This window comes from Leptodactylus fuscus, chromosome 2, assembly GCF_031893055.1.
Source record: "Leptodactylus fuscus isolate aLepFus1 chromosome 2, aLepFus1.hap2, whole genome shotgun sequence".
Lineage (NCBI taxonomy): Eukaryota > Metazoa > Chordata > Amphibia > Anura > Leptodactylidae > Leptodactylus > Leptodactylus fuscus.
The window spans coordinates 231,094,510-231,149,586 of NC_134266.1; the positions used below are offsets into that span (position 1 = coordinate 231,094,510).

The window sequence follows — 55,077 nt, forward strand, 5'->3', positions numbered from 1 at the left end:
GGTATGAATACATTTGCAGGCCACTATATATAATAAACCAATACATATACACAAGTCAATATGAGTGAATGGACCTTTAGGGCTGTCACAGACAAACATTGTCTCTGTATTAGAACATCCACATCTACTAAATCCACTCCAGGCTTTGGATTCAAAAGCTGCAGCAAAATCTGCTGCAAAAACACACACACAAAAATTAAATGAACTAGGTGTGTAGAGTTGGTAGGCCTCACCCCTAGTAACACTCAACCCCATCCCCAAACTCCAATTCCACCCAAATTGGCCCAGACTGCAACCCCAAAGCCCTGTTATGTTTGTCTGCCTGTATTACTGCTACAATAATAGTCGGTCTACTGACTAACGCTTAGAGAATCATTCTGATATAGGATTCTCAATACACCTGCTGCAATGTTGGGAGTCAGAGTCGTAATATGGACGTTCATATAGGATATATGGACAAATATATGGACTCAGTTAAAAATTAGTTTTTCTAGATTTTTTAAACCTTGACAGGTTTCTACAGATCTAGCCGCATCATATAGAAATACAGACCTAGAAATCATCAACTCCCAACACCCCCACTGATCAGCTATTTGTAGCTGCTCATAAGAATTATAACAGCTCTGTATAGTCAGGGAAGTTACTACGGACAGTCCTATAGCAGTTTTCTTGGCTGACTTCTGTGCCTTCGGTCCTCAACACTGCCTGGATCTTGACATTTCTTCAAACTTAGCTTTAATAGATGAAATTTTTTACCCCCGAAGAGGCGTCTGAATGGCTCCATATTTCATCTGCTGCAAGAAAATGACCCTAAACATACGTCCAATATCTTTGGTGTAAAGAGTAAGGAGTCCTGGAAGGGATGATATGGCCCTCACAGAGACATGATCTCAACATCATCCAGTCCGTATCAGATTATATATAGGGACAGAAAGATTGGTGCAAGCCTACATCTACAGATCTGTGCTTAGTTCTCCAAGACGTCTGGAACAACCTCTAAGCCGAATTCCTTTAAAAACTGTCTGCGAGTGCACCGAGAAGAGTTTATGTGGATATGAAGTAAAGGGGGTCACTCCAAATATTGATGCGATATAGTTTTAGTTTGTTTCCTTCACTTGCACTATTGATTTATGAAAAATTATATACAAGTGTACATACTCTTTAAATGGAAGAGCTTTTATATATGACTGCCGTATATGTAATTCAGTGATCACACATCGAATATCTCTAGAAATATATAAAAGTAGACTTTATTTGTATTCACATTTCATATATTATACAGTATTATCATTGCACACACCCTTTAGCACTGTGTTGTAAAATGACCATGTACACACAGCTATAAACCTTCTGCACCGAAGTCAAGTCTTTTGTAGAAAAGCTCCGTCATTTATGTACAGTAGATCTTTTCAGTATCCTTCAAACGGGGGAGTGTTAGAATTTGGTCCCAATATTTCTGTAAAATAAATAAATTAAAAAATATAATACATTTGAGTACCGTATATACTCGAGTATAAGCCGGCCCGAGTATAAGCCGAGGCCCCTAATTTTACCACAAAAAACTGGGAAAACTTATTGACTTGAGTTTAAGCCTAGGGGGAAATGCAGCAGCAAAAATTGAAATGGTCGGAGTTTTTGGTTGCAGTAGTTGCTGGGAAAGGGGAGGGGGTGTTTTGGTTGTCTGTCTGCCCCTTCCCTGAGCTTGAGGACTGTTTTTTTCCCCCGGAACAGGAGAACTGCAGATACGCTATATTCAGTAGACTGAGCACTTTCAGACACATGGACACGTAATCTGTATAATGTGTTTCACAGTAATTTTCTACTTTTATATGTATTCTAGGGAAAGGAGGGATTTAGAACTTTTATTTACTTTATCTTTTTATTATATTTTTTTTAAGCTTCTTTTTTTCCCCCCACAATTTTATGGGAGATTCTATACATTACTATTGCGGCTGGTCATAGATCCCTCCCCCCCCCCAAAAAAAAAAAAAAAATAAAAAAAAATAAAATAATTTTTTTTTTTTCTTTTGCTTGACTCGAGTATAAGCCAAGGGGGGCTTTTTCAGCACAAAAACTGTGCTGAAAAATTCGGCTTATACTCGAGTATATACTAACTCATTGGGATCCAGGAAGAGAGTCTGCCCCCCTCAACTCCATTTTCATATGAAGATGAAGCACAGCAGTTCCTCCCCGCTCCACAATACAGCGCGATATGCGCTGCTGGGCAGAAGGACGTTCCTGGCTAAGTGTCAGAAACGCCCTTCTGACTGTAAAGCGCTACTTTACCAGGATCGATAGCGCTTTACACCGGGCACAGATTGGGAAAGCCGATAGTGCGCTGAATTCAGCGCACTGTCAGCTTTCCAGCAGTATATAGAACTGCATGTGCCCGATCTGATGAAAGGTCCTCTTTAATGGCGAGATTTACTAAGCTTAATGCTCAAGATTTCTGTCGAGAAACTGGGCTAACGTCTATGTAAACCTGACAAAGGGGCTGGCTTAGTGGAAAAAGGGTATGGGGCTTAAGACAAAAAGAGACAGATTCTAATTAACCCCTTCCCGACATGCGCCGTAATAGTACGGCGCATGTCGGGTCTGTAACTATGGCGACCGCCCGGGAGCCGGGCGGCCGCCATAGCCGCTTTAAGCAGTAGACAACCGGCTCTCATGCCTCCGATCAGTCTCTGGACCAATCGGAGGCAATAACCCCTCCGGCGCCGCAGTCAAAGGCGCCTCCGGCGCCATTTTCCCGGCAGCGCATGGGCGCCGCCATTTTGCCCGGGATCGCCGGCTCCTGGAGCATGCTCCAGGGCTGACGTCCCGTTGCCATGACAGCCGGGAGCCTGTATTAGGCTCCCAGGCTTGTCTGCAAATCCTCTCTTTTGCAGGCTGGTCTATGCAGCCTGCAAAAGAAAGGATGATTTTTTGCAATGCATTGCAATGCATTGCATTAGTGATCAGACCCCCTGGGGTTCAACACCCCTAGGGGGTCTAATAAATGCGAAAAAAAAATTAAAAAAAAAAAGTTAAAAAAAAATAAAATAAATATATATATATATATATATATATATATATATATATATATATATATATATATATATATATATATATATAAGTATTAAAAGTTCAAATCACCCCCCTTTCCCTAGAACACATATAAAAGTAGTTAAAAACTGTGAAACACATACATGTTAGGTATCCCCGCGTCCAAAATTGCCCGCTCTACAAATCTATAAAAATATTTTTCCTGTTCGGTAAACGCCGTAGCGGGAAAAATAGTCGAAAGTGCCAAACCGCCATTTTTTCACTGTTTTGATTCTGATAAAAATTTGAATAAAAAGTGATCAAAGCAATAACATTTCCCGAAAATGGTAGAACTAAAAAGCACACCCGGCCCCGCAAAAAAAGACGCCCTATGCATCCCCGTACACTTACGTATAAAAAAGTTACGGCCGTCGGAATATGGCGACTTTTAGAAAAAAATTTTTTAACACAGTTTTGGAATTTTTTTTAGGGGTCAAAATGTAAATAAAACCATATAAATTTGGTATCCCTGGAACCGTACCGAAACACAGAATATAGGGGACATGTCATTTTGGCTGCACAGTGAACACCGTAAAACCAAAGCCCGTAAGAAAGTCGCAGAAATGCATTTTTTCTTCAAATCCTCCCCATTCTGAATTTTTTTCCTGCTTCCCAGTACATTATATAGAATAATTAATGGTGGCATCATGAAGAAAAATTTGTCCCGCAAAAATTAAGACCTCATATGGCTCTGGGAGCGGAGAAATAAAAAAGTTATGGGGTTTAGAAGGAGGGGAGTCAAAAACGAAAAACGAAAATCAAAAAATGCCATCGGCGGGAAGGGGTTAAAATGCACCAGAAGTCTGTGCCAAAAAATGGTGTATGTGCTTTAAACCATGTTTAGTGACACTTGGAGCAAAGGGGGTGTTTTGGAAAGGGGTAAGGCTAAACACGCTGAAAGATCTTGGGGATCAAATTGTATTTTTGATCAAGGCAGGTCTAGTATGTAGGACTCCTTTAGCAATCCATTATCAGAAGTCAAACTTCTACTTAGAAGCTACAAACTTCTACTGCAGTAATAATATATATATATATATATATATATATCCATCCACAGTGTCCCCCCATGACATCCATATACCTCAATAGAGAATACAGTCGGACAATCCTCATTGGAGACCCCTAGAAGTTAGCCACACACCCATAGATCACATCCTGACCCGCTGCTCCCACCAGTGTTGGGCAGTGTGACAGCCTTCAATCACTGTAAATAGTCCCAAGAAGCTTTTCTGCATGTGGGGCCTTAGCCTAAAACACATCAAAAGTGGTCTGAAAAGGAATGGGAGCTATAAAGGAAACCCTTATACTTCTCCCTTCTACTAAATACTCTCCTGGCTTTTGTTGTAGCGAAATTCACAATAATAAAAAAAAAAAAAATGGCAGCTTTCCCGCAAAGTGTGGCCTCTGCATCAACGAATATGTGGTAGATAGATACATGATTCGTCATGTATACAAAGAACCTCAAATGTATATATAGTAAATACTAATAGTAATACATGTACGTGTATATAACATATATAGGTCTTGGTGCAACTTAGTCCCATTTTATTAGCCCATGATGCAAGAACACAAGTGCAATTTTTTTTTTTTTTTTTTTTTAAATAATCCCATTTTTATGCAAATCTGGTCCTATATTTCAACCTATGCTTTGCAAAGGGTGAAAACTGCTGTGAAAATCTGTGACAAAGTGACCTGTAGATTTAAAACCTGTACTACAGGGAAATTTTTTTTGCGCCTATTTGATTATTAAAAATGTCATCCACTTTGTAACCTGCTGCAGATTTTCCGCTGAAAATTAGGGGTAAAAAAATTTTTGCAGTGTATTTGCCACATGTGAGCATGCTCTAAAGAGATTATTAGCATCCTCTGAGAAGGATTCCTTTATATCATGAAAAATTCCATTTTTATCTTGACCTGCAGTAGGTCTCAAGCTGGAATAAATGTCTTCTAGGTAGGAAGCAGGGTTTCCATAGGAACCATTATTAGTGCATGTCTTTAATTCTGTCACAGAGGCAATGAATTTCATATAAAAAATTTTAAAAATTGAAGAATTAAAATAGGACCCTTCCTAGTGCTGGCTAACACTACTACACCCCTAACTACCTTCCTCTAAATGTGACTTTCCATAACGGTGCTGTGATCTTTCCACACCCTTATTTATAGGGCCTGTGGATTCATCACTCTTTAGAGTTAGAGATTTGGGCCCCTTCTTCGCTGTGGGCCCACAACAGCTACCTAGGTACACCCCCCTTACCTTGGCGGTATGAGAATAGGACTTGTTATCCTGATGTTCCATTACTGGAGGGCGCGTGCTGTTGCTCTTGAGCAGGTAACCTCATGGCCATTTGCTCCAGATTCTTCATCACAGTTACTCCTCCACCCTGCCTTGGTGAATTAGAAGTCCTATGAGACAGAAGCAGCTTTTACATCACCTTCTTCTGTCTATATAGAAATGCAGCGTCCTCGTGAATAGCTTATTATAGTCAAAGACCATGAATGGCCAATTTCTTTTTTATTTCTATAGATCATAGAAATGATGAAGAGTGAAACAATACAGAAAATCCATCTTTCTCCTGCTCACCTTGGTGGTGTGGACTCAACAGGCTGGCTGAGAGAACGTCTAACCTAAAGAAATATTAAAAATGAACATAAGCATAGAAAAAGGACGAAATTCTGAACTAAGAACTTAAGATGTTGGCACAGCCAGACATAGGCAGTAGAGATGAGCGAGTAGTTTTCGATCGAATACCTCGCTCCCATAGGAATGCGTGTAAGTGGCCGAACACCAAGGGGTTAAGTGCAGTGAATATTTGATGCGCTTAACCCCTTGTTGTTCGGCCGCTTACACGCATTCTTATGGGAGCGAGGCATTTGATTGAATACTACTCGCTCATCTCTAATGGGCAGTCTAAGATTATAAGAGCTGGACAGACCAGAGACAGACACAGTCCTCTATTATTTCTATAATCTCTAATACAGCATACTGATAGGTTCAGGTCACAGAGTTATGGAAGACCCATCAAAGATGAATGCTATTACAGAAGATCCTATAATGCCACAACTGTGTCCAGTAAACCCCCCAAAATGCTAATAATATGCAACACAGCTTTCCTTTTTGAGCTTCCTCAGTAGTGTGTACTGGCCAGAGGGTGGGGTAGATACAGTGTGTACTCAAACCAAATCATGAAGAAATCATAAAAATTGAAATAAAACAAAATAAAGAAAACTGCAATAAAGACTGCATTTCCTGGAGCCCTGATGGTGGGCCCTGCTCTAGTGAATATTAGTGACAGCTGTCAGTGCTCATACACTGGGTGTTCATCTTCATCCACCATCTACTGATACCAGCTTACACATTAAAAAAAAAAAAAGAAAAAAAAAGTCAGTATGGATTTGAGATATTATACCTCTAATGTAAGTGGCAGCAATACCTTTCGAATCTGGGGAAGTTTGGTGCCAACCACGTCTCCTGGCAAGACTGGCAGAGGAGGGTCTTGTTTATTCAGATGCAGGTTAGTATTGACGTACTTTATACATTCATCTAAAGTAGAACAGATGTAAGAACATGTCCCCTGTAGGTTGGCGCACGCTGTATTCAGTTTCTGAAAAAGAAGGAAAGAACAATTTATGTACGGTACATATTACAAGTCTGCCCCGTCATCATACCAAACAGAAGACAAGACCGGTACAAGAATCTATAGGGGATGATTCTAATGACCATTTTTAATGTATTTATTTAGCTCACTTATATGGCGCCATCATATTCTGCAGTATGTTATGGAGATATTGTCAACCCTGTCCCAAGTAGGAATCTGAATTCCTTATAAGTAGGTCTTTGGACCATTCATGCTTCTTTCCTGCTATGATATAGATTTTCTAAAGTTATTTGGATTTATTTACAGGTATTGTATAGGAAATCCAAAAATAACAGGTGGCTTGCTTGGTTGTGTTCACGATTCCCACATTGGAAAGGGCCATACACCTACACGGCTGACACTTCAATATTATACCACCATTGTAATGCGAATTTAAAGTGTATTCCAGCGGGAAGTATTTATAACTAGAGATGAGCGAGTACTGTTCGGATCAGCCGATCCGAACAGCACACTTGCATAGAAATGAATCGATGTAGCCGGCACGCGGGGGGTTAAGCGGCCGGCCGCCGTCAAAGCGGAAGTACCAGGTGCTTCCATTCATTTCTATGGTGCGTGCTGTTCGGATCGGCTGATCCGAACAGTACTCGCTCATCTCTATTTATAACCTATCTGCTTGGGTGATAAATCCTAGATCATAAGTGGTCCAAGTGTAGTACTTGGCTCTTTCCATCCGTGCCCTAGACTTTGAAAGGAGAAGCAACGTTCAAGCTTGATCCCTTCTCCCTTTAAACTTCTCCTAGCTGAAGTCTTGCCAAATGGTGGAACTCATGACCGCCAAGCCTTGTTCTGGTGATCGGTGCGGGTCCCGGTGGTCAGCATTTATCACCAAAGGATACAGGATAAATGCTGCAGGCTGGAATATTCATTAAGTGTAAGGAAAGAGTGATGTTTGTCACCAAGGTCCTAGCGGAATGAAGGAAACAGTGACTCATATACAGAAACAATAGACTTCTATAATAAGCATAAAAGTAACATCCAACCATTGTCAGACTAATGAAGAAGGTACAATTCCTAGTTGCTGGGTTACAGATACGTGTATAGTTGTATCATGATAAATTAGAGTATGTTAGGTATAACAGGCCTCAAGTTGTACGCAGCATCTGTACCCTTTCATTTTTTTTTTTTCATTCTTCCTCAGTACGCACATGCCACCTTAAAGGTTTTATCCAAATTTTCAAAACAGAGGTCCTATTTATAAAATAAGGCATCAATTTTAAATTGATAGGGGTCCGACTTCCAGGACTCCTGCAGATCAGTTTTCCTGTGATGGCAAGATTCATGTTTTATTCACACTTGCGCCTGGTATCCATCTTAACGCTAAGGCCCCACTGGGTGAAAAAGCAGCGCTAAAGCGCTGCGGGAAGAACCACGGTGTGAATGCATTGAGGTTCTTCCTACAGTGCTTTCAACAGAAAGCGCACAGAGTTTTCCTCCGCGGACTTTCTGTCACAATTATGTCTATGGGAAAGCCGCCGGCGTTTCCGTAGATATAATTGACATGCTGAGATTTTCAAAGCCACTGCGATTTTTTCTGCAAAGTGGGCATGGGATTCTCATGAATCCCATCCACTTTGCAAGTACTGTAAAACACCACAATTTTTACAGCGGTGTTTCTGCCATGTCCAAATTTCGGCGTTTCCAGCCAGTGGGGCTCCGGCCTAAGGCTAAGGCCACACTTTGCAGAAACGCAGCTTCTTTTGTTGCATATTTTGCTGTTTTTTGAGCCAAAGTCAAGAATGGCTACAAAAGGAATGGAAAATATAAGGGAGTTCTTATACTTCTACCTTCTGCTCAATCCACTCCTGGTTTTAGCTCAAAAAACCGCAGCAAAATCTACAAAAAAACAAAACATGGGGCCTTAGCCTAAGCTCACAAAATCTGTTTGGACACTGTTTGCTAAAAAACTCATTCATTTCAATGGTTTTTTAAAACAATCTGCAGGTGCACGTTTTGAGTCTTTCCACCACTTATCTGCTCGTTTGAACGGAGACAAAAGTCTGATTTGCAGGACTTTGTGACCGTACAAAAGATAAAACAGACCGCCTCAAAACTTTTTTTTTTTTTTAATAACATTGAGGTCCCGCAAGCAGCACTTTTCTTTCCGCATTTTTAGTGCGGAAATCGAGCACAAACCACACAGGCCCCATTATAGTCTATGGGATCCGCGGGTTTCTTTAGGTAACCGCTTTTTTATGCAGATAGGTTTCCGTTCAGGAGGTCCCCAAGAAGACTCCCCGAACAGAAACCTGAACACAGATGTGAACCGGGCCTTAAAAGACTGATTCGGGTATCCGCTGAGTAACAGTTTGGATTCCTTTTTGTACCAAACCATTTTTTTTTTTTAAACAGTTTTCAAGCAGACTGATACCAGGCGCAAGAGTGAACGAAGAATCACATTGTTTGTTTTTTTTTGCAATACCTTTAATAGCAGTCATTGTGAGCCCTGCAGTGGATATCCCCATAGACCTGAATAGAAGAACTACTGTAGTAAACAGAACCACTGGTATTAAACATACAGCATGTGAGCTCTGCAGCTTGCACAAAAAGCTGATCTTAAGGGATCCTAGCAGTTGGACCCCTGTTGATCTAACATTGATGTTCCATCCTATGGTAGGTCAACTCTGAAAGGTTGGATAGCCCCTTTATAACTCTTGTGTGGATGGAAGAGTCATATGTATGTATGACCACCACTCCAGGGTGTTGTACACAGCTATCTCTGCAGGTACCACTCTATTCACACTGTAGACCATTCTTCTCATGAATGCTGGAGGCCCCAGCAGTCACTTATCTGTTATGTGGATAGGGATTAAGCTTTCTTCCTGGGAATACTCACTTTGACAATTTTTGCATGTCAATAAGGTTCTGCCAACCTCTATGGATTGCTGCAGGAGGACTTAAAACTGCACTGTGTTATGATGAATAAATGGTTAAAAAAAAAAATTATATAAGCTTTATCCACCCCATGTCATTTACCTGCTACTTATTTTGTGGGATTAAGTTACTCTCTATACAAGGTGGTAAAAACAGTGACAGGGCTAAACCGGTTTGGACACAATGGTGTTTAATAAGGAACTGCCACAGCAAAACATGGATAACAAAGATCTCATGAATCGTGTGGCACAGGCAACAAAGAATAAGCAAAAATTATCTGACGCATGGTCCTGAGCAAATTTACTGTGTGCATTCACTTTGTAGCTGACTGATGGTCCAAAGCCAGACCAGGTCCCATTAGCTTCCAGGAGATAAGGACATCAGCTACATAGAAGAGCAGAGATAGCCACATAATAGTAGCCATACATAGATTCTAATTAAAATGATATTAATAAGAAGGCTATTGTGTGAACACCCCATTGAAGAAAACAAGGGATTTTGGCATAAAGAATGGTACCAACATGTGCAACATTGATCACTGTAATAATGAAGCGCCCACGCACAGACAGGTCCTGTTTCCCATCCATCTTCTTATCAGAACCGCTCCCTTTTGGAGGAGATATTCTGGCTTGGCTTTTATTCCCAGATTATGCCCTTAGGCTTCTTTGCTAACCAGTTATTAGCCTATAGAGAGCTACCTTCCAGAAGGTGGCGCTAGGAACAAATTACTTTATTTCACCAATGAGATCTTATTTGCATATTCCTCTATAGAGGGCAGCATCCTTAACATCATGCATGACTCAGTTATAAAGTCTTTTTAATCATGATGTGGATTTAATTGCCAAATTAGTATTTCTGTCCCAAAATTTCATAGCTGGAAATCTGTTCCTTTTGGGACAGAAATACTAATTTGGCAATTAAATCCACATCATGATTAAAAAGACTTTATAACTGAGTCGTTCATGATGTTAAAGAGGACCTTTCACCATATCCGGGCACAGGCAGTGTTATATACTGCCAGAAAGCTGACAGTGCGCTGAATTCAGCGCACTGTTGGCTTTCCCGATCTGTGCCCGGTGTAAAGCGCTATCGGTCCCGGTACCGTAGCGTTTTACAGTCAGAAGGGCGTTTCTGACCATTAGCCAGGAACGTCCTTCTGCCTCGCGGCGCCAATCGCGCTGTGCTGTGGAGCCGGGAGGAACGCCCCCCTCCCGCTCCTGATAATACTCGTCTATGGACGAGCTGTGTGAGCAGAGGGAGGGGGCGTTCCTCCCGGCTCCACAGCACAGCGCGATTGGCGCCGCGAGGCAGAAGGACGTCTCTGGCTAATGGTCAGAAACGCCCTTCTGACCATAGAAGAGCTACGGTACCGGGCCGTAAGCTCTTCACACCGGGCACAGATCGGGAAAGCCGACAGTGCGCTGAATTCAGCGCACTGTCAGCTTTCCGGCAGTATATAGAACTGCCTGTGCCCGGATATGGTGAAAGGTCCTCTTTAAGGATGCTGCCCTCTATAGGGTGGTGTACAGAGTGCACTGTTCTCCTAATTACATCCTGGAGTTGCATATTTTTTACCCAGAATCCCTAGCGGAGCAGGAATGACTTGTAAGTCTCCGTACTGCCTATGTAGGCAAACTCTCTCCCTGATGTGTAAGATTGTCCCCTGACCCTTGCATATTCCTGGCACCCATAGACATTGACGTGCCAGGAATATGCAAATAAGATCTCATTGGTGAAATAAAGTAGCCATTTTCCATGTCCTTTGGCTGGAGAGGTCATGGATAGGGGCTCCTGCTGTGAAGTAGACCATATACTGTATTGTGGCTGACCAGGGTAAGAGCGCAGTCATTTTTACCTCCTTGTTTGGTGCAGATTCTGCCTCATCTGTGGTCACTGCTTCTTTTACTTCTGACACTTGTCCCATAAGTAGATCACAGAAGAGCCGCAGCTCTGACAGTTTTCGACTGAGACTTTCGTTATCTGGCAGGACATCTAGGAGAAACAGGTATGGTATAAGAATAAAGAATTGATTCCACGCATCATTTTTAGAATATACTACTGTCATTGTATCATGGCAGGCCGATAGATAGATAGATAGATAGATAGATAGATAGATAGATAGATAGATAGTGTGTGTGTGTGTATATACATATATATATATATATATACACAGTCCTATGAAAAAGTTTGGGCACCCCTATTAATCTTAATCATTTTTAGTTCTAAATATTTTGGTATTTGCAACAGCCATTTCAGTTTGATATATCTAATAACTGATGGACACAGTAATATTTCAGGATTGAAATGAGGTTTATTGTACTAACAGAAAATGTGCAATATGCATTAAACCAAAATTTGACCGGTGCAAAAGTATGGGCACCTCAACAGAAAAGTGACATTAATATTTAGTACATCCTCCTTTTGCAAAGATAACAGCCTCTAGTCGCTTCCTGTAGCTTTTAATCAGTTCCTGGATCCTGGATAAAGGTATTTTGGACAAACAATTCAAGTTCAGTTAAGTTAGATGGTCGCCGAGCATGGACAGCCCGCTTCAAATCATCCCACAGATGTTCAATGATATTCAGGTCTGGGGACTGGGATGGCCATTCCAGAACATTGTAATTGTTCCTCTGCATGAATGCCTGAGGATTTGGAGCGGTGTTTTGGATCATTGTCTTGCTGAAATATCCATCCTCGGCGTAACTTCAACTTCGTCACTGATTCTTGAACATTATTCTCAAGAATCTGCTGATACTGAGTGGAATCCATGCGACCCTCAACTTTAACAAGATTCCCGATGCCGGCATTGGCCACACAGCCCCAAAGCATGATGGAACCTCCACCAAATTTTACAGTGGGTAGCATGTGTTTTTCTTGGAATGCTGTTTCTTTTTGGACGCCATGCATAACGCCTTTTTTTTATAACCAAACAACTCAATTTTTGTTTCCAAAATGAAGCTGCCTTGTCCAAATGTGCTTTTTCATACCTCAGGCAACTCTATTTGTGGCGTACGTGCAGAAACGGCTTCTTTCTCATCACTCTCCCATACAGCTTCTATTTGTGCAAAGTGCGCTGTATAGTTGACCGATGCACAGTGACACCATCTGCAGCAAGATGATGCTGCAGCTCTTTGGAGGTGGTCTGTGGATTGTCCTTGACTGTTCTCACCATTCTTCTTCTCTGCCTTTCTGATATTTTTCTTGGCCTGCCACTTCTGGACTTAACAAGAACTGTCCCTGTGGTCTTCCATTTCCTTACTATGTTCCTCACAGTGGAAACTGACAGGTTAAATCTCTGAGACAACGTTTTGTATCCTTCCCCTGAACAACTATGTTGAACAATCTTTGTTTTCAGATCATTTGAGAGCGGGCTGTCCATGTTCGGCGACCATCAAACTTAACTGAACTTGAATTGTTTTGTAGAAAGAAATGGTCCAAAATACCTTTATCCAGGATCCAGGAACTGATTAAAAGCTACAGGAAGCGACTAGAGGCTGTTATCTTTGCAAAAGGAGGATGTACTAAATATTAATGTCACTTTTCTGTTGAGGTGCCCATATTTTTGCACCGGTCAAATTTTGGTTTAATGCATATTGCGCATTTTCTGTTAGTACAATAAACCTCATTTCAATCCTGAAATATTACTGTGTCCATCAGTTATTAGATATATCAAACTGAAATGGCTGTTGCAAATACCAAAATATTTAGAACTAAAAATGATTGAGATTAATAGGGGTGCCCAAACTTTTTCATAGGACTGTATATATATATATATATATATATATATATATATATATATACACACACACACACACTATCTATCTATCTATCTATCTATCTATCTATCTATCTATCTATCTATCGGCCTGCCATGATACAATGACAGTAGTATATTCTAAAAATGATCCAGATGACACAACAGACCCTGCTGACTTCGGTTCAATAAAGATTTCCATCATTGTGACTGCAAATATTGCTGCATGCTGCAGTATTATTGATGTCAAAAGTAAAAGGAAACGTCCATGGAAGCCCCAATAGCAGATAAGAACAGAAATGGTTAAGAGATTCCAACATCTAAAGAAAGAGTTGGAAACATATCAGATGTAAGGCATTTATAACCGAATCAAACAATGCGCACTGGGGGGCCCTTTACAAGTCTTATACAGAATGGAAATTTTCATTTTGCTTAGAAATGGTACAATCAAAGAAAAATGTCAAACTAATTCCACTTATAGAGTCACTGCAGAGGCTCCAATCTGGAGATTAAAGGAGATTCAGTTTATTAAAATATAGTTCATATAACAGGATTCCTCAATAGAGACAAGTTACTAATATAGATCATATTAAAATGCGTCACCATTTACCTGATATCCTTTCAGGTCACGTGGCCTCATCTGTGACGTTTCATTTGCAAGCTCTCTGTGAGCACTGAGGCCTGAAAACAAAACGCCACAGCACTACGTGACCTGCTGGAAGCCAAGTGTATCTGAAACCCCCTATAATAGGATTCCTCAATATAAACAACTATATTTTAATAAACCAGATAGCCCCTTGAACTGTGATATAGTAAAATCTCAGTTTCACCTTCAACCCTCCAGGTGCAGAAACCAATCTAATATATCTTCCCATCTTATAAAGTGATGGCACATGGATATATCACTCTCATGGTAAGGATTTGATCTGTAGGACCCCGACCAGTCCTGAGAATGAATGTGTGCAGAGTTGATTTAACACTGGTCCCCTTCATTGTCTCCCAGCATGGCATTAACCTGATCACCTGCTGTGCTTTAGACTCCAGCATATCCTTCACCAATGCTAAAGCAGCGCTGTATGCCCTTCATTCTCAAGATTGGTGTGGGTCCTACAGGCTGACATTCCCATTGGTAGATCCTATCAAAACCCCTTTTCCGTTCTCACATGCACCACTTGTCAGTTTAAACCAGTTTGACGGCATTTCCAAACACACTGAACCAGCAAGACCAGAAATCTGCTTTGTCAGAAGTTCAGAATACATGCAGAAATTCTGACTGCAGATACAGAGCACCAATTGGATCATATACACTTCACCCGGCTATGAAGCCACCATTCATTTTCATAAAATATGACCCAGCACCAGGCTAACCCAGCTCTTTAAAGATAAGCATACATGCCTTTAGGTTTTTGAGTTGCGTCCCCCAAGCAGGCTTTGGCGGAACCTAAGGCCACCAGCCACCTCTGTCTGTCGGCTGCATTGTCTGCTCGCAGGTAAAAACACTGCTCCTTTGGTATATAGAGATCCATCCGGCAGCTATCAGCCTGATGCACTGCAAACAGAACACATGTGGACATACAGAAAAAAAAAAAAATATATAGATTTCACAGTAAATAATGCAGAATTTACAAGATTATCTTCAGAAAGTAGGAGGCAAATGTAATCCAAGAGATGAATTACTCAGGTCTGTGAGGTCTCACAGGATCTTAAGACCGAAGCCCTGGTGTTTTTAGATCAGTGTGCAATGTTATATAATATTAAATTAAATCAAAATCAGCATAAAACAGCATGAGTGTCCCTCAGACAGAAATATGTCTAATTCTGCAACATTAAATATCATAGATCTGGTTTTCAAGCACAAGGAGTAGTGTCCACTGAGTGGCTAAGCACCAATCCCCCCCCAGGTTTCTCCTGTCTAGCCTAGCTTGATTGACAGGTCTCTGGGACTGACCGGTCAAAGAGTCAGTCTAGGCCTGCAATAAAAGTGTAGTCAGTGGGGACCACCATCGGTGGAGATGAGGCTACGTCTGTTTTGGTAAAGACTTGCTTTTCCATTAGGCTATGGCCACATGTGGCAGTCCGCTGTGGGATATTCTGAAGTGGACCCAGCCACATTAACAGTTGGCTAGTTTCACTGCAGGTTTAGGCACTTCTGCTAGTGCATTAGAATGACGGAAACCACAAAATCCACAGCAATAATGCACATGCTGCAGGTTCCAAACCACACTCTCTGTGCTGAAGTGTAGGTGGGATTTGTTTTTTGTTTTTTTAAATGTAGATTGTGAGCCCCATATAGGAATCACAATGTACATTTTTTTCTCCCATCAGTATGTCTTTTTAGAATGGGAGGAAATCCATGCAAACACGGGGAGAACATACAAACTCCTTGCAGATGTTGTTCCTGGAGAGATTCGAACCCTTCCAGCGCTGCAAGGCTGCAGTGCTAACCACTGTGCCACCTTGTTTCCTCCGCCGTTTAGTTTTTTTTGGCGCGACTAGCCGTGATGGGATGCCGATGCAGTGCCTACTAGCCAGCGGAAAAACAAAACAGAGTGACTCCCATTGAAGTAAATGGGAGCCTTTTTTGCAGCTGAACTTTGAGGCGAATTCCACATCAAAATCCGCCTGCAAAAAACTCTGTGTGAACATGCCCTAACACAGCTCTAGTAGCTCTCACAGCAGTAGTAGCATAAAAAAAATACACCCATAATGAATATTCTAAAACAACCGTACACATTACCTCGGATTTCACACACTGCCATCTTAATGCTGCCCTTGCTTCCTTTATCCACATCATCCTGAGAGTCATAGTAGGACAAAATGCCGCGGTCCAGCACAAAGTACCTTGGCTGCCATCCTGGAAAGATGGAAAAAGAAAACATTACAAAATAGTACAATTTAGAAGATGGTATTCACACGAACTGACTGGTAGTTCTATATATTTACTTAGCACCAATATATTCTGCAGCGTTTTAGATATTGTCAACACTGGCCTGTATAAGGCTCACAATCTTTTTCCCTTCCTTTTTCAGTATGACTTATGTATGGGAAGAAGCAGGAATTCACAGGGAGAACATACCGTAAGCTCTTTGCAGATGGTGTTGGATTCAAACCTACCTAAATGGTAACCACAACGATTGAGAACAACCCACATTTTTAGGATTGGTGGGGTCTCTGCAGTCAGACCTCCCCCCATTTATCCTCTGATTGGCAGAATAAATACGCTATAGATCTTGCGTACTTGGCGATCATTTAAACACCATCGATCTGGCCATAAATCACATGAATATAGGAGAAAAACACTCTCTGAGACCAAAATATAATAAAAAAAAGTATAATATATATATTTATTAAATATCCAAAGAGGATTAAAAAACATATAAGACAGAGGAGACACACAAAGGAAGGTCCGTCAAAAAATGGTGGTCCAATACCGCAGCCCTCTAAGAGAGTGTTTTTCTCCTTTCGTTATGACTTTGTATTTGGTTTGAGACTTTCTTTGTTAGATATAGGGTTAATTGTTTGGTTTCATAAATCATATAAAATCTACCATAAGTTTAAAGTTTAGGATCACTACACTACATTAGACTTAGACAAAAGTAAAACATTTGGCCTCCAAACAAATAAAGGAAGAAAAAAAAAAAAAAAAAAAAAAAAAAAGTTTCATTTTATATTGAAAGATCTTTCCTGGGGTTGTGCAATATACATATAGCCGCATGTGTGCAGAGTGATAAGAAGCCATGTTTACCTTTGGGGCATGTACAGTAGATCCCCATAAATATACAGGGAAGGAGAAGCTGAACCACTTAGCAAGCCACTACCACTGTATATGACTGCAATGCCAGAAATGATAGAAAACAAATTAGAAATAGTCTGCACTCCAGGAGCACATCAAATATCTAGATAATTCTGTATAGAAAAGGGCAAGCAATGGGTATGTACCACAATTTAGAATATTCTTCAAAAAATATGACACCTCAGTATTAATAAAAATAAATAAATAAAAAATATGTCTCTATTCCAAGACAGGCCTTGCACAGACTAACCTGCAGGTTATAGAGGAGGAGATGCTGAGCTCTTTGATATATATCATATAAGTTCCAATAACTTGTCTTCCATGCCTTCTAAATGTAGCACATTCTGAGCCTAGGAGTCCAGTGGGCGGTCCTACCATCACTGACAGTTATCTATGTATATACCTATACATGGGAAGAATATGCAAATCTGTCTTCCATGATGTAATTGGGAAGTCAGATGCTGCCTCTGTATTGCAAACCAATAGAGGGCGCTCACTGGAATGTGCAAGCCTATCTTCCCTGATGTAGTTGGGAAGACAGAATTCCAGTGAAATAACCCAATAATGGCTGCTCCCTTTTGCGTCATGCCCGACCTTCCAAGAGGCCTTTGTTTTGCAATGACGCTGGGATTATTACCAGGTATAGTCTCTCAATCGAGGACAGCTGTTTCGATGTTATTGCATCTCTTCAGCTCGATGTAGAGAGGACTATAACCTGGTAGAGGTGAGAGGCTTAGACAGGGTTAAGGGGATATTGTCACTCCTTAGGGAGAGACCACCATAGACCCACACACCTATATGGTGGTCTCTCCCTAAGGAGTGACAATATCTCCTTATACCTATACAGGAAAGGCTGTTAATCGCTGGACTTCTAAGCCCAGAATGAGCAGCGACACAAGTGAATAAATGACAAGTATACTAGAACATGTCTAAGGGCTCGTTCACACCTGCGCCCGGTCTCCGTTCTGCAGGTTTCAGTTTCCTGCCCGAAACTAGACAGAAGATGGAAACCTGCAGTCATTTTTCAAACCCATTCATTTGAATGGGTTTGAAAACTGTCCGGCCGTGAGCGTTTTATGCTCTCCGCGGCGAAACAGTATTCTTTTAACCGGACACAGAGTTGGACATGCAGGACTTTGTGTCCGGTTTAAAAAAAAATGGTTTCGCCGCGGAGAGCATAAAACGCTCACCGGTGCTCAAGGCCGGACCCGGTCTGACAGGTTTCCGTCTTCTGCAGAAACCTCAGAGCGGAGATCAAACGCTGGTGTGAACCCAGCGTTACACTGACTATCACTGTGCTCAGCTCCTCTCGCTCTGGAACAGGTTGTCTAAAGACCATTTTCAGTGTGACAGGTTCCCTTTAACAAAAAATATAAAGTACAGTAAAGTGCCGCATAAAGTATTATAAAATTGTGAGACAGTAATAGGGGGATCCAGGTTCACGGTTGCAACAAGACCCCAAAGATCCCCCCCCCCCTTACAAACTCTGGGGCACTAGCAGTGTGCTGAACCTTGGCAGTTACGTTTTTAGAAGAAACATTCCTGCTGCCAAAACATACCCAGCAATGTACCTGAAAGCAGGGGTTGGGTGCAGCCAAATCGGCCTAATTCTACTGACCTATTGTTATTGAAAATACCATACGTGCAAGGAACCTGAAACAAGGAGCACAACACAGTCCTGAGATGTGCAAGACCAGAAAGCCATAGGCCCCACTCACTCTTACCTGCTCCTGGCACACATGACACATCACAGCAACGTGCACAAAGCAGATAAAGAGTGCAACTGGGGAACAGAAAGGAGAGTAACGAACCAATACTTACCGACCCCTTCCATGGGACACTGAAGTGGTGATAAGACTTTGTGGGGAATCCCTCCCCGACCTGATTGAATGTGTGCTGGCGCATGTAGCGGCTGTGAAATACACATTGTCCATGGGCAGGAACATTGGGAGAGTAGATCAAACAGATTGGTCCAAGCTTACTTATATAAACATGTAGCAGTCAGCGGAGTTCTCCATGTTTGTGCCCTCCTCTGCTGAGGACAGAGTTTGGCTATCGGGTCACGTGATATAGATGGCGTATCACTACCGCAGCCCTGAGACCAAATACCCGGCAAAGAGGACTACAGCAGTGGTGCTGGAACGAGCTGGTAAGTTTTTCTTTTTTTTAATACCATTTCCCTTCTTGCTCCATACACCCACTGATTTCATCAGTATCAAACTAATGACAGTAGGGTGGCTTTTACACTTTCCAAATATGTCTTTCTTATTCTGCATTGCAGCTCCATTTTCATGAAAATTAGGTTTCCATTCCTATGTAAAGGGCCCTGCTGGGGCTTCAGTCTCCACTCCAAATAACACCCTAGCAGACAAAGTAGGAAATCTCACTCAAGTAATGGGGGTGTAGAAATGCCCCCAAAATATCTTTTCAACTAATTTGCATAAAGAGTCAGGTTTGGGAAAAATAGAGGAGTCAGAGTTTGTCCCAGGGACATGTGATACTCTTGTGTGTAGATCACGGAGAACCTTGTACAGCGATACATTGTAACTATAGCCAGATGTTCAACTTCCATCCTGACATGACGCCACATGCAGGAAGGGGTCCCGAACACATCTAGGGGTCCCATACACATCCAGGGGTCCCCCGATACCAGTCGCTGACAGCCCAGTGTTACACTGGAAGCCTCACCTACAGTACAGTCATTCCTTCCATAGTGATGTAACATGGCAGGGGAACCAATGACCCGCACAACCACGTAGCATTACTTCACTCTGGGCACAAGGAGTTTATGAGGAAGGGAAATGATAAGACAAGACTCTCTGTAAGCTAAATTTTCTGAGCCAAAGCCAAGAATGTCTTCATAAGGAATGGGAAATATAAAGGAACTTCTTATACTTCTCCATTCTGCTAAATCCACTCCTCCCTGCCCCCCAAACAAACCCCACTGTCTTATTCATGTGAATGGGGCCCCCAGAAATCCAGGCTGCCCAGACATTCCCTCTGGATGAATGGCACAGATTCACCCTGACCCAGAATCCCCACTGTTAAGGCTGCTGGAGTATACAGAACTATAGCAACATACTATGCATTGTAATACATCAACGTGGAACTACAAGTCCCAGCAATTTACAGGGTTTATAAACAAAGTTGTATATCCCATACTAGTGATAGCCATAGACATACGATCTTTAACCCTGTATTACCTCCCCAGCCCCCTTACCCACCAGACAAGTAGTTGGTCCATTTCAGCAGCGAACCCTCCATGTCCAGTTTCCTCATAGCCACGCCCCCCTACTAAAGGCGGGCCCGTCCTCAAGCTAGTTGTCTCAAGGCAGCCAATGACGTATAGGGGGCGTGGCCTGCTTCCCTAACACCTAATCTCTGCTCCGCTAGAATGAAGGCTGTTATGTGGACTTGCAAAGGTCTCGACCAATCAGTTTTCAGATCGAGCGCCGCGTGGATGTGTGGGCGTGGCTTACAACCACCACATGCCACTGTAGAGAATAAGCTGGCGCGGCTCCCGGCAGTGTGACGTGACGTGCCGCTGCCATATTTACTACGTCCGATCCCTCCGTCCATAGGCGGAGACTCCACAGCGGTGCGGACACTTAAATACTAAAACGTGAGCTGATTGGCCGCTGGGCCGGGCGTTATATGGGGGGAGGGATGCTGGGAAATGTAGTTCGGAGTAAGTCATGTTCCGCGTACATAAGGAGCGCTTGCACTACAACTCCCAGCGAGCCCTGGGTTTTGACGGTATGACCTCCCTAAGCAGTACTTCCCGCCCCGGCCATTGTTGCTGGTGAGCGGAGAGCAGGAGGGAATGAGTGAGATCGAGGACTGTGGGAACCAGACGTGCCCCGGGTGTCCCAGGTAGGGGGTGCAGTGTGCCCCGGGCTGGACCTCTCCTCAAAATGGCGCTGATAATAAATGATAGAGTAGTCCGTGGAGCTGTGCATAGTCCTAGTCCTCATATCCCTCAGCCTATAGCATGTTGCTGTCTCCTATATCAGCCAGTGTATACCGTTTATACAGTCTGTGCTCCCCACCCGACAACCATAGAGCCCTGATCAGAACTATTAGGGCATGTTCACACAGGGCAAATTTGTTGAAGAAATTTCGGTGATTGAAAATCAGTTCTGCAATAAATCTGCAGTGTGTGAATTTACCCTTATAGCTGCAGCGTTTGCGTGTTGCCATTGATGGCTGCAGAACAGTGATACATACAGTACAATACACACAAAGACATAAGGCCCAGATCACATCTGCGCGCGGAGACCCCCTGAACGAAAACCTAATCTGCTTAAAAAATCAGTTACCTTAGGAAACCGCCAGACCCCATAGATATAAATGCAGAGAAAAGTGCTGCTTGCAGGAGAGAGGAACGACATGACCCGAACGCGGATGACGTGCACAATGTCCGCCACAGCAGGGCATCAGATAGCCAAAAATTTGGTTCAAGGGAATTTTTTGGAATCTCCTTTAGGTTATCTTCACACTGAGTTCCTTCAGGTGCCTTTTGAGGCAGAAAATGTCTTCCAACACTCCCCCGGTAGAAGATTTTTTTTATTTTTTTTGCATCCCTTTTATTTCAAGATAGATCAGGACGATTTTTTTTTTGTCCTCTCGTTGAAATAAATCGGCTAGAGTAAGAAAAAAAAAAAAAAAGTCCATGGCCGTATACATGGACCTGTAAAAATACACGGACATGCTATGGGGCACATAGCAATGAATGGGTCAGTATGGCAGCACACGGACAGTGCATGAGGCCTTACAGCCAAAGAAAAGTAAGTGAGATTTTATTTAGAGAGGACCTTTCATCAACTCCAGGATCTGTCCATAGGCGCCGCCTCGCTGGTTCCAGCGCTGTTGGAAGTCGCCCCTTACCAGTTTACTCCTGCATTATACAGACAACCTATTGATTTAAATGGACACTTTGTAACGCTTAGTTTTCCATGTGGAATCTAAACACTTGCCATGTTTTTGTTCAGATTACAGCAGATCGGTGGTGGTCCTAGCAGTGGGGCACTTTGTGATCAGCTTATTACCAAGGAGCCTTTCTAATAAGTAGGGGTAGTCCTAAGCTGAGAACATGCAGCAGGGCCCAGGTTTACATTGCCACTACTACACAATACGTTATCAAGGGGCTTTACCTAGTGCTGAATCCAGTTTATTCTAGGGCTGTAAGGGTAAGTTCACACAGAGTTTTTTGGTCAGGGTTTTGGGATTGTCAAAACCGGACCGGAAAATGCGTGAGCGTTTCCTGAGGCGTTTTTTTTTTGCCATTTGAAGCGTTTTTTGAGGAGTTTCCTGATCCGTTTCCTCTTGGGATGTGGTCATGAATTATATTTTTAAAAAACACCTGGCGTTTGCTGATCAGGTTTTTGCCAAAAAAAACAGCTCACATTGACTTGCATTGAAGCTGTGAGCGGGAAAACGCTCATAGCTTAAAAAAGAATAGAAATCTCGCTTCTTTTTTTGCCGCTTACAGAAAAGACTCAGAAGCGTTTTGTATACTTTGAATGGTGAGGCATTTTTTGGTTTGGGGTTTAAAGGCGGATTTCTGCCAAAACCGTGACCAAAAAACTCGGTGTGAACTTAGCCTAAGGGGGTCCCTGTTATTGGATCCCTATTACTCAAACACTAGTTACATGCCTATAGGTCATTGATAATTCATTAGTGCTTCTGATGGGCAAAAATGGTGCAGTACATAGATGCAATTTTCCAGGTGGATCAGCACATACAAGGTAGAGATTGGCCGCCTCGTGCAGCCTCATTCACATGTGCAATGAATTGTCAGTTTTTGCATGCCACATTAAAGACCATAGATGTTGTATTGTCATATACTAGCATTTACCTAAGCAATAAATAATATCTATAGTATATTTTTTATATTTCTGTAGTGTGGAGCAGATGCTGGCGTCGAGTCCTGGGAAGACCCCCATCAGCTTACTGCAAGAGTATGGGACTCGGGTAGGAAAGACCCCCGTGTATGACCTACTCAAAGCTGAAGGACAAGCCCATCAACCCAACTTTACGTTTCGTGTATCTGTTGGAGACATCAATTGTACTGGTTAGTGGCCTGCTTGATGTGTCCATCCATGGTTCTGTAATGACCACTTCACCAGACAGTGGCAGGGGTCATCAGAGCACTGGGGACAAGTGATTATGGGTTTTTTTTTGTTTTCACCTTCCCCAGCCTGTATATCCTGGACAACCTCTTTACTGTCCCCCACCAGTATTTACCTCACTGCTGTTAGGGGGCGTTCACACTACCGTCTGTGTCCGACAGGTAGTGTCCGCTCCTAGTGTCCGCTCAAAATCTGGCAGGGACATTAGGCGTGGACACTAGCTGTGTCCGTGACACCTGTCATTTATTTAAATGGGCATCGGGTGCGTTCTTTTGCACTCCTTGTCCTTCCTTAACTGTCTGCATGTGAAGATGTCCGACTTTTCAAGCGGACAGAAAAACCCTACATGTCGGGTTTTTCTGTCCGCTTGAAAAGTCGGACACCAACGGTAGTGTGAACGCTCCCTTAGTTGTGCTCTCTTTGCCTCCTTCGGCCACACATATATCATAGCAGGGGAAGAGAGCAGGAATTACATTGGTTGGCTGGGGAATATATATTCACTTACCTAGTCTGGCAAAATTCTTTGAATGGACCAAGGGTTTGTAGTGATGTCAAGACATCATGTGATCAGAGTCAGCATTAGCTCCTCCCACAATCTCACAGGTAATTAACTACCTGTGCTATGGGGACTGGCTTTACTATAGTTGGCCAGCTAATAAAGCTCAGGTGATATTGGAAGAGGATTGGACCGGGGAGCCGATCACATGACCAGGGGGTCATGACATCGCCACAATGCCTAGATATAGCGAAAGCAATCGCTGGACCAGGTAAGTGAATAAATATTCCCTCTCCACTTCTTTAAGTATTTACACAAGCTTGTAGGCTGCAGACCTGTGGCTTACAGAATCAGAAAGCTTTTGACCCTCTTTGCTAATACTGACTCTGCAGTTTCCCAGAGAACTGTACAAAATTTGAAGCCTCAACTACTCCGCCCCTGATAGTGACCAAGGCGTCTGTTGGACACATGTTCATATTACCTAACCGTTCTGGTCCAGTGATGTGGTATTGCAGGTTATTGATGGTTTTGTCTTCTGAACAGGCTTAAATGGGTTTTCTGGAATGTGTATATTGATGACCTTGCCAGTATACCATACAGGAACCTGTAGGCCTCCAAACTCAACCTTATCTCATCTTGTATATGGGTTAGAGGTGGCCATACAGGGTACTAGAGCCTCCGTTCAGTTGTACAGATTTGCTCTGCATGTTTTCACTCTAGTATTGTCATCAATTGCATAGGTCGTACTTTCACACATAGAAAATGTCATTCAAATCCAACAACTCCTTGGTGTGTTATGTTTGTTTTTTTATGTCAGTGAATATATTTCTCTTTTCTGTCAGGTCAAGGACCTAGCAAGAAGGCAGCAAAGCACAAGGCAGCAGAAGTGGCACTCTCCCTACTCAAGGGCGGAGATATGTTTGGAGCAATTATCGAGGAAAACAGGTGAGGGTGGATTTAGCATTTAGCTAGACACTAGCTATGTCAAAAACTTGTAAGGGTAAGTTCAGATGGAGTTTTTTGATCCGGAACCTGAGGCGGAGGCCGCCTTAGGTTCCAGACCAAAAACCGGGTAGCTGCGATTGAAAGCCGGAGCACTGCACCAGCATCCAGTCGTACACTCCGCTCCGGGTTAGGCCCAATGAATGGGCCTAGTCCGGAGGAGGGTGTGTGTTCAGACCGAATCGCGAGGCGAAACGGCCTGAAGAATGAGCACCTCGCTTCTTTTCCGGGAGCCGACAGTGCGCTGAATTCAGCAGTATATAGAACTGTCTGTGCCCCAAACCATGAAAGGTCCTCTTTAAGTTGCTATGACAGTGTTAAAACAAACTTCCCAAAGTTACTTTTTTTGATAAATGTGGCTAAAGGAAGACTGACTGGATCTCTGAGGACCTGCTGAAGAGAATCTGAGTACAGCGCTTGGCTATCTCCACCATTCCATTAGAGCAGCAATACACACTTTTTTTTTTTCCCCTGCAAATAGAAACGTTTGTGTATTAACACTTTGCAAATTATTCTTCAATCATTAAATAAAAATAACTGAAGAGAAGTGTACTGACTGCAATGTATGTGTGCCTGTTTTTATCTATAGTAACGTATACACGGCAGAATCACCTGCAGAAGTGACAATAAATACTGAGGCAGACTCTCCACCTCCACCAACCTCAAGGTAACCTTTTTTTTTTTTTTTTTTAATGTTGTTTTTCCTGCCAAATATTACAAGTAACTAAGGTATTAAAGATGATCACCTGACCTGAAAAGCCCAAAACCAAACATCTGATAGGCGTGGTCACCTTATTATGGTTGCACACAACAAACCCCTTTTTTGGGTCCATTCATACAGAGCTTTTTGGCGAGGAAAAAATCAGCTTCAGGAATTAGGAAATGGTTTTTCCCTCCAGCACAGTGTATGGACCTTGAAAGAAACGCTAGCGGTTTTTCCACGTAGTTTTTGCCAATCCCACGTGGATTTTCCACCTCCCATTGACTACGTTGGTTTTTGCAGGCAAAATTCGCCTGAAGAAAGCTTTATTTTTTTTCCGCTAGCGGAAAAAAGAAGAAGCTAGCAGAACCCATAGAACTCTATAGGGAGGCTTCTTTTCCACCTGGATTCTGACACTAATTCAGCGCCAAAATCCTCGCCAAAATGGATTGAATGGACCCTTTAAAGGGGTATTCCCACGTCGCATACTCACCAGTCTTTGTTGCTATAAAATCTTCTGTCTTCCGGCTTTGTTGCGTCATTGGTGGGCGGGGTCACATATGCAAAGCCAAGCGGCGAGATGCCGCCGGCCCTGCGTGCGCGCTCATAGACCAGTCTAGCCTTCACAATGCGAATACAGACCCGACATCCGCCTCTCTCTATTACAGCGGATGTCAGGTCTGTATTCGCATTGTGAAGGCTAGACTGGTCTATGAGCGTGCACGCAGGGCCGGCGGCATCTCGCCGCTTGGCTTTGCATATGTGAATACATACCCGGCATCCGCTGTAATAGAGAGGCGGATGCCGGGGAGCGCATACGCCGGCACAGATGCCAGCAACATCGCTATGCTTCTGCCCTGCATGAAGCCAGCAATGGCAGAAGCGATGCTGTTATTCCGCTCCTCTGCCCCCCTAACCCTCCCCGGCATCCGCCTCTCTATTACAGCGGATGCTGGGTCTGTATTGGCGGCCCCTTTCCCCCAAAGGGTAAACTACCCCCCCCCCCCCTCCAGGTTCGCTCCCGTGCACATAGCCCCTCCTCCTTCCCCCCTCAGAGCAGCAGATACATCACTTGACTCATGACCAGATAAGTAAAGGGATGTGTCCCAAAAAAATTAATAATGTAAGATAGAAGACAAACAAAGCAGTTTTGCTGAAGCAATGTATTTAGGAAAAGTCTTACATTCACATTAACAAACAGTATAGATAGGATCCTTGTGATGGGACAACCCCTTTAACTTCTATTTTATTGGTAAATTTCTTCCCCCTTTTGTTGCTTGCTATCAGAAGGTCTTATATGTTACCCTGCCCTGTTACCCTTGTTGTGTAATAGAGTCCAAGCCTTAAGAGGAGAAAATACCTTATTTTTCGGTTGGTAACACCCAGTTGTCAGTTTATTCTTAAATTTCTAGGAGGAATAATAGCGGAACAACGCGGTGCAGGTAATAAGCAAAAGATGCTTCAGAATGTTAGTTTCCTAGACAAGAGCCTCTCCATAGGGAATGTTTCCTTTGTCACTTGTTGAGATCAGCTATCATTGGGGTAGTGGGCAGTGGGATGCACTTTGACTTCTTGCTCAGTAGTAGGTTTTTGCTTTCACATGTCTTCTTTTTGTTTAGGACTCACAGCATTGACATGAAGCCACCTTTGACTGCCCAGCAGTCTGAATGTAATCCAGTGGGGGCCCTTCAGGTCAGCAGTTCTTCCCTGTCCTAATCTGTCATTTGTGAATTAAGTTTTTTTTTTTTTTTTTCCGATCATTTTGGTCTGCTTTTATTAGGAGCTGGTGGTGCAGAAAGGCTGGAGACTTCCAGAATATACAGTAACCCAGGAGTCAGGGCCAGCACACAGGAAAGAGTTCACCATGACCTGCCGGGTTGAGCGGTTTCTAGAGATTGGTACGTGAGCACTAATATTTACATAGCACCAGGTTGATAGGGGCAGAGATGTCAGAGAACATGAAGAGCCTTGCTTGTGGCAGAATTAGGGTAGTGGCAGGCTTTCTCATTGTAGCTGTCACTTAAATTGGTGCAGTAGCTCTACAAAATTGATGAGCTAAACTCTGGCAGAGCTGGTCACATGCTGCATAGATAAGTCCAGGTCTTTTCCTATTACTGTGCATGCAGAGAGACCTGTTAGTCAGTGGCTGGATAGCTAAGGGAGTCTGCATACACTTTGACATCATTGGACTTCTCTCTGGCCTTAACCTTCAGAGTGTATCAGTTCTGTAAAGGGAATCTGTCAGGGTGATTTGGGGCACTAAACCACCCAAATCATCCTGAAATAAAGCCATCTGTGCCTGCCATAAAAACAAAAAGCTTTATACTTACCCTGCTGCTGTAATCCCCATGCTGACGCAGTTCTTCACTGAAGCCAGAGGCGTCTTCCTCTGCTTCAGGACACTTGCCCCGTACTTCCAGCACTTGTGCAGTGAAGCCTGGTGTACGTCCTCAGCTTCGCTGAAGAACTGCACCAGAAATGAGCCCAATGAGGCTGTAGAAGGATCTATGACTGGTTTACCGTTCCCAAGCTACCTGACAGGTTCTCTTTAAAACCAGTGCCCTAATCCACGTCATTGTATCTGTCACTACACTTTGTTGTCATCAAAGGGGATCTGACAGGTTTTAGGGTCCAGTATGTTAGCTCTTAACATATAGGATGTGTATTGCTCCATTTATTCTTTGTGTGTGGCCAAGTTGACAGTGGAATGCCTTCAGATGTAATTTACGCATTGTGAAGTATATCTGAAGCACATTAAAATCCTTCTCATGACCTTGCTCTGTGACTTGAAACCATGTGCAGTTCTTGCTATACAGCATACCCCATTAGGTATTTGGGCACCCTGGCTGGCTGACTTTAGAAAAGGAGCTTCAGTATAGGAACTTGTGGGTAGCAAGTAATTTTTTGACTTTATATTTAGAATCATGAAAACTATAACCAGATGTAATTCACGCTGGGGGTCACTTTTTATGGACGCATCAACAATGAAGGGTGCATTTTTGTGTATTACAATGCAAATCTTTGCCAGCCTGAAACCAACGATGCTGTGACCATGAGATTTATGTAAGGTAAATGATTTATTCTCATATCAGACGGTGCTGCGCTGACCAGATTAGTATTCCTCTAGTTGTGGGTGTTCGTGTGAAGTCATCCAGACTAAGGAGAACTAAAGTAATCACTTTATAAATCCTTGAGCAATATATGCCACAATTTTATAGTGGAGTTTATGATGTCTGTCTGCCTTGGCGGTGCAGTAAAATACCTGGCAACCTGTGTGACTTACAGCCGACTGTGATTAAGGAAACGCATCTCTTGTACCGTGTGTATATATCAATGGATTTATGTATCCATACATTACACATGTCTGATCTGTTCCCTTCATGTCCCTTTGTTATCATTGTGGACTTTCTTCCTGGTCGTCTTTGAAATACATTTTCTCCTAGATAAGGTTTAGATTTATATGTTTTTGGAATACTATTTGAGTATTGTGTCCTGCTGTTACTCTCCTGGAGAGACTGTACTTTGGCTATCTCGCAGAGATAAACCACTATAGGGGTGTCTGGTAATGGCTTTCTCCCCATTAAGTACATATACGCCATTTGGCCAAGCTGAATGTGTTATGGGGGAGTCAGGCAAGTCAGTGGTTGTCCAAAAGCTTTTTCATTGTTTAACTCTAGAGAGAAACTTTAGAGATTATTCACTTTTTAATATTGAGACCTATCCTAAGGATAGGCCATCAATATTAGATCTACAAGGGTCCGACACCCAGGACCCCTGCAGAACAGCTGATCAGCTAATATTTACATGTTGGTAGTTGTGCTGCTCACTCGCCGTTAAGTGTGGTGATGGTTTGAAGTACTGAAGAGCTGTACCTTTGAAGTGTATAGGGCAGTTCTGCAGTACCTAAAGTCTCCACTACACTTTGCATGGGGATGGAGCAGCGTGACAAGGAGCCGCACTTTCCCGGAGTAGCTGAACTGTTCTGACTGACTGTACCACTAGTCTGAGAGAGAAGGGCGGCTACCAAGTCCTCTGCTGCTCCACATCTGACTTTTTGTGAACCTGGAAAAAAAATGAAGCTGTAATAAAATATTACATTACAGAAGTTTTGAATAAATTCGTTTGCAGGGAGTGGCACATCCAAGAAACTGGCGAAAAGAAATGCCGCAGCCAAGATGCTCCTACAGATTCACAGGGTACCCACAGAGCATCGGGAAAATGGAGAGCCAGAACCAGAGGAAGATCAGTTCTCTATGGTAATGGTTTGCAACAAAACTTGTCTCCCTATCATCAGATGTGCTCACGCTATGTGACCCACCTCTGCACTTTACACACAGCAGAGAAGTAAATTCAGTGAAAAAATGTACACTAAGTTATAGATATTAACATGAGACACTTTTTTTTTTTTTTTTTTTTTAACCTCTCTTTCATTAGATATCTGCCATTGTAAACAATACAGCAGCAAGTGTGGTACATAGGCGTTCTAGATTCTGCTGGAGACTTACTGTCTTATTACTGCCTTTGGCCATTTTATCTGTAACTGCAGTGAGGACTGCAGTGTGACGTGTGATATCTGGCTGATAACACATGCATGTTTTCTCTGGTTTTCTGGCCATTTCCTTCATGGAGACCTGACCTAACAATGTATGTAGCAGTTTTATCATCCTATGTAACAGAATAACTAGACATCTCTGTGTCGTCTTCCCACTTTTTCCCTATAGCGCCATCTGGTGTCAAGTCTTCATGATGGTAGCTCAGATACCTGCCCTCTAATAGTGTATGTGCAGCAAATTATTACATAAATAATGTGCAATTATAATCACATCTACCCTCCATTTCAGTGTACAAGCCTATGGCCTTACAGCTGTAAACCCACTGTATTCTTTATTAATCTTTTGTGTCCATTGTTTAATTCAACCGTACCGACACAAGTCTCCTCTTCTCCTCCTGCAGTCAGTGTAAATCTTAGGAGAGACCATTTACTTTTCTTGTTCTTGGTCTATTACCAATAGACTGGGCTCACTGACAGCAGTGAATGGAGCTGTGGATGTCATCCATGTGTTGGCCCAGCTACACTCATTGAAGAAAGAACAGATATATTGCTCATTACTTTTCCTAGAAACCAGGGCAGAGTACTAGTCTTTGGAGGACTTCCTCCGTCCATGTATTACATAGTCATCCATTTGACTAGTCGCGTGTAGTACTATTCCCATGAATCAACCACCCTAAAGGTTGCATGTGGCCAAACTAAACATCTAATGTTTGCTACTCAGTACCTAGAGCTGGACTGCTCTGTATGGGTAGGGGGTTTGTGTGAGTCAGCACAGAGTTCTGAGCTGGCAGCTACACAGTAAGAGCATGCTTGTGGTTTTTTTCTCACACTGTATCTCTGTATTGACAACCGGTTATAAGTGAAGGATAAGTAATGACTTGTATTTGTAGAATACAGGAGGAGGGAGGACGGATGGAAGCCGAGGACGAGGCCTAGCCTGCACATGGGATTCTTTGCGTAATTCTGCTGGAGAAAAAATCCTTCACCTTAGAAGTCACCCACTCACCATCCTTAATTCTGGCTTCTGCACCCTCTTACAAGACTTGTCCGAGGAGCAGAGCTTTCAGATAAGCTATTTTGATATTGGTAAGTTACGGATTTGCCATGTTATAAAACTGAAATACTTGACTTAACATAGGTAAACCCTAGGCAGAAATAGTTTGCAGGGTTGAAGCATTTCGTAGGGTTTGTGCACCCTGCATTTAAACCTTCTGTTAGAGTTGCAATATACCTTGGAAAGCCTGTATACATTGTATACTGATGGAAGCCTCTGGCATATGGCATTGTATAGACACCTGTGCACAGATTTCCATTTTTCGGGTCCGCTTGGATTGTCTGAGTTGTTAGGAGATGTCAGACTTAACAATATAGGCACACCATGTGCTAGAAATAAAAATATTCCCCACTGAAGAATTGGTGTGTAACTCGTGCCATATAGAAAAATTGTTGGGCTGAGGCATGCTTTCTCATAGAAAGTGGTGAGCGGGTGCAGAACCAACTTCTTGGCGCTGTGGATATGTTTAATGTACTGTATGTGCCAGGAAAGTAATCCTAGGGATAAGATGCAGTGTGAACAGCGCCCTACTGTCTCATCAAATATGCTTATTAAACTGAAATCTATTAAAGAGAGTGGAGAGGCAGCCATCTGCAGTATTGTGATGGCTCTAACTACATAAAGTATAATAGAGGTAATATAGCCAGCATCTTGTATATATGTATACATGGTCATGAGTTATTGTTTTCCTCCTCTTTATATCTAATGAGTCTATTATCCTCTACCTGTTCTTCCCAGATGAGCGCAGTTTGAGTGGCCTGTACCAATGTCTTGTTGAGCTGTCAACACAACCCACCACTGTATGTCATGGCTCTGCGGCCACCAGAGAAGCTGCTCGGGCAAACGCTGCACACAACGCTCTGCAGTACCTCAAAATCATGGCTGGCAGTAAGTGACTGTGACAAAGAGAGAAGAACATGAAAAACCGCTTACGTTTTATCAGTTACTCAAGGACTCAACACCACAAGAGCCTAAGCCTACTAGTGTGTGCACCACAAAGCCCCTCCAAAATACTCTAATGGCATGGGATCAGCAGCGGCTGCTACTTTGGAGAGCTACCACAAATCCACCTTCACATGTTACTGAGGTTGAGTTTGTGGTAGATTTTATTGCTGGGATCCCTGTATTTCACCACAACGGTTATGCTGTAACCCCAACTGATGTCGGGTGCAATACTCAGTCACATCAATACAACAGGGGAGAAAGGTGGGGTCCCCCTACATATGCTTGATAACATTGCACGGGTTCCTATTTATTTTGAGGCCTTTATTTTGACAAATGTCCATCTTAAAGGTGACAGTTTTTAGTTGTTACTGCCTTTTTGTACAAAGATGCTTTATGGCAATTTGTCCAAGTGTTTATAATTTACCTCAAGCAACAGCACAGTGGATCGAAGAAGCCTAAGGACACGAGATCTACTGTCCTGAACATAAAATAGACGGATTCAACCAGAAGTACGTATTGGACACTCAAATAGCTCTTATCAGTTTATTGGCTGAAACTTTCATTTTTGCATTTTGGACCAACTACACAAAACAAAGGAAAATTGTCTTGTGGCTGCTGCCTGCATCCTTTTCTTTAGCGTTATTTACTGGTCCAGGTTTCTGGGAAATTCTGAATTGGTTTCAGCAGATATTGGGTTTGTTTTGTTTTTTTTAAAGTAGAAAAATGTTTCATGAATTCTTAATTTCTAACCAGAATAAAGCAAAAGGATTGTAAATTGTTGCTGTAAATATAAACCCATACTTGGAAGCAAAATGGTTTTTACATTGAAACTATGTGTATGGATTATATGTACGCTGGAATACAACGTTTGTCCAAGGGCACAGGATAGTGAGATGTTCTTCTGGAGAGTGATATACACCAAATGTAGCTTCACATGATATACACTTATTGTCTATTCTTTGGATAAATGATGGCTGAGACCCCTGTGAAAGCTACAAGGCAGGTCTAAAGCCTCCAGGTCCTTCTTACTGCAGAGTGGGTCGGGGATTTAAAGGGGTTGTCTGACTTTATAAAAATGTACCTATAAGCTGGAAATAATATAAATTACAGGAGTTTTCCAGGCTTAAAAATATTGACCAGGGGCAACACGGCGGCTCAGTGGTTAGCACGAGTCCTGGGTTCGAATCCTGCCAGGAACAACATCTGCAAGGAGTTTGTATGTTCTCCACGTGTTTGTGTGGATTTCCTCACAGTCTACAAAGACATACTGAAAAGAAAAAAAAATATTGATGACCTATTTTAAAGATATATTAGTAACCTATCTGTGGTGGTTGACACCTACCAACCCCATCAATTACCTGTTCTTAGCAGCTAATACAGAGAGAATGGAACAGGAAGCAGACAGCGCTGTTCTCTGTGTAGTGGTGGGATGAGTCACTGCAGCTTAGGTTCCATTCAGATGAATGAAAGCTGATCTGTAGTATTTAATTTGGGCACAGAGATGTCTGCTCCCTGCTCCATTCTCTGTGATTCAGCTGTTCAGAACAGCTGATCTGGTATTGATGACCTGTCCTTTAAGATGGGTCATCAATATTTTTAGCCTGGGTAATCCCTTTAAATAAATTATGGTGCATGTTGTACAGCTCCCCTGCAGTGATGGAACCCTGGTCCCCGCTCTTACAGGCCCTTGATGTCTTCTTTTGATGATCCACTGCAGATAACAGTAGGCCTCAGTGACTTGTACACAAACGGCACAGGGTGGCTGAGGCCAGTACGTCACCTGCTGTTGGTGTACATTGCTGTATTTTAGACTTGTATATTGCAAACTTCCTTCACCAACTTCTTGTCTACTCTTAAACATTCTTAAAGGATTTGTCTGGAATAGTTTACCCATACAGAGACCACATCTTGTGCAGCCATGCATAGGTGAGAAAGACAAGGGGACACAGACAAACATCCTATAGAAAGAAGGTGAGAGAGTATTCTTTACACTCACTGAACGCTCATCTTGCAGATCCATAAGCAGGCCAGAGAAAGCAAATCTTAATAATAGAAGGCATGAACATACACTATAAGGCCTCTTTCACATGACCGTAATTTTGATCCAAAATTACAGATCAAAGTATGAACACCTGAACTTCTAAGGGCCTTTGTGTCTGAGCCGTAGTCAAAAGACACAAAATATGGAGCAGGTCCTATATTTGTCCATGTTAGTGACTCTGCCCATTCAGTTCAATGTATGAATCAGTGAAAAGAACAAATGACACACGGATACCAATTTTACTGACCCGTACATGGTAGAAGGTCAGGTGCATGAGACCTAAAGGTGACTGATATAGCAACCAAGAATAACAAGTGACAGCCGCTGTAATTACTTTATTATTATTAACCATCAAGGGTAAAAGGAATCTGATCCACCACATGGTATTACAGTATATACAAAGATCTTCTTGGTACACTGATTGAATGTGCAGCAGGATTCTGCAATTGAATATTTACAAAGGATTTGACCATTGCCTCAGATATAATGCTAATATACAGTAATCCATAGAAACCAATGAGGCACTTGTGATCACTGTACACCTACCAAAAGACAACCTAAAGCTGAGTGCTGATATATTGCAATGGCTCACTGCAATGTGAAATATTCATGTTGATACTGTGCACATGGGCACTTTCGTATAATTAAATCAAAAAATTGAAGTACAACACAACCGGTGCTAGCACTGACAATGGACAATATACCAATTGATACGTGAATTATTTTTTCCTGCCAAAGCGTTGAGGTACGGCCATACTCCAAAATTGTGGGGCCGAGTCCCATCCTCGAGAATGGATCCTACCGTCTCCTAGCAAGGAACTGCGCTCATCTCTTCCGAACCTTAAATACAAAGGGAATCCAATGACCACCAGTATGACATCATGAAGGAAGACATATTCGTATGTGCATTGCTTAGAATAAAGTGTAGGCTGATTTGCAGGTTCGCCTATAGAATACAATTGGCAAAGCAATGTGGGAAATAGCAGTTTTGGTCAGATGGGCAAGTTACTAGTCTGTATACACAAATTACAAGATTTAGACATAGCAGAGGATTCTGGTGCAAGAAGTGCTGTCCATTATAGAGTTCTCCTCACAAAACAACCAGTAATAGCGAACCAATGAAAAAAAAAAAAAAACTAATTTCCTTCTGTGCGAGAAGTTTATAGACTGGTGCTCCACGTTGTGAAAATGCAGCATTTTATATTACTTGTAAAGGAGATGAGATTCTGGCTAATCCCATTCACACATTGCAGAAAATAAATCCTCAGCGGAAAAGTTGTTTTCAAAAATGCCAGCATCATGTCAATTATAACTGCGGAAACGCTGGCGGTTTTTCTATAAGTATAATAGGGGCAGAAAGGAAAACTGTGAAAATGCAGTAATACATTTCTGCCGTGTTTTTTTGCTACATGCGGCCTTAGCCTTAAAGCGTTACATTAGTAAATTTACCTTGTCCTCCATCTACTGGCAGGGGTTGACTGATCATTGAAGCTAATAGCACAAGAATGGCGGTCCAGTTCTCCCTTCTGAATGGAGCAGCGATGTGCTTGTCTATCTCTAGCAGTGCGTTATACATAGAGGACCGGCTACTGCAACATACCAGGCTACAAAATACTCCTGTTCTTATGAGCAGTGTGAAGTTCGTGTATAGGGAACAGATTGACCAAAATATCCTTTTAAGGTACTATAAAGCTACTCGGGGTGCAGTGGACCATTGTGAACCATAAGGAGGCTGCAGTGCTGCGACCCCCTTCAAACAGCAAATCGCCACAAGTCGGGTCTCTGCCAATAGTGCAGAATGTAAAATCCAACAGATTAAGGAATTTGGGGTGGCTGAGCATATTCTGAATGGTCGGTAACATTACAGTATATGCTGCCCTGGGCAATCCTTGTGTACAGATAAGAATATAAGCACATAGAATGTACTAGGTGCATATTGTCCACATGGAATTAAAAGTAATTCCATGGCAAAATCCACGTGTTAGATGCAGATTGTGTCTTGTATTTGCAGCCAAATTAACCTCATACATTGCAATGAGTGAAATTCACACTGAAGAATTGATAAGCTTCGGATATCAAAGTTTGCACCACAGCTCTATTTACCTGCAGAACATTTTTGCAAGTTGCAAACTTTGGCTGTTGCTATATTATGTTACAGGGATAGCTATAAGATCCAAAGGTATACACATAAAATATACAACCAGGTAGGAGCCCCATTACAGATTTTGTTGTAAAGGAATTTCAAGTTACACCTGGATTTTCTGATATTCTATGCAATATATGCAATCATTTTTAATAGCATTGATTTATATTGGTAGGCAGAAAACAACATGGAGCAGTCACACTGACCACTATGGGTTCGTTCACACGGTGTAAACGCGCCGCGCATTGTGGCGCGTTTACGGCACGTGTACGCTGCGTTTTTTTACAGTGCGCGATTACGCCGCGTTAATGCCGCGTTTACGCGGTGTAATCGCGCACCGTAAAAAAACGCGGCGTACACGCGCCGTAATCGCGCCACAATGCGCGGCGCGTTTACTCCGTGTGAACGAGCCCTATGGCTGCTGCCAGGAACGTTTATCTCCCCTTCTATTACGGTGATCTGTTTTGGCCCTAGTCACAGATGATGCAAGTGTTGGAAACTTGCTATTTGTGCTTTGTGTTAAATCCATGCTTACATCAATTTATTATTCTAAATTCTATATTTTAATGCATCTAAGATGATAAATGAAGCCATTTTGGAAATAGTCTTCTAATTCTTTCTATAGTGATGCGGTATATAGTGATAAAATAATGCGGGGACTGCGCCATTACCTTTGTGGTTGGAAATGGAAAGAGCTGCGGGTGTTTCGGCTGTGCATGATGGTTCGAAGCAAAGAATTCAAGCCGATCTTGTCATCTGATAAGGGTTGTGAAGAGAAACTTTCATCCAGCTGGAAAAGCAAATATAGCAATGAATACAAGTTTGTTATCACATGATGGAAAGGAGGAACCGCTATCTTAACATGGAACGGTCTTCTTCCTCTTTAGTAGTGATCATCTGCTTTATCAGCCAGTATGAGCTGCAGTGCAAAGCATGGAAGATAAAAGAACAGGCTGAACCAAAGATGAGAGAGGACGTGGATTACAGACATGGTTTTCCGGAACTGTATATAGGACACGTCCAGGCATACAGCATTAAAATCACTAAATTTGTATGTGACCCTCTTTATCACAGCCCAAAATGAATCTGACTCATACCAGATGTCCCCTTTGCTGTGGCTCCTTAGAGGCTACTAAAAACTGGTACTGGGTATTGTATTCTCGGCAATAGGTCAGCATTGTGTTTCCAGACAGCATTTGATGTCCCGCTTTTATACATGTACCCCGCTGTGTTTATGTTAATTGATCTTTCCGATTGCTTTCCTGGCAGGTTTCCTTATGACCACGGTTGGTGCTGCCAGGAAGAATGATGTGTTTAATTGATCACTCCGAACCTTGGACTTTAGAGGTTAGTGACTAATACGCCCCAAGGATTCATTGTGTAACCCACATGTTGTGTAACACTCCAACACTCAGCGTCCCATTTGTACAGACTTGTCTACTCCATATGTACTAGAATCATTGTAAGGCTGAGAGAATCACTAGTAGTAAAATGAGGCTTCAATAATGCCAAATAATTATTTCCTACCTAAAGTACATGTACTGTACCTGTGTTTAAGGTTATGTTCACACTAATGTATACATGTCCATTGCTGTCATCCATCATAAGATGACAGCAATGGACATTAACAGTAGCAGAGTATCGGACACAGACTGAGCCCCCTCTATCTGTCTGTTCCCATTGACTCTAATGTAAAACACATGACGGTCGTTGTTTTCCACTAGATGGCAGACATTGTCTTCTATCATGTTTGTTTACTTTTGTAACAGAAGAAAAAGTTCTGCATTCAGGACTTTCTACCTTCATAAGAATAAAAAAAAAAACATGACAAAGCTCTTCACTGGGGTGAATGGTGATGGACACCTGACAGGGGACGCCATCTGCATATGTTATTTAATGTCCATTGCTGTCATAGTGTGAACCCTCCGTCACTGGCCTATATACGGTTCTAAATCTGGAATACAGACAGTTATAGTATATGCAGGTATAATCTGAATGTAGCTTTAGTTCGGGCTGTAGGACGTGGATTATGGCCTTGGATGTGTGGTGTGTGTCCTTATCCTTTTACCTTATTTTAAGAATCTTCCCTTGTACCAGGCAGGTGCTTTTTTACCATTTTTCTAAATCTTTCCAATTAAAGGGGGATAGACCTCCTAGTTAATCCTCTGCCATTCCCGCTCAGGTTGTCCCTCTCTGTCTTTGTTCACTTTGTTGCACTTTTATCATGTGTTGTTTACCCACATGATAGATGGAAGGGTGATGGGCAGAGACTGGCGAGGACCAGGTGACTGGCGTGAACAGGTATTTATTTTAATGCATTCCCCTATAGTATCCCCCTTAAAGCTGGAGAACCTCTTACAGATCCTACAATATATAACTATAATCTCACAAGACACGTCAGAGAAGGGCTGGACCTAGATGTGATCAGTCAGACAACCAGGTATTAGGATATTGTTTCTGTACTCTGGATCTATTCAAAGCAAAGGAAGTTTTGTGCTTAGGCAAACCCTATATCGAGAGCTAGGACACTAGTGGTGACTTGAAGACCCCCAGAAATGGAAATTTCCCACTAGGCCTAGTGACGTGCCTGAAAATAATATATGAAATAATATATAATAATAAATATGTAATAATATATAAAATGTTATCTTACCATAGAGGGAATAAAACTTACCTGTGAGTCGAGGAAACTTGGGGGCACGTCCATGAAGGTTTCAGGTGACTCGTCCCCCCCTTGGTGAGGCTGAGCACTCCTGGCACAGGTAAGTACAGCGAGGAGCAGAAGTGTTAGCACCTCCATGGTTGAGTGTGAGATGTGACAGAATGGGCACAGGTCTTGTGTATATAAGATGTGAGGTACCTGGGAGGAGCCAGCATCCTTACAAGGTGCATGTGTGAGTAATCTGCGGAGAGTGTGAGTGCCACATGTTATTGTCACACTGTGGTCCCAAGGAGATGAAATACTCCCTGGAGTGTGAGCAAAGCTCCCCACTATGTTATTACGCTGATAAATCCAGTTAATATGCGCTTAAGCCACTTTTTGCAGATACCAAATTGAAAGCTGTTTGTCCTGCTAATGTATTGGGTCCCGATGGACAGGATCTGGTGGAGATGTGCTCATCTGTATTGTACAACAGAAATTTAGTTTTATTGTGAAACACTGCAGATATGGAGGAGTGCGGGGATTGTAGCTGTCCATTTCTATTACATTGCTCTATATACTAAACTCATCCCTATGTTAAATATTAAGGGACAATTCATGCCGCAGACACGGAGTAAACAGTCATACTGCAGACCAGGATACCTTGGATACCTTATGGATGTATATAAATATATGGTGATCTACCATAACATTACGTGAAATGAAGAACATTGATTATCTTGTGACAATGGGATATATTACGCAGCAAGTCAGTAGTCACTTCTAGTAAGTGTTGGAGGCAGAGAATGTGTAAGGATCAGAGCGACTTATCCAAGTCCACTGTGGAGAATCTGAGCGTTTCTTATGGGGTTATATACAGGAGTAAATGACAGTATGGAATATTATAGGTGACAATCAGTTCAGTTTTACTAAGGACAATAGTTGTCAAATTAACCCGATTTGTTTTTATGAAGAGGTGATTCTGGACAGGGGAGAGACTGTGGATATAGTGTTTCTAATGGATAAAATAGTGGATAAAATTAAGTCCATTGGGTTACAAAAATAGTTTGTAATAGGATTGAAAACTGGTTGAAGAATATCCAGAGAATTGTGGTCAATTAATGCAGCTCAGACTGGGCCTCTGTTATAAGTGGTGCACCCAGGGTAAAGTTCTGTGTCCTCTCCTATGAATGATGTACCCCCAAGGCTCAGGGCTCGGTCCTCTGTTATAGTTGTGTACCCGAGGATTTAGTGATGGGTCGTTTTATGGCTATATGTTGTGTACCCCAGAGTTCAATGCTGGGTCCTCTGTTATTAGTGGTGTACCCCCAGGTTCAGTGCTGGGTCCTCTGTTATATCTTGTGTACCCCAGAGTTCAGTGCTGGATCCTCTGTTATTCGTGGTGTACCCCCGGGTTCAGTGCTGGGTCCTCTGTTATATGTTGTGTACCCCAGAGTTCAGTGCTGGATCCTCTGTGATTAGTGGTGTACCCCCAGGTTCAGTGCTGGGTCCTCTGTTATATGTTGTATGCCCCAGAGTTCAGTGCTGGATCCTCTGTTATTAGTGGTGTACCCCAGGGTTCAGTGCTGGATCCTCTGTTATATGTTGTTCCCCAGAGTTCAGTGCTGGGTCCTTTGTTATTAGTGTTGTACCCCTGGGTTCAGTGCTGGATCCTCTGTTATTAGTGGTGTACCCCTGGGTTCAGTGCTGGGTCCATTGTAATTTTAACTTCTTTAGTAATGGTATAGAAGATAGGATTAGTAGCACTGCCTCTCTTTTTGCAGATGACACAAGCTATATAGTACAGTACAGTCTATAGAGGATGTATGTAGGATACAAGCAGACTTGGACAGACTGATTGTTTGGGCATTCATATGGCAAATGAGTTTCAATGTGGATAAATGTAAAGTTATACATCTGGGTAAAACTAAGCTCCATGCAACATATGTCCTAGAGGGAGTAAAGCTGGGAGAGTCTCTGGTGGAAAAGGAGCTGAGTGTACTTGTAGATCATATATTAAATTATAGCACAATGTCAGTCAGCTGCTTCTAAGGGCTAGTTCACACGTGAACTGCCCGCGCGGGTTTTGACACAGAGAGAGACGCGGCGAGCCGCGTCTCTCTCTTGTCAAAACCCGCCCGCCGCGACCATCGCTGTCGCGGCTTAACCCTCTGCTGTCGGCTCAAATGAATGAGCCGACATAGGAGGGAGCTGCGGGGGGCGGAAGCCGCGCGACTGAGACAGCGCGGCTTCCGCCTGAAGAAAGGACATGTCCTTTCTTTTCTCCGCTAGCAGCAGCTCGCCGCTAGCGGAGAACAGAAGCCCGGCGGTCTCCATAGACCACCATTATAAGGGGAGGTTTTGGACGCGAAATCCGCTGTCAAAAACCTCCCCTTATACTCACGTGTGAACTAGCCCTAAGGCCTGCAGGATATTGTCATGTATGGGTTATGGACTCAATAGTCAATAAGTTATGTAGGGATAGGGATGTAATAGTACCACTTTATAAATATAGTCTAGCGGTTAGGATTCCTGGTTTTCACCCAGGCGGCCCGGGTTCGACTCCCGGTATGGGAAGATAACAATTTCTGAAATTTCCCCAATGTGGGACTATTAAAGGATTATCTCATCTTATCTTATCTTATCTTATTGGTAAGTCCTCATCTAGAATATGCGGTCCATTACTGGTCGCCAGTTCATAGAAAGAATGACAAAGGGCATGGGGGACCTCAGTTATAAGAGTAGAGATTAAAATAATGAAAGTTATTTAGTCTTGGAAAAAGATTTATGAGGGATATGAACCTGTATAGGTTGTGAGAAGGTGACAGACAGAGTGCTAGAATTACGTTATATCTCCCCCAGATTTTTAACTTGTGTGTAGTCCAGTGCGGGTCTTGAGTAGGCCTCAGCCCAGGTCTGAGTCCTGGGCTCATTACTGGGCCAAAAAAGGCTGCAGATCCTGCACTTCAGGGCAGATCCAGGGAGTGAGAGGAGGCACCTGGGTCTGTCCTGATACTCTGAGTCTGGGAAATGCTGATTCACTGGGGAACAACGAAAGACAAGACAACGAAATTGCTGTTCCTCAGTGTTATTTGTCTGTTCGTTATTTAGCTGTTGGTAAGCCACACATATAGTTAGCTTATCATTACGCTTTAATTAGTAGCTCAGACAAGCAGGATTTTGTTTCTTACTGATTTTCTGACGTTAAGGCTGTATTTTGTTTTGCTCATTTTTTGTGCCTGACGTCAAGGTTTATTTATTTTCCTGTTTGTTTTTAAATAAACCGCTTTGCTGCAAGATTTGTGTCCCTGTCTCTGACTGTTTGGGTCCACACCACTTCTTCTACCGATCTACCATCCCCACAAAGTACAGAAATATTCAGTGTAAAATCCCTTCATAAGACAAGGGGGCGCTCCCTCCAGCTTTAGTAAGAAGGTTTATAGGAGCTGATGTGTTCAGATGGGAAACCTTGGATCCTAAGGCCGGGTTCACACGGAGTATTCTGGCTCGTCATTTGGTACGAAGACGCCGCGGGAGGATTTGTGGGCCGTATACGCTCCCATTGTTTTCAAAGGGAGCCGGTACCGTACACGCGGTGCTATTTTGCAGCCGTGATTTTGCGGTGGCCGCAAAATAGCGCCGCGTGTACGGTACCGGCTCCCATTGAAAACAATGGGAGCGTATATGGCCCGCAAATCCTCCCGCGGCATCTACGTACCAAATGACGAGCCAGAATACTCCGTGTGAACCCGGCCTAAGTGTTTTTTGGGGATGTTACCTTAAGGGTATGTTCACACGGAGGAAAAGGTCGCGGAAACCTTTTTCCGACTTGTGAGCATTCTGTCGCGGCATTCCGCTCCGGATTAGGCCCGAACGAATGGGCCTAAATAGGAGCGTGTCTTGAGTGAGCGGCTTCCATTGAAGTCAATGGGAGCCTTTTTTGCAGGCGGATTTTGAAGCGGATTCCATGTCAAAATCCACCTGCAAAAAACTCTGTGTGAACTAGCCCTAACATGTACAACCTAATTAAACAATGTTGCAGACCATGTATACCAATTCATGGCAGCAGTAGGATAATAGTCTGACCAACAAGGTATGGCTTCATTAATAATAAAAAAAAATCTTTACAAAGTTACTGAAGAATGAATGTTTAAATTCTGTTTTGCTTTGTGCACACAGTGCCAGCTTTAGATTAAGAGTAGATAGATATTTTCCTGTACATTTTACATGGCAACATATACTATTACCCCGCAAGTCACTCCACTGGAGTGATAACCATCTGGTATTAATGGAATATTTTGTCATATGTCACTATCGTAGGTATCTGTCTGCTGAATTCACACCATACCTATGTGTTACACTGAGCCCGAATCAACACCGTCTTCTTCTGTAGTGTATAAGTAGGCAAACTAGGTATGACCTGACAGGGCTAGCAAACAAGATACTGGTCTATAAGTCACTCCTCACGTCATTCTTAGAAGAGAGATCCTTCCTTCCTCACAAGGGATCATGTGGTGACTTATAAACCTTATTTTAGCCATCAATAAAAGGATTGAGTCATCTCATATAGCCATGTCTGGCCAGATATTTCCTTTTGCAGAGGCCGCTGTAGGAGAAATGTTAATAAACGGCCTTTTATGTAATGTAATGACGGCTGGATCCACCTGAGCAAGAAATGCTTTTTGCAGAGAATCTTTCTCCATTCTCTCTCATGAAGTGGGTCTCAGGAAGGGGACTTACCTGTACCCGAGGAGTAAGTTCACACTAATGTCCATTGCTCTCATCCATTATAGGGTGTGACTTAATGGACAATAACGGCAATGATACAGACTGACCCCTGTCAACCTCCTAACTCCTGCTGTATGTATAGAAATACATGTCTAGCTCCTGTCCTGTAATGCTGATAACATGGTGTACAATGTCCTCCCAGCACAGGACTATGTAGTAGGACGTGATATCACAGCTATTAATTGTACTCCAGAAGTCACATCGATATTATATAATAGACATCACAGTCATGGCCAATCCAGAATGAGTATTTACTCGAGTATAAGCCGAATTTTTCACCACAGTTTTTGTGCTAAAAAAGCCCCCCTCGGCTTATACTTGAGTGAGCAAAAAAAAAAAAAAATATATATATATATATATATATATATATATATATATATATATATATATATACTGTATATATATATATATTTATTTTTTTTTAGGCTGGCTGGGTGGTCTATGACCAGCCGTAATATTTAATGTATAGAATCTCCCATAAAATAGTGGGGGGAAAAAGAAGCTTTAAAAAAAATAAAAGTTCTTAATCCCTCCTTTCCCTAGAATACATACAAAAGTAGAAAATGACTGTGAAACACATAGACATTAGGTATCCCTGTGTCTGACAGTGCCCGGTCTACTGAATATAGGGTATCTGCAGTGCTCCTGTACCGTCGGAAACGAGTTAATAGGAGCACTGCAGATACCCTATATTTAGCCAGGCTGAATTCCAAGTGGGGGAAGAAAAAACAGTCTTCAGGGAAGGGGCAGACAGACAACCAAAACACCCCCTCCCCTTCCCCAGCATCTACTGCACCCAAAAACTCCCACCATTTTAATTTTTGAAATTTTCCAGTAGCTGCCGCATTTCCCCCCTAGGCTTATACTCGAGTCAATAAGTTTGCCCAGTTTTTTGTGGTAAAATTAGGGGGCTCGGCTTATATTCGGGTTGGCTTATACTCAAGTATATACGGTAATCATATCAACATTTGTCTTATTATGTTAAAGCAACAATTGTCATATGCTGTACTTAGGAACCCTTCTTTGGGCTAGGGCCTCACACAGCCAAAAAAAAATGCTGTGGAAATGCTGTGCATGTTTGTTGTGCAGTGTTTTTCACAGAAAGATCCCTCTGCCCCATAAAACATACTATTCTAAATGACAAAAGGTAAGTAGGGATCCCGATTCAGATTTGGCAGTGGGGCCCACACCTCAGCCTGTAGTGTATATAGTGCACACTGTAAAGCGACTCCTAGTGTCATGGATCACTGTTATGCAACAAGTCCCATCTCTTGACTAGGCTCAAACCAGCAAATCCGGCCCCTGTATGGACCAGATGGATTGCACTGGGCGTATGAGGCCTAAGGCTAGATTCATAGTTCTTGCCCAGCTCTCTGTCATTTGGGTCCATCGGTGGATCAAATCAACAGAGAGCTGACCGTTAAAACAGCGGTCACCTCCAGATCTCTATAGTCCTCTGTGCAGTTGTCGGTGGAGTCTGCTGTGAACCTATAGTCTATGTCTTCACTATAACAGATCCCCTTCACATCTATTACACCCTGGAGATATTGGGAACAGTTTACATTCAGCACAATTTACTTCTTTCTTCTCACTAAGCAATGTAAACCTTTAGATGTATGGAAATAGATTCCTCTCGGCTTGTTAACCTTTATGAATTTGCTTTACGTGTCATAATTGCTTTCTGAGTCCATATTGTTTCCTGGTCCTAAATGGCCTCAATGGGCAATATAATGCGTGCTAGATGAGTGAGTAGGAAGGCTTCCTCCATTACATCTGCATCATATATATCCATTACACTGATGTAGTCTCCGGAGTAAGGTCACTCACACTAACCTATTTCCATCAGGATTTGTAACCAAAAAACTAGGAGCAGGTTTCATTCTGAGAGGCACGGATATGTCCAAAACCACAGGGACCCGATGTCCACAGCGCGCAAGACTTCAGATGTTCAAAGAGAGAAAGCAGGACATCCAAAATGGGCCAGGAATGACATGGAGTACTAAACTAGCTCTATAGGGGTGCTTTGATGGGTATTATATGGCTAGTTGTGCTATTTAGCCACTGTATGGCACTATGGTTAGGGTGTGGCAGTATTATTTAGAAACGTGTTTGCTTTTAGTTGAGGATTTTTTGGCTTTATATCAGGGCTGTAGAGTTGGTATGCCAAAGCGCCGACTGATTCCTGTTTTATAAATGGCTGACAGCTATGGACAGGCAGAAGCAGTGCAGATCCTCTTATTCATCATCATCAAGTTACTGATTGACTCCTAAGAAATTAAATATGGAACAAACTATGTATCTAATTTATTATACAAATAATAATTGTACAATTTCATTAAAAATAATCATTTTATTTTGAAGCCAGAGTCAATAACTCTTTTTTGAGTCCAATTTCACCCAAAACTGTTCCTAACCCCACCTCCACAGTCCTGCCTTATAGCACAATAGACTGGTATATGATGTCATCCGTATACCATGTCCTGGTTTCAGTATGGAAGGTTTGTAGAACTGGTGCCCTTTCTCTGCCTGACACCTTATAAAAGATTAATAAGAGATTACTTTATTCAGTAAGAAGACCTCGGTAGGAGAGCAGCTGTGGTCACAAGTATTGGTAAGAGATGAGCCAACAGGTAATGGGATGGGGAGTTTTCTCATAATGACATGGTGACTTATTGTATTTTACCGGATTAGAAGTTCTCTCTTCAAATCCCAGAAGGAAAGCCATGGAATATATAATATGGCTTTATGGTTGTGCAGTACACTTCATGTCAAGATTGACAATGACTTCTGACATAAATGCAGGGGGTTAAGGAGTTAAGTTTGTAGAAGGAAATATGTATTGGGACCTTGTATCATCTTGGTGATGACAACTTGTCATGGACTCACCATAGGAACTGCATTGTTAGCCAAGGGTGTAACTTGAGGGTGTGCAGAGTATACAGTCACACCCAGGCCTAGGAGTCTAAGGGTAAGTTCACATGGGTTTTTTTTGGACCGGAACCTGAGGCGGAGGCATCCAGCCGCGCACTCTGCTTCAGATTAGGCCTCGGAAAAGGTTGAGAACCATTGTTTTGTGTGTGTGGGAGCGTTAGGGTAAGTTCACACAGGGTTTTTTGGACCGGAATCTGAGGCAGAGGCTGCCTTAGGTTCCGGTCCAAAAACCGGGTAGCCGCGACTGAATGCCGGTGCACTGCACCGGCATCCAGTCACGCACTCTGCTCCGGATTAGGCCCAATGAAGGGGCTTACTCGGGAGGAGGAAGTGTCTTCAGGCCGAATCGCGAGGTGAAACAACCTGAAGAATGAGCCTCTCGCTTCTTTTTCCAGGAGCCGGAACCAGCTGGCTCCGGAAAAAGGCCTGAGCGGCTCCTATTGATTTCAATTGGAGTCGTCTTTTTGGTCAGGGTTTTGAGGCTGTATCCGCCACCAAAAAACTCTGTGTGAACTTACCCTAAGGGTGTATTTACACAGAGGAAAATGGTGCTGAAATGGGCATGGAGTCCACCTCAGATTCAACAGTGAAAAAAAAGCCTCCCATTGACTTCAATGGGTTCCTTTTTCTGCTAGGAATGAGAGGCTTTTTTTTCAGCGCTGAATCTGAGGCGTATTCCATGCCAATTTCAGCACCGTTTTCCTCCGTGTAAATGCACCCTTAGGGGCTCATAAGAGTTCCCCTCCCATTATGAGGAGATCAATACTATAAGTGATACATTAGAGTTGGGGGCCAGGAGCTCCATGTTACACTGCTGTTTTTAGCAATCATGTAGAATTTGTTTTAAGGAAGAGACTGGTGTGGAAGACAAAAGACCAAGTCCGATCCTGAATGGCCCCACAATGGAGGAACCATAGCATTTATGTTCTACTTTTCTATCTACACCCCTGGTTATCTGTTACTCTTTTCGGCTGTTTACAAGAGCGTCTATTTAAGGATGGACATACAAGTGAGTGTTCTGAGAAGACAATTACATTAACTTGTTAATGAGCAAATACTAAAGGGCAATAGATCAGAAAACTATCGACAATGCTTGGCTGAGGGACTGGCAGATAAAGAGCCAATGTAGTATATTGACTGAATATTTACTCTGTAAATTGCAGCAGATAACAAAGTGCAATAGTAAATAGGCCGATTCTGTTTATTGTCATGTCAGCTGCTGCACTAAATTGCCCATCATTCAGACACTAGTATGATAAAACACATTATCTGTCCCCAAACAGGAACCATTATAGTGAATCACAACATGATCGGCAGAAGGGATAAGCATAAAACACAACATCGGTGGCTTCTAACTACTGGTGCGCACCAGGTGTCCCATAGAATAGGCCGGTCTGGGGTGAAGGAACATGTATGTCACATTAACCACCAAGAACAATAACCACCATGAGAAATGTGCACTTGATAATGCTGATGGATTCTGCATACAATAGGCTATTGTGGCTTATAACGGGAATGTTCTGCCTTCTTTGTCTGGACTTTGTTGTTCTCCATTGTAGTTTAGTAATTAGTCATTGGACATCTAATTTCCGTCATATTAATAAATACAGATCAGCGGCTATAAAGGTTAGATATTCATGTTACAACAATAAAAACGTTATCTGTTGCGATGATGTCACAGAGGCAAAGACAAGATTGTTATAGGGGGATTGTCCAAAAGAGACAAAAGTCTCCAAAATCATGTATTTTATGTTCTAGTTTCCAGGGGGTGGTTTATAGAATAGAATAGTGATTGTGTCCATGGTCTAGAGGGGTCTCTCAGTATATACAAGTTCATAGCTATGAGTAAGGGACATATTCTATTGTCCCGAAACGCGTAAGCAGTGTTTACATTTGCAATATGGATCTATTTTTGTAAAGATTTTTTAATATGATTCAGTAAAAGTCAAGTTTTATCTATTTTTTGGCGCTGGAATTTTTATTACGGAACTTGTCTAAACGTCTTCCTCTTCAGTCGTGGAATTTCTGAGCAGCCTACAAAATGTGGTATGATCATTCCTTTATCTAAAGCTGGGGGTTTTGAGTGGATTTATTGTGTTTATCACTCAGTATATGCCCATTATAACTGGTGGCCTGAGGTAGTATTGGCATATACGAGTATATAATCCATGGTGGACTAGGATTGTTATGGCATTTAATATTCCTGGGGGTCTTGAGTAGTTAATTAGGTTGTCCGTGAAGTTAAGATTACCTTAGCTGGAGCCAGGGAAGCTGAAAAAAACAAAAAAACAGCTGTCCCCAGTGCTCCAGTGTCCCAGGCTGCTGTCAAGACCCTGTGGCATCTCAGGATTTTTCCGATTGAAGTCCCTGCTGCATGTGACCGCTGAGGCCAATCAGCAGCCTCAGTGGACCAAGGAAAGGATACGGGATATCACTCGCGCACATCACAGGTGACGTCCCGATTCTTTTCCTTAGGACTCTGATTGGCTTTGGTGGTCACATGCAGTGGAGACTTGCACTGGAACAGTCCTGGGTGCCACACTTTACCTTCTCCAGACTCCTGCCGCAATAGTAAAATATCCTGGCCAACCCCTGTAATTGATCCAGCAGACACTGGATCATGGACCCAAGGCTTCTAGCCTGGTTTTCGACTCCCAGGTCATGTGATTGAAAACAGCCCCCAGATTCGGGATACTGCCCCCCTCCCTCTTCCCCCTAATCTGACAATGACTATTGTAAAGCCAGCGCTAATAGCACAGGCAATAACCTGGGTCCATCATCCAGCGTCCACCAGTTCAATTAAGGTACCAGTAATCTTCACTCTATGGAAAACCCCTTTAAAGGGAACCTGTCAGGTCGATTTGGGATACTAAACCACCCACAAGTCCTTCACTGAAGCCAGAGAATCCAAAGAACTGTGCTGGTGCAAGGAGTATAGCGGCAGGGGGAGTATAATGGCTTATAACAGGGTGATGTAAATAGTGAAGGCTGTATCCAGCCATAACCTAAACTTCTCCCTCTGCCTGTGACATGGATGCTGCCGCACAATGTACAACCTGCAGCATCTCAGGAGATTTAGACCCAATGCACAGGACTGAGTGTGCTTCCAATAAGGGACCAAGTTTGCAGTGGAAAGCACTCCGATGACACTTGGCGTGATAGCAAAGTGTATTCTGTGATGCACTGACCATTATGGGGCCTCCAATCCACTCTGTTCTGTGAGTGTATTACTGAATGCACAGGGATATCTCTCCAAATGTCATCCGAGTGCATTCTGCTGCAAAATCAGCCCCACATTGGAAGCCCGCTACATCCTGTGTATGGGGCCTCATACCTGTATCTGTGTCACACAAGCCGCCTGCTTAGTTTTACATAATTTATATAACTTCTAAAGTTATTTGGCCAGACTGGAACATGGAACCAAAAGATATAATAAGTTATTTATTTTCAGCATGTCAATTAAATCTGTAGAAACCTCCCAACTTTTGAAAGACAGAAAGAGAGACTATTTATCTGTGGTGTGGCCGGGCCGCAACTGAGGTCCGCACTTTATAGAACATGTCCGTAATTCACGGCACTGCACGGACTCGCCCATAGAACTCTATAGGCGAGTGCGGCAGTTTACGGGCAACTGCGGAGTCTATGTTGATGATCAGCAACTTGCGGACCGTAAAAGCATTACGGTCGTGTAAGACCAGCCTTAATCCCCCCAGCTTAATTGCCACCTTCATCTGCCCCAGTTTAATATTTCCTCTTCAGCTGCCCCCAGTTTAATGTCTCCCCTTTGTCTGTCCCCAGTATAATGTTCCCTTTCTATCTCTGCCCCCAGTATAACGTTCTCAATCCATCTCTGCCCCTAGGTTAATGTTCCTCCTCAATTTGTCGTCAAAGTTTAACATAAAAACACTGATACTCACCTTTCCTCGATCCCCTACTGTTCTGTCTGCAGTCTCAGTCTGTTCTGGAAAGCTGCAGGCGCGATGTGAGTGAGGTCATCACATCGCGGCTGGAGCTCAGCACTGAAGCAGGAGCTGTCTACCGACAGCTCAGGACGCAGGTGAGTTGAAACCGGGACATACATCACGCAGACCGGGACTGCGGGATATGATCCTGAATCCAGGAATGTCCCGCAGAATCCGGGACCGTTGGGATGTATGCTTTAGGTATAAGGCAAGCAGAAAGTCCGAGTATTATAATCTCGACCCGCCCCATCTTCTTCTCCCGGTAGTACGCTGTGTCTCGGCGTAGGCGGCGTGATGACGCTGCTTACGCTTATACGTAGACGGCGTTGCTCATTAAAGGTGCGGCGCTGTTTACACTGCTATAATATGCTTAGGTTTTACTCTCTCTGACTCCACATCCATTCTTGTGAAGATCTACTGTTCATCACAAGCTGCCCTAACCAGTGACAAGTATTCCACCATCCATGACCTTTGCTTCCTTCTGTCTGCTTCGCTGTTTATTCTGTCCTGTACTTCAGATTTCCAGTCTGCTTGCAAGTCTTCATTTTCAGATGGAAACTACTTCAGGGAAGCAACCTAGGATTTCCACTGGGAAAGTCCATAGCTTAGTAATGGGAGCTTTAAGGTAAAACAGAGAATCTCTTAGGCTGGATTCCCATAGGACAAATTTGCAGTCTATTAGCCACGTCAGCTAATCCGCTCCATTGTACAGCAGAAGCAAAGTGGATAATAGTCAAAGCAATGTCATCTATGTACTGCAAAAAACCAAATTGACCTGTGCTTGAGGTTTTCATGCTGCGACATGATTTATGTTTCAGGATTTGACCGAAGCTGGAAACCCAATGCCAAGGGTGAAAGCAACGGGTTACCTGCAGCAGTGACTGAAGGAATCCTACTGCAAAATCCAAACACATAGGCTAAGGTCTCATTTAACAAAACACGAATTTTGCAGACCTCATCACATACAATCATTCCATTGATTTTTTTGCAATGGAAATCAGTAATGGAGCTATCCCATGTGTCCTCAGCCTAAGGCCGATTGCAAACGACCGTGTACTGCCAGCCGGCCGTGAATTAAAGGCACGGGCAGCGCACTGGGGCCACGCGGATGTCACCCGTTTGCTGCCCGTGCTTTTGCGGGCATAGAACAGGAATAGGACCTGTTCTATATTTTGCAGCCCAGACTGTCGGGCCGCACATGCGACCGTATAATTCACAGTCATGTGTATGGACCCATATAAATGAATGGGTCAGTGTGCTATCCGTGGAATACACAGATAGAACACTGATCACAGCCATAGTCATCTGCAAGGGACCTAAGGCTATATGTACATGACCATGTGCATGTGCTTGGACTTGTGGTAAAATGGCTTGTGAAATGGTGATAAGTATACCATAGAAAGGTCTGACTTAGGCCTCTTTCACATCTGTGTTGGTATTCTGTCCGGAGGAGTTCGCAATGAGGACCCCCAAAACAGAATACTGAACGCAACTGCAAGCGGTGTGCCAGTGAAAGCACACGGACCCCATAGGCTATAATGGGGTACGTGTGCTTGCCGCCAGATCTCTGCAGGGATCATGCGGACAGGAAAGTAGTTCACAATCTACTTTCCTGTCCGCATGATTCGTGCGGGCAGTGCGTGGCAAGCACACGGACCCCATAATCGTCTATGGGGTCCTTGTGCTTTCACTGGCACACCGCTTGCAGTTGCGTTCGGTATTCCGTTCGAAGGGTCCTCATGTGGACTCCCCGAACAGAATACTGAACACAGATGTGAATGAAGGGTAAGGTGGGTTGCACACGTACCATGTGCTAGCCCCAGGCTATGATTGAATGGCATGGCTGCAACACAGATGCTTAGGTCAGTGTTCTATGAGGGAAAAACCCGGATAGCATTCTGAACTAGCACAGTGCCGCGTGTAAGGAGCCTAAGAGAATGAAAAACACTGAAGCAGTATACGTTGTGAAAAACTAAATTTGGGTCACTCAAAACTTTGGTACCCCAGACACTAAAGTCATACGAATGTTAGGCCTTGTTCACACAGTGTAATATCCGATCAGTTTTTAAAGCCAAATACAAACGTTGGATCCAAAACCAAGAATAAAAAAGGGTTTTATTTATTTATGTTTATTTAAAGGGAACCTTTAAACTAAATTCATGGTGGCAGGTTCACTTTAATTTTAGTTTGCAAAACTGCGCTCTGTGTGAACAAGACCGTATGGATCGGCATAACTCTCATGGCTGTCAGTGACTATTGGGAAAAACATAAAACTGAATAGTAATTGATTTTAATGAAAAAATAAATTTTTAGTTACTATGAAAACCTTCCTATGACTTACTACTTCATTACATAGGGATGATGCGGCATTTCAATAAGTGAATATTATTCCCGTAAAGAACCTAGGTAGATATGGAAATGGCCGTATTGGTTTCCTGACAGTAAGGAGGTCCATAGAGAGAGAATCATTGATTTATATTGAAGGAAGTGGCGGAGAGGAAACGTTCCAGTATTCCCAGGGCTCACATACTAATATACGCCAGTCGCCAACCTGTTCCCAACACAACATGGACTCTTATTAAAACCATTCTTCCCAATCACTGTCTTGTACTATGGCAATAGATCTCCAGTGCTTTAAGAATCGGCTTCTGATCTGTTATTCTGTTAATGTTATTAGTTCAGTTCCGGACTGTCTGGTTTGGGATAGGGCATACGAGTACCCAGAGTTACGGTATGTGGTTAGTTGACCCATTGGGAGATATTCGCAGATATAAGAGGACTCACTGGTAGACATCACTTGTATGCTTACCTCAGGACACAACGCAATTGTCCAATTTACCATTCTAAAATTGAAGTTGACCATACCCTGAAAGGCACGTACCCCAAACAACCTAGGTCCGTAAAGTAGGAGGGCTTGTTCTGAGCCCATATTAACAATTTTAAAGGGGTTGTCCATGAATTTTGGAACTCGAGGAGACTGGGGAAAGGGAAACATTAAAATAACAAAAAAAAAGTCCTCCCACAGCGGCCACAGTAAAGGAACGGTCGAAATCACCTAGATATGTCACAGGTTCCTTTCCTTAGGCCACTGAGACCAGTGATTGAATTCAGCACACTGTTGGCTTTCCCAATCTGTGCCCCGGGTAAAGCGATTTTGGTCCCGGTACCGTAGCTCTTTACAGTCAGAAGGGCGTTCCTGACAGTCTGTCAGGAACGTCCTTCTCCACAGCAGCGCCTATCGCACTGTACTGTGTGAGCGGGGAGGAACGCCCCCTCCCCTCCTGATAATACTCGTCTATGGACGAGCACTGTGAGCAGAGTATATAGAACTGCCTGTGCCCCCAAACCGTGAAAGGTCCTCTTTAATACTGTTGGAAACTGGCAAAGGAGTGTGGTCTTGGGTGGGAGGATAGTAGAATATTACAAGGGGATCTAAGGAAACTGGAAGCATGGGCGGAGACTTGGCAAATGAAGTTTAATGTTGACAAATGTAAAGTAATGCACTTTGGGCGACGTAATAAAATGTATGACTATGTACTAAATAGTAAATTACTGGGTAAGACTGTCAATGAAAAAGACTTAGGGATTTTGGTGGACAGCAAGCTTACCTTTAATGACCAGTGTCAGGCAGCTGCTGCCTAGGCAAATAAAGTTATGGGATGCATCAAAAGAGGTCTAGATTCTCATGACACGGACATAGTTATGCCTCTATACAAATCACTGGCCACACTTAGAATATTGTGCGCAATTTTGGGCCCCAGTATACAAGAAAGACATAAGTGAACTTGAAAAAGTGCAAAGACGGGCAACCAAAATGATTAGGGGAATGGGTGGACTGGAGTACAACGATAGATTAACACACTTGGGGTTATTCAGCTTAGAGAAAAGAAGTCTACGGGGAGATCTAATAACAATGTACAAATACATGAAGGGACAATACAAAGAACTTTCTAAGGATATTTTTACTCCTAGGCCAGTGACAGTGACAAGAGGACATCCTCTACGTCTGGAGGAGAGAAGGTTTCATCAGAAACATAGAAGGGGATTCCTCACAGTAAGAACAGCGAGGCTCTGGAACTCTCTGCCCCAGGAAGTGGTGGTGGTGGATTCACTGAACAAGTTCAAAGAGGGCCTGGATGCCTTTCTTGAAGAGAAAAATATTACAGGTTATGGATTCTAGATTTTAAGGACACGTTGATCCAGGGATTTTATACTGACCGCCAGATTTGGAGTCAGGAAGGAATTTTTCCCCCTGAAATAGGACAATTGGCATGAGCCTCATGGGGTTTTTTGCCTTCCCCCAGATCAACACTGTAGGGGATTGTAGGGTTATAGGTTGGACTTGATGGACTCATGTCTTTATCCAACCTCATCTACTATGTAACTATGTGTCAATGGGAGGCTTTTTTTCAGCCCTGAAATTCCACACCAAATTCCTCACCATTTTCCTCTATGTGAATGGACCCTTTGTGTTTCATAATCTTTTTTTGTGCGTCCCGATACCAATATTTCCCTTTTGAGCCCAGTACAAGC

The 55,077-nt window shown here is 42.9% G+C and overlaps 3 protein-coding genes across 3 annotated transcripts; 1 reads left to right on the forward strand and 2 right to left on the reverse strand.

Moving 5' to 3' along the window:
- Positions 1–1,224: 1,224 nt before the first annotated feature.
- Positions 1,225–20,438, reverse strand: LOC142193889 (pleckstrin homology domain-containing family A member 3-like). The gene is made up of 8 exons (XM_075262903.1): positions 20,383–20,438; positions 16,103–16,219; positions 14,762–14,914; positions 11,467–11,603; positions 6,516–6,686; positions 5,666–5,709; positions 5,339–5,487; positions 1,225–1,456 (listed from the first exon to the last, which is right to left on the reverse strand). The coding sequence occupies exons 1-7, from the start codon at positions 20,435–20,437 to the stop codon at positions 5,364–5,366; spliced, it is 801 nt and encodes a 266-aa protein (XP_075119004.1). The 5' UTR covers position 20,438; the 3' UTR covers positions 1,225–1,456; positions 5,339–5,363.
- A 500-nt stretch (positions 20,439–20,938) lies between these two features.
- On the forward strand, positions 20,939–32,822 carry TARBP2 (TARBP2 subunit of RISC loading complex). Its single transcript, XM_075265781.1, has 9 exons — positions 20,939–21,031; positions 23,062–23,231; positions 24,628–24,730; positions 25,377–25,454; positions 27,107–27,179; positions 27,268–27,385; positions 29,616–29,743; positions 30,930–31,125; positions 31,832–32,822. The coding sequence occupies exons 1-9, from the start codon at positions 20,982–20,984 to the stop codon at positions 31,987–31,989; spliced, it is 1,074 nt and encodes a 357-aa protein (XP_075121882.1). The 5' UTR covers positions 20,939–20,981; the 3' UTR covers positions 31,990–32,822.
- Positions 32,823–34,778: 1,956 nt separating this feature from the next.
- Positions 34,779–39,022, reverse strand: NPFF (neuropeptide FF-amide peptide precursor). The gene is made up of 3 exons (XM_075265863.1): positions 38,897–39,022; positions 36,894–37,012; positions 34,779–34,919 (listed from the first exon to the last, which is right to left on the reverse strand). The coding sequence occupies exons 1-3, from the start codon at positions 39,020–39,022 to the stop codon at positions 34,799–34,801; spliced, it is 366 nt and encodes a 121-aa protein (XP_075121964.1). The 3' UTR covers positions 34,779–34,798.
- Between the last annotated feature and the right edge of the window lie 16,055 nt (positions 39,023–55,077).

Coding starts and splice junctions, on each gene's coding strand:
- LOC142193889 (XM_075262903.1), bottom strand. CDS start 20,437: ATGAGGAAACTGGACATGGAGGGTTCGCTGCTGAAATGGACCAACTAC. Junction 11,604..14,761: donor CGCAACTCAAAAACCTAAAG/GCATGTATGCTT, acceptor TGTTTCTCCTAG/ATGTCCTGCCAGATAACGAA. Junction 5,710..6,515: donor AACTTCCCCAGATTCGAAAG/GTATTGCTGCCA, acceptor ATATTTCTTTAG/GTTAGACGTTCTCTCAGCCA.
- TARBP2 (XM_075265781.1), top strand. CDS start 20,982: ATGAGTGAGATCGAGGACTGTGGGAACCAGACGTGCCCCGGGTGTCCC. Junction 23,232..24,627: donor TGGAGACATCAATTGTACTG/GTTAGTGGCCTG, acceptor CTTTTCTGTCAG/GTCAAGGACCTAGCAAGAAG. Junction 24,731..25,376: donor GCAATTATCGAGGAAAACAG/GTGAGGGTGGAT, acceptor TTTTATCTATAG/TAACGTATACACGGCAGAAT.
- NPFF (XM_075265863.1), bottom strand. CDS start 39,022: ATGGAGGTGCTAACACTTCTGCTCCTCGCTGTACTTACCTGTGCCAGG. Junction 37,013..38,896: donor CAAGTTTCCTCGACTCACAG/GTAAGTTTTATT, acceptor TTGCTTTTCCAG/CTGGATGAAAGTTTCTCTTC. Junction 34,920..36,893: donor TTCCATTTCCAACCACAAAG/GTAATGGCGCAG, acceptor TTTGTATTTAAG/GTTCGGAAGAGATGAGCGCA.